The sequence below is a fragment of the Amia ocellicauda genome (genome assembly GCF_036373705.1).
Source record: "Amia ocellicauda isolate fAmiCal2 chromosome 11 unlocalized genomic scaffold, fAmiCal2.hap1 SUPER_11_unloc_4, whole genome shotgun sequence".
Classification (NCBI taxonomy): Eukaryota; Metazoa; Chordata; class Actinopteri; order Amiiformes; family Amiidae; genus Amia; species Amia ocellicauda.
The window spans coordinates 579,641-651,729 of NW_027102662.1; the positions used below are offsets into that span (position 1 = coordinate 579,641).

At 43.7% G+C, this 72,089-nt stretch overlaps 8 non-coding genes across 8 annotated transcripts; all 8 read left to right on the forward strand.

The window, feature by feature from the left end:
* Positions 1-8,417: 8,417 nt before the first annotated feature.
* Positions 8,418-8,490, forward strand: trnav-aac (transfer RNA valine (anticodon AAC)). The gene has a single exon. It is a non-coding gene; the product is annotated as a tRNA-Val (tRNA).
* Positions 8,491-9,091: 601 nt separating this feature from the next.
* trnav-aac (transfer RNA valine (anticodon AAC)) lies at positions 9,092-9,164 on the forward strand. The gene has a single exon. It is a non-coding gene; the product is annotated as a tRNA-Val (tRNA).
* Positions 9,165-10,053: 889 nt separating this feature from the next.
* On the forward strand, positions 10,054-10,126 carry trnav-cac (transfer RNA valine (anticodon CAC)). Its single transcript has one exon. It is a non-coding gene; the product is annotated as a tRNA-Val (tRNA).
* Positions 10,127-27,939: 17,813 nt separating this feature from the next.
* trnav-aac (transfer RNA valine (anticodon AAC)) lies at positions 27,940-28,012 on the forward strand. The gene has a single exon. It is a non-coding gene; the product is annotated as a tRNA-Val (tRNA).
* A 15,656-nt stretch (positions 28,013-43,668) lies between these two features.
* On the forward strand, positions 43,669-43,741 carry trnav-cac (transfer RNA valine (anticodon CAC)). Its single transcript has one exon. It is a non-coding gene; the product is annotated as a tRNA-Val (tRNA).
* Positions 43,742-46,157: 2,416 nt separating this feature from the next.
* Positions 46,158-46,230, forward strand: trnav-cac (transfer RNA valine (anticodon CAC)). Its single transcript has one exon. It is a non-coding gene; the product is annotated as a tRNA-Val (tRNA).
* Positions 46,231-62,360: 16,130 nt separating this feature from the next.
* On the forward strand, positions 62,361-62,433 carry trnav-aac (transfer RNA valine (anticodon AAC)). Its single transcript has one exon. It is a non-coding gene; the product is annotated as a tRNA-Val (tRNA).
* A 581-nt stretch (positions 62,434-63,014) lies between these two features.
* trnav-cac (transfer RNA valine (anticodon CAC)) lies at positions 63,015-63,087 on the forward strand. The gene has a single exon. It is a non-coding gene; the product is annotated as a tRNA-Val (tRNA).
* The last annotated feature ends 9,002 nt before the right edge of the window (positions 63,088-72,089 follow it).

Sequence of the window (72,089 nt, forward strand, 5' to 3'; positions counted from 1 at the left end):
AAGCACAAACCCCAGAAGACTTTCGCCTCAGAACAGGTTTGTGCCCGCCCGATTGGCCGGCAGTGTATGTGCTAAAGAAAAGGAAATAAATAAGAATGTCTGTTCGGATTAAAAGAAATCTGCCGCTTTTGCAAATGTTATTTGAGGGGAGCCCGCGCCATAGGAAAGCTGTGCTGGCAGGGGCCCCCTCGGATTTGATCGAGACCCTGTGTGAAATAGCTTTTAACATCTTACGCGGTAATATACCCCTAACCCCTTCTCAACATTCTAAACTCAAAAAACAAAAAGCGGTTATCAAGATCATCGCTAATAAGAAGTATTCTATTAAAAGAAAAAGAAAGAAGATTAATCAAACCGGGGGTTTTATAGGACCGCTGTTGAGCATAGCCGTGCCTTTCCTAACCAGTCTTCTAGCTTCCAGAGTGGGTTAATAATGGAATATGCTCAGAAAATGTTTTTGATCCCTCAGGAGCAGCTTGAGAAACTGAGAAAAAATGTTGTCGGGCCAGAGCCCATTAGACAAACGGCCGAAAACAACCTGAACTCTGAAATGAAAGCTATACAGGCCAGGGCTGATTTAAATCAGTATTCCAAAGCCCAGTTGTATACCAACACTTTACAGCGCTACCTCCGTCTGGTTAGACAGGGTGAAAAAGATCAAAACATTTTAACTTTAACCATGGCCTCTCAAGAAAATGGTTCTGGGGCTGATGCGGGAGGTACGGTTGATAAAGATGTTGCGGTGACCGAACCTGTTGAGAGTTCAGAGGGAGATGTTGTAACGGATGTTTTGAGAAACATGCCGGCCAGAAGCAAAAGACATGCAGAATATATCCTGCACAAAATGGTTCAGAAACCGCGGGTAACGGCTTGGAATGAACAGGGTGAATTTGTTTTTAAAGGACAACTGATCAAAGGTTCACACATGTTTGATTTGTTGAAGAGTGTCACTAGCACTAATAAGGTACCCGATAGTCGCCGACCTGTAGGCTGGAATGCTTTCCTACAGGCGATGGCCTGTCTGAACATGCCCCAATCCACAGTTCCTAACCAGGAAACGCTACAAAAAATCCGTCTGTGTAAAGAGGTGGAGCCTGATCTGACTCCGATATCTCATTACTCTGACCGTGCTGAGCGACCATCCTCAGGATCTATCCATCGTTGGGAAGCTTATTAATCTCATGTTTTTATTTGTCTCCCCTGTAAATAATGACCCGACAAACAATTTTTTATTTTATTTTTTTTATTTTCAAATGTTGTACATTTATTTATAACATAACCCCTGCTTTGTATAAGAATTGTATTGAAAAAAAACAATAACTAATGATTCAAAGGCTGTTTTCATTATTTTTTCACCTTAACACGCATGACATCTTTTAAAATCCTCACAAGAACACCCCATCTGTATACATGGCTGGCTAGGGTCGTAAGTCATTGTGTTATAAGGGGGGGTCCACAGTGTCCTGACAAACTCTGCCACTTTTTTATCATTTTGGCCTAAATCCTCACTGTACAAGGCCATAATATCGGGGTATGACCTTCCTTTAGATCTATGATATAAGAAAAACACACAGTGTTGACCACAAGTGAAGGTCTGAAGACTTTGTACTTGACGACCGCTGTAAATGGTTTCTTGACAGTTGTTGAGCAGAAAGTTATTGATCTTCCGAGGGAAATGTCTGAAATCCGGGGGGTTTGCATAGGAATCAAAAAATTCACCACGGTGGTCCTCCCTTATATAAATAGCCAGCCAATGTTCTCCGGGCATGTTTTTAGGGTGTGTGTTGATTATGTACATTGCAGGTAAATTCTTGATCTTAAATTTAGGCAGCTGATCGCAGGCGTTGACTCCTTGAAACAGTTTCCGTGAGCCGGCCAGGGCATTCATGATGTGGTTGAGCTCTCTGGTGTTCATTTTAATAATAATCATACAGAACGTTTCTTCTCTGATTCACCTCAATAATGTTGTCAAACACAGCATACACGACCATATTTACAGTGCGTGGTAGAGGCTGCTTGAAACGCATCTCCAAACGCATATTGCCCGTCTTCATCAGTGAAAAATGTTGTCCACACTCTTCGTCAGGGGTCAGGTTGAAACCGTACAGGGTGTAACCGCTGCAGTATTCCCGGCGATCGATCAGCAGAGTTTGATCCTTGAGATGGCGACCCGTAGCCAGTACTAGACTGTAATATTCACGAACCGCATTGCCGTTTTCAAAGTCAGGTTGAAAAGGTCTGGATGGAACCTGCACACCATCGACGTACAACGCTATAAATTCCGCATTATAATCTTTAAAGTTAAAGGGGTTCTTGTTGTAAACCCCGGTAAATGCATCATTAACCACGAGGCCTATAATAACCTGTTTTGGGAGCTGTCCTAGAAACAGATTTTCCTGGTTCATCACCCGTGTCCCTGCAGGGATACTGTGGACTTTCATATAGACTCTTTCGATCGGGTACTCGGCGTTTGCCGTCATTAACGCCTGCGCGTGTCCTAGTTTAACCGCCGGGGTGACGGACACTTTTTTCACAAACAGCGAGGCCGATAATATGGTCAGTTTATATTTTTCAGTATCAGGGGTCATCAGACAAAAAGCACTTTTACTACGGATCATTTTAATTTTAATGTCTACCCCGTTGAGCATGAGTTTTTCTTGGAAAAATATGTCTGCATGGATATGCCCCATTAGCTCAAAGGTCCTCCCTTCTGTTGAAGAGGCCGTTCTTTTTTGCAAACCCTTATTGAGTCCCTCTGGATCCTTGTCGTCTATAGCTTCCAGGATGTCTTTGAAGAAAAGGCCGGGGCTGTACTGTTTGCTTAGGGTCTCCTCACTATAATTAAGTTTACACTCCATCATGGCTCTATAGGGGTAAGTATTGCTGCTTTGACTAATGAGCCGATCTCCCAGGGTCACATCCACCTGTGAAAACATGGTGGCCACCGGGTAATTGATGACCCCAGCGTTGGTCGTCTTCTCGATTGCATCGCCATCCTAATCAGTCACTTTTCAGTTCATTAAAATAAATGTGTTATTCAAATCAATATAATCCTCGCCATTGCCAGCTATAAAAAACTCCAGAGGGGCCGTGTCTGAAATTGCAGAAAGAGGGGGAATCTCTACATATATGATCTTATCTATACTCGTTTGAGTGTATGGAACTGTAAACAGATCCAGTTCTGATTTGACGCATTCTTCCGATAGACTGTGGACAAAAGACATGTTTAAAAGATGTATCCTGAGGCTCTATTTTTCTTTCTTTGAGACTTTCTTTTTGCAGGTTTTTTCTTGTGCTGCTTCCTTCTCCGAGTGTTTCCACAATATGTTGGAGAATGAGAGATTCTTCGTTTTTTGTTAGCCACAGATCATCGTCGCCCTGGTGGACACATGCTGTTTCTTCTTTTACCCCCCCTTCTCGCCATTACCATGAGACCCGAACCCTCCTGATGCTCATGGCTAGCTGCCCGGTACATAACATTGGTGAACACGTCACTAACAATATTTTTAGCCGCTGATTTCAAGTGGGGTCTGGCTATAGCAAAGCCTCTCTTAAGCAGGGGTACGGCCATTCTAAAGAGACCACGAAAGAGTCCTCCTAGACCGGCGCCATACATTGTGGGGGCTCCTACAAAACCGGGCAAGCCGTTCCATCTTGCATCTTGTAATAATCCACATAGGCGCTAGGATCTACATAACCCCTCGAGGTAGCCATTTTAATAATGTACACACTGTTTCAGGGGTCGAAAATGTAGTTTGACATTAACTTTACCGAAGCGGAAGGGTACGTTGATATTCTGATCCGATTTTACTTCGATCGTGATGTTGTCAAAGTGGGTCTTTGAGACTGGTACGTAGTGTGGCTTGTCATAAGTAATTGTGACCATGTCATTGCTTTTACCTTTAATAAGTACATTTCTCAAAAGGGGGACATAACTATCCCCAACCCTCTGGTGGGTTATGATATCCGTATACACATAAAGAGTGTTAAAGCCGCCACACCACTTCTGAGAACCTGCTCTCTGTGTCAGAATAGAACCCTAATATACGCCCCAGTTGGCCGCTGGTTTGAATGCTAATACCTGGTAACACCTTGTACACTCTGTTTTTAATAGGGTTGTAATATAGCTTGATGTTGGGGGTGCCTTCTGAGAACTGTTTATGCATCTCATCTAATATTTTATCCACATTGTCATAATAACCTGCTTGTATCGTGAATGTCCATTGACTCTTTTTAACATCATCAAAAATGGCGAAGGTGGCATCCTTATCTTGTAAAACAGCCCAAGTGTAAGGATACTGTATTTCCGCCAACCCCACTTCCCACAACCCCCTTAGATCTATAGATTTTCCAAATTGTACCGTGTAACTGGATATTTCATTTTTAGGGTATATATCGAGAGAGGCGTTACTGGGTAGAGTCACGTAGAAGCCTCCTGATTCCATCTTGAGTATCGAAAGTAATGCCCCCAACACACCCGCGGGCATGTTGTTATAAGGATTGAATATCGCAAACCTGTTGTTCCGGGACCCAACTATTGAACTTTTCAGGCCATCCAAGCCATTTCACCAACACATATTTTTTCCGGTTCTGGGTTTTTTCAGCTAATATCTTTTCAACTCTGTATACACTGTCTTTACCCACAATAATTTTTTGTAACTCGGCTTCGTAAAACGTTCCTTCTATATCCTCCCCGTCATAGTCTTTTAACCGGTACACGGGGGGGTCTCTAGCCAACTGTTCGGTAACTGTAAAATATTCGTCAGAAAATGTTTGTTCATAACCTTTGGCAAAAGTACTCCTTAGCTTTGAAACGCGAACCACATCACCGATGTTGAACTTATAAGTAGTTTTTCCCTTCTTAATAAATGGTCCGTATAATTTTGTATAGACCTGAAAAGAATTACTTTGATCAACATCTATAGACTTCATTTTAATACTGGTGTGATACCCTTGGTTGTAAGCATCAATAAAATCCTGAACTTTATCAAAATACTTGAACGTGTTGACCGCTGTAAAATATCTCCACATTTTGGTCTTTATGGTGCGGTTAAACCTCTCCACTACCGATGCTTTAAGCTCATTTCCGGTGGTGAAATGATGTATTTTGTGTCTCTTCAGTAGATTCTGAAATTCTCTGTTGAGAAACTCTTTTCCTTAATCAGTCTGCAGTTTTTTAGGACATCGACCCTGGGACAATATATCCTCAAAGGCCCTTGTCACCGCCCAACCTGTTTTATTATGTAGAATTCGAGCCCAGGCATATTTTGATTACACATCGATACACATCAACATCAATTTGTGACCATTGTTATGTTTTGATAAATTTGACATATCGACTAGATCCATTTGCCATTGTGAGTCTATGTCAGTTGCATATACGCGGTTTCTTTTAAACTTAATCCTGAGAGGTTTATGAAAGGTATAGGCGTCTTGTTCCCGTAACCATTCTGAAACAACCACAACATTAACCTTCACTCCGGCCTCAGCGAGTCCTCTTTGAAAACCCTTCTTACCCGCCAAACCCCCAATCTTGGCTGGGTTGTAGTATAGTTCCTGCATTTGGGGAGCTTGCCGAGTCATTCTGTCAAATAACCACACAGACCCACACTATGCGCAAAGTTTTTATACAAGGTTTTTTATTCAACTTCAGGAGAGCAGATACCCCTTTTTAGACATTTGAGAAAAGTATAACATACACAACAATTTTTTCTACGGTCCAGACAAAAAGAAATCAGATGATTGGTTACTTAATCTATATCAACAAATATACCTGTTTCTTTATCTTGTAGGCACACACCTCAGTTACATATGTAAATAAAACAACAATATGACCTATTTTAAAAGTAAACAGAGGTGTATTAAACATGCTCAGTAAAAGGTCATACAGATGTTGATGAAATGGCCTAATATCATTCTTGGCCCCCTTGAGCGCTTCATCCCAGTGTTCGTACCCCCCGGTCTTTGTTACAGCAGCCATTAACTTTTCCAGGTTTGAAAGTTGATCCTCATCGATGGTTAAATCTGTAGAGAAAAGGCTCGCGTTGGCTACTTTTCTGTCAAGCACATGGTGTAATAGCGCTCTCAGGTTAGCTGCAGAGTGTTGATGACAGAACCAGTTGCAGAAGCAGTCCAGAACATTCCCCATGTTCAAAGTCCCTTAGTTCAGGTCAGAGTCTGAATCAGTGGCGTAGATGTCGAATTCTTCGTCGCTGCCCCCAGCTTTAACTTCTTTACGGAAGAAATAAGCTTTTAGCTTGCCAGCGGTTTTTCTACTCGGCTCATCCAGGTCATTGAGCAGCTGCCCAAGTTTCTCTATTATAAACGGCTCCTTTTTCAGCTCCAGCAAAATCTCATCTATGATTTTCTGGACTTGTCCCGCAGTGACATGTATGTGGGAGTAAGACAGCGCCTTGATTAGTGCCGGTTTCAGCCACGGTTTGTTGAGTCTTCTGTAAAACACGTTGAAATAGAACAGGAAATAGTAACGGTCTGGTTCAAACAAACAACTGTGTCTCAACTGACTGGGGTGATTCACTTCACACCCCCGACAGACTTCTTTCAGAGCTCGGTCGATGAGAGCACTCAGAATATACACCAGGGTGCTTTTAACCACTCTGCTTACTTGGTCACATACCCCGGGCATAAATCCTGCGTCTTCATCATGCCTCCGGGACAGTCCGATGCTCATTGGGTCGCCTGGTGGTTTGTGGGGTGTTTCTACATCCATTGGACTGACCCCCTCCTGAGACGCACAGACGGTAGACAGTTCGGCAAAATCAAGGCCCTCCATGAGCTCCAGAGGCTGGGGATCCCCGAGACTCATTTGGACATCCATCGCACCGCATGTTGTTTCATCCTGAGGGACCGGGGTCTGAGGTCTTGGAGAGTAACCGCAGTCAGAGGGTTCCGGAGTGTATACAAAATCTGGGGAATAGAACCAGGGGTGATCCCGGGTTTGAAGAGGCCTGTAGAGCCTGTCGACGTCCGCAGCTTTCGGGTAAGACATTCTCTTTAATTTTAAACCATGAATGAATTGTTGTGCCTTTTATCCTATCTCTTCACTACGTCACGACACACCGCCCTCTTAGAAGAGAGTAGCCCCTGAGCCGTCAGACCCCCCTTCAAAACCCCACACGTCGTCTGTTTTATCATCGTCGTCGTCATTCAAGGGGGATATATAATCCATAATCCAGCATATTCTCCTTCTAACCAAATCCAGTTGCGAACATTTGGTCAAGATGTCAAAACCATCATTTATACAGTTTATGACCTCTTTCAAGAACGGCCAGTCCACGGCGTCAAACATAATTTCAGTAACCTGTTTTTCTGGATCCTCCACACCCCTTTCAATAGGGTTTGTAATCAGGGTACTGCTAAACAAAATCTTACGATCTGTAGTTAGAGATAGACTCTTCACCACTCTACCGTAGTTCTGCAAGCTTTCCCATTCACACCTTTCAAAACCCTGAGTCGGAGACTCCATTTCGCATTCTCTTGGACCCTCTTGCAAGCCTTCTAGAGTCTTATCCACAAGCCCCAGATATTTCCAGGCCATCACCTTCAACCAGTCCTCATAAGAGTATTCAATTACCGTCTCAAAAGGTTCCAACGTACCCTCCTTCTCTCCCAAAGCAAAAAGCTCCACTCCAACATAGCCGGGATCCCTTTTAAAGCGGTAACCCTGTCGAGCCCCCCAGAACAACACCCAGGAGCGTTCAATCTTCAAATTGGTGAGTACAGGAACCCTTGCCCGGGATTGTTTCTTGCGGGGTTTCATGTTGATGTCGCTGGACATGTTGAAGAAGCGGGATGTTTCAGAAGCTGAGAATTAAAGAGGTATTGCCTAAAAGAAGCGCGGGTTCTTAAATAGAGAGGAGAGTTTCGGGGCGTTGCCTTCAGAGGGGTGGGGGTATTTATGGGTGGCCTTGTTGTTCAGGGTTTTATGGGTGTACACTTTCTGACGGATATGACGTAGGAATAATTAAGGAAATAACTCTACCTAAAATCACGCCCCCCAATTATGACTTAGGAATATTAATAAGCTTAGGGCATACGTCATAACAAAATAGGCCGCGCCCAAAAAACCCTACTATCTACTCTTATGTAGTTGAAGGCGCAGTATAGCTCTGATAGTCTGGTGGTGACGGAAGACCACCAGCCGTTTGAACAAGCCATTCAGCATCACCTTGTTGGGTTAAGTGCAGGCACTGTCAGAGCGCAGGGCGTCCTGCCTTTGAAAGAGTTTCCGAAGTGTCCTGATGTGCCCTTTTGCAATGCCAAACAGGTCAGTGAAAATGGCATCCTTTCGCGGCACTTCAGACGCCATCTCATAGCCAAGCCGACCTGAAACGCCTGAGCACGTTTTACCAGCAGGCTTCAACGGTAACCGTTCGAAGCAAGAGGCAGCGGTGTCAGTTTCCGTAGTGTAACGGTTATCACGTTTGCCTAACGCGCGAAAGGTCCCTGGTTCGAAACCGGGCGGAAACAGCCTGCTGTGGGCCGGTCCTTTTCATCCTGCTTGCCCTCGTGGTTCCCCGGAGGCGGTGGGTGGTTTTTCTTCGTTGGAGTGCCCGAAATCGGTGCACTCACAGCGTCCGTCCGTCGACAGGTTGAAATTGTAAGTGCTGGTGTAGGCACTTTTAATTAAAATCTGATGATGATGATGATGATGTTGTTGTTCTTGTTCTTTTGTTGCTGTTGTTTTTGTTGTTGTTCTTGTTGTTCTTGTTGTCGTCGTGGTCGCCGTCATTATTATTGTTAAAGTAAAGCAGTAGTTAGATTTGTTGCTACCGTAAGGTGTAGAAGGCACAATAGCTCTGTGATTGTCTGATGGTGGCAAAAGACGAGCAGCAGCTGTTTGAACAAGCCATTGAGCATCACCTTGTTGGGGTAAGTGTAAGTCTTGTCATAGCTCAGGGCGTTCTTCCTTTGAAAGAGTTTCCAAAGTGTCCTGATGTGCCCTTGAGCAATGCAAAATAGGTCAGTGAAAATAGAAACCTTTATCTCACAGGCTGGCCCACAGGAAATGCCTGTGCGCGTTTTACCAGCCTACTTCAATGGGAGCCATTCGAAACGCCAGGATGGGTTGGTTTCCGTAGTGTAGTGGCTATCACATTCACCTAACACGCGAATGGTCCCCGGTTCGAAACCGGGCGGAAACAACCCGCGGTGCACGCGTGCCAGTACCGTGTTACCCGTCCTCATCTCCCTGCCCCAAGGCCGGCCGTCGTTTTCTCTTCCTCGGAGTGGCAAGAAATCCTGACCTTGAGAAGAAATGATCGCAAAAGGGTAGCTTTGCGAGGCGCTGGAACTGACACTTTTAAAATCGATACATGTTGTTGCTGTTACTATACGACCGTAGCAGGATCGGCGACATTGCTGTTACTCTTATGTAGTTGAAGGCGCAGTATAGCTCTGATAGTCTGGTGGTGACGGAAGACCACCAGCCGTTTGAACAAGCCATTCAGCATCACCTTGTTGGGCTAAGTGCAGGCACTGTCAGAGCGCAGGGCGTCCTGCCTTTGAAAGAGTTTCCGAAGTGTCCCGAAATCGGTGCACTCAGAGCGTCCGTCCGTCGACAGGTTGAAATTGTTAACACTGGTGTAGCCACTTTTAATTAAAATCTGATGATGATGTTGTTGTTCTTGTTCTTGTTGTTGTTGTTGTTCTTGTTTTTCTTGTTGTTCTTGTTGTCGTCGTGGTCGCCGTCATTATTATTGTTAAAGTAAAGCAGTAGTTAGATTTGTAGCTACCGTAAGGTGTAGAAGGCACAATAGCTCTGTGATTGTCTGATGGTGGCACAAGACGAGCAGCAGCTGTTTGAACAAGCCATTGAGCATCACCTTGTTGGGGTAAGTGTTAGTCTTGTCATAGCTCAGGGCGTTCTTCCTTTGAAAGAGTTTCCAAAGTGTCCTGATGTGCCCTTGAGCAATGCAAAATAGGTCAGTGAAAATAGAAACCTTTATCTCACAGGCTGGCCCACGGGAAACGCCTGTGTGTGTTTTACCAGCCGGCTTCGATGGGAGCCATTCGAAACACCAGGACGGGGCGGTTTCCGTAGTGTAGTGGCTATCACGTTCGCCTCACACGTGAAAGGTCCCCGGTTCGAAACCGGGTGGAAACAACCCGCGGTGCACATGTGCCAGTGCCGTGTTACCCGTCCCCATCTCTCTGCCCCAAGGCTGGCTGTAGTTTTCTCTTCCTCGGAGTGGCAAGAAATCCTGACCTTGAGAACAAACGATCGCAGAAGGGTAGCTTTGCGAGGCGCTGGAACTGACACTTTTAAAATCGATACATGTTGTTGCTGTTACAATACGACCGTAGCAGGATCGGCGACATTGCTGTTACTCTTATGAGTAGATGGTAGGGTTTTATGGGCGCGGCCTATTTTGTTATGACGTATGCCCTAAGCTTATTAATATTCCTACGTCATAATTGGGGGGCGTGATTTTAGGTAGAGTTATTTCCTTAATTATTCCTACGTCATATCCGTCAGAAAGTGTACACCCATAAAACCCTGAACAACAAGGCCGCCCATAACCTGTTGTTCTTGTTGTTCTTGTTGGTCAACTGTAGAGTGTGAATGGGTCGGCTCTTCCTGTAGTGTTTGGGGGTCTTTTTTAAATATACATGTAATGGTTTAGTAAATCTAAACCGTTATAAGATCAACAAGTTCTGTTGTCTGTAATGGTCCCAGGTCTTAACAATGCCAGTTTTGAATAGTGCGTTTATCATATTCACACTGTCTCTGTCTGTCTCTCTCTCTCTCTCGCCCAATCATTTTATAAGATCAACAAGTTCTGTTGTCTGTTATGATCCCAGGTCCTAACAATGCCTGTTTTGCATAGGGTACTTATGTTATCCACACTGTATCTGGCTCTGTCTCTCCCCTCAAATTTAATTAAAAATAAAATTAAAAAAGAGGGTGTGTGTGTGGGTGTTTGTGTGTATAGGTTAATTGTTTTTGTAAAAAAAAAAAAAAAAAAAGCTGTGGTTATATTTTATCTCTCACATAATGTGTTCAGTCGTTTTACTTAAATACATTCTAGGGTCTTAAAGCTCATGAGAGTTAGACTTAAGATAAGGATATGCTTTTAAGGTATTTTAGCAGTCTCAATCCCTGATGATAAGGAATCGTTTAAAAAATAAAAACAACTGATCACTCAATGCTAAATAGATCACAACACTCAAGGCTAAATCACTCACACCATGGGGGGCGGGGGTGGGCTCAGACAACAGTAGGTATGGCGTGTGGTATCAAAACATTCAGAATACTTTTAACCTATATAATTTATAAGCTTTGTAAAATAAACCCAAATATCTCTTTTGCGGGGATAAACGCTGATCTGAGTAGTTTGTGACTTGTTTTATACCAAACAAAGCATCGCTATTAAAAAAAAAAAAAAAAATCACTGTAAAAGCGCTAGTTATTTTAGATCTTTATAGTTATTTTCTTGGCTCAGGTTGTTTTTTAGCGCTTATAAAGGCCTGAAATATTCTTAGTGGTTTGTTGACTATAGGTCTTGATGCTTAAAAATGTTTTTTTGAGAGACCTAAAGGTTCTAATAAAAGTTTAGAGTAGAGAGGAAGAGATCGTCTCCATCTTGGTTTCTATTTGAAATTTGATGCAGTGTCATTTTATTGGTTGGTTTTGATATGTTAATTGGTAACAGGGCGGCACAAAGGCCAGACCAGAACAATGCCTTACAAGCAGATCCGGCATGTGGCCATCAGTATAAGTATGAAGGTCTGGTCTTCAGCTCGACAGACTCATACTGACCTTTCGATTTAAGACTAAAGATCAACAATGTCCGGAAACAACATCAGCGACTTCGATTTAAACGAGTTTTTAGGCAAGTCTTCAGATTATTTTCATTGACTCAGAGCGTGTTGTGTGCATGTATTGTAAATAAGGCTATAACATTTGTTTTAAGTTCTGTAAAATTATTTTTCAGCCAGTCAACAGGAGTTAATTCCCAACGCTGAGGAGATCATCTGGAACAACGACGGTAAGATTTTTGTGTTTGCGCTCATGGGTTCTTATGTATGGGTGTGTGTGGTTTTGAAGCGGCTCATTAGAGTTATGAAAACGTTTTAATATATATTAATGCCGGTCTCTTTAATTACACAGAAACTATCGAAAGGCCTGTGATTAATGTCTCGACCAAGAGAAGTGGTTGTCCCTAGACAGGCTGTCTGCCGACCGGGTAAGAACTAAACCCCTGTTTGTTTGTATAACGTTTCTGTAAGATGTTTGAGTCCAGTTTTGTTAATTTTAAAAAAATTATCCTGTCTAACAGTATTAAGAAACGTGGTTCGAGACAACGAAAGGCCTTCTACATCGAGGGCTTGTTTCGTTTTACCTTCGAGAACCGTAACCTTTCAAGAATCTGAAAGGCCGTCAGCCCCGGTATCTGATAGCTGTGAGTATATGTCTGCAGCCTGTAAGAGGTTAAAGCTTTTTATAAAGCGGTGTGGTTAAAGGTTAAACATGTCTCTTACCTTCACAGCGGTGCAAAAAGCTAAACCAGCCGAAAAACATAAGAAACGATTATTCTGTGGAGGTAAGTAAGATCTTTCAAACTTTAATGTTTTTAAAAGGGCTTTGTTTGCCCGTTGAGGGCTAATATTTAAGCGATGGGTGACCGTTTCCTGTAGGGCGGGGGGTTCTGGGAAAGATCTTTAGAAGTCCGGACAGATCTAGGCTTGTTTCTGGGGAACGTGTTTAGAAATGACCGATTGCCGTACCGTCTGGTTAGGAAGTAAAGCCGTCCGAAAGGGTTTAGTAAGTTGTTTGGCTTATCTCCCGCTATTATACTTCTGTTTTAAAGTGGTTGTAGGAAAAGGCTTGAAGGTGTTCATTGTATTTAATATTTAAACAGATCATGAAAACGTTTGTGAAACAGGAAGTCCCGGGATCAGGAAGCGTTAACACTTGGAAGGTTCGTTTAAAAATGAAATGTTGTTGTGTGTGTGTGTGTTTTATTAACAATATTACAGTTTTTAAAGAAACATTTAAGAAACAGTTTATTTACAGCGGCTTCTCTGTTTTACATTTATTATCAAGTCCTAATAAATATATTGTCTGTAAATAATAAGGCGTTGTAGTGAATGTCTAAGGCTATTTTCAAAGGTCTAAAAAAGCTAAAGGTTTTGAATGTCCTGGACATGTTGTTTTAAGTTTGATTTCTGTCGCCGTTTAAAGATGTAAATGTAATGTATATTTTTATTCTTCCCAAGACTCTTCTGTGGATGAGCTATTGAGGACAATTACCCCGTCTAAGTGGGATCAAACATCTTCCCCGGTGAGATCACCGATAGGATCCCCCACGGTGGTCTTGGAGACCCCCCAACATCTACTCAGGCCACAGCCTTCTGGGGGTAATTCAACACCCCAGATTCAGCCCGCCGCATTGTCGGGCGGAACAAATACAGGCATCCAACAACCTCAGGGGTCGCCGTCAGTCAGGGCTGACACACCACCCAACGACGGCCTGGTTTCAACATCGTCCCCCCAGACCCGTTTCTTGGCTACAGAAACGCGGAACAGTACCCCGCGCTTGGCCAGGGTGTTACCGCAAAGGCCTTCTTGGTGTCCGTCCATGAGTATACGCTCGCTCCCTGCCTCCTTCGACCGAGATTTACCGGAGCGACCATCCTTTGAAGCTGAGCCAGGCCACCAGCCCCCGGAGCTACTTCCTGAAGGTCGGCATGAGTTGCTACATACTTAGTTACAAAATCAAAGACTTGTGTTAGTGGGGCAAAACCTGGTGATAGAGAGCCAAAACACCCTTATTAATACCCTTACTAACGAATTGTACCGTATTTAATGTATTAATAGACACAAAACGCCTTACTATTGTGGGTTGTTGGAAAAATAAAAAATAAATTAAAAAATGTCCTGACTTGGTAAAAGAACTCACAAACTAAAGGATTATGAACAAGCTAGGGCCCCAAAAAGACCTTCCCGAGAGAACATCCCCGGCCCTGTTGTGAACTCCTCTGATGTCCCAATGAACCTGGAACTATTACAAATGATAAATAATTTAAATAACCCCCAATTACCACCGATAGAATGTGAATTAACAGACTTACCGGTGAACCCCGACCTGTTACAGATGGTCAATGATCTAAATAACCACCTCCCACCGGTAGCGCTTATAGAGGTTCACCCCCTAGTTCACCCCGATTTGTTTGAAATGGTGGAGGCTTTGGAGGAGCTACCCCGACCAAATTCTGCCCCTATTATAAATGATTTGAGACAATTAGAACACAGGATGGCGGCAGAAGCAGCCATCACTATAGAGGAGGGTCTTGACATTAACCGGTTGGATATCTTTGAAGGACTTTTACAGGCTTTAAATGAGCCTCCTCAAAAAGGGGGTTTTGTAGATGTCAGCAGTGGGGGTGTTCGGAATGTGGAGGGTTCTGAGACTGATAAGGCTGTGGAGGACATGCTCTGTGAGAATGTAGGGGGTGAAGGCTTTGTTCAAAATGATGATGTGTCCAAGAGTACCAGTGATCCCGTGATTATAGATAGACCGGCCTATAACAATTTTGAAATGATTCAGCGTTTTAATTTTGCAGAACTTTTAAATTGTGACAATTATGCAGAAATATTTGTCAACATACACGAGGCCTTGCAGAAAATGCTTGAACAGGTTGCTGAAAGGGTCAGACCTCGAGATGTTGTACAGTTAGAACTCAGAGGGGATGATTTGTTTAGCAACCTATCTGTAATGCTGAGTGGAGATAATTTAGATGTCTGGCTAAAATCGAAGCGTTATTGCAAAGTAACGCAGCCATCTTAGCTGATGAAAGTCTGTCTCTGGTAATGAATGTGGTTCGTAACCCTGAGGGTGGGGCGCTTAGAAGACTGTCGAAATGCTTGAAGAACGACATAATTAGGACCAAGCTCAGGCAATTAGTGGTGAGTTCCAGTGGGGACAATAAGCTCTGTTTTGCTTACAGTTTAATAAAACTACTCACCCCCGACATGCCTGAACCCCAAGCTCTGCAAGAGGCTTTAATGCTTCATCAGAGGGCCGGCTTAAACTCTCAACAGATGGTTACCTTTTCAGACATCACCAAGTTTGAGGAGTTGTTGTCTTTAAAAATTGTTGTGTGGTACCGTTGTGAGGTAAAGGAAGTATTTGTGAAATTTCAGATACATCCTGAAACCCATACACAGACACTGTTTCTCTTCCTAAGTGATAGTCATTACTTTGGAATAAAGAGTTTGACGGCTTTTTTGGGTTGTTCGTATGTTTGTCATTGGTGTTATAAGGCCTTCAATGATAAGCTTAAGCACCGCTGTGACGGTTACTGTAACGTCTGTTTCAATCCGCAATGTCGTAAGGGTTTGGCCCTACCATCAGATGTAAAGATTGCTTAAGGATTTGTCTCTCAGCGTTCTGTTTTTCCGAGCATAAGGTACAGAGGGCCGCTGCTGAGGGGGTTAAAAAACGGAGTTATTGTGATCAAACTAAATATTGCCCGCAGTGTTGCCTCCAGTACCGTTTTCATGAGGTTAAACCACACAAATGTCTGGAGCCGAGATGCAGGATCTGTAATGCTGATTTAACCCCGGGGTCCGAACACCAGTGCTTTATTCAGCCGGTTAAAAAGGAGCCGCCGCACAACCGGTATGTCTTTTTTGCTTTTGAATGCCGGCAAGAAAACGGGGTCCACGTTGCTAATTATATACACTGTATTGACATGTTGGATCGTGAGTGGTCAGCTAGCGGTGAGAGTTGTGTCAGGGATTTCTTTACGCGGTATCGCGGTCCAAAATACCTCAATTACACATTTATTGCCCACAATGCTAAGGGTTATGATTCTTACATTTTGATGAAGTATCTGGCGGAAAATGGGGTGACCCCAAAAATAATAGCTCAGGGTAGCAAGATCATGTGTTTCACCGACGAAGCTTTCAACTAACGTTACATAGACTCGTTAAATTTCCTCCCCATGAAATTGAGCGCTTTGCCTAAGGCTCTGGGTTTTGAGGCTCAGAAGAAAGGTTGGTTCTGCCATTTTTTTAATACTAAGGACACTCAAAATTATCGAGGGTCCTACCCGCCCGCCTCTTATTATGGGGTTGATACTATGATGTCTCATGAGAGGGAGGAATTCTTTAAATGGTACAATACGGTTAAGGGAGGTGTTTTTGATTTCCGAGAAGAGATGGCCGCTTATTGTAAAAATGATGTGGTGATCCTTAAAGAAGCCTGTGTGCGTTTCCGCGCCGAGGTTATCAACACATCGGGTCTCGACCCTTTGCAAAGTGTGACCATAGCGTCTCTCTGCATGAAAATGTATCGGTCCAATTTCTTGCAGAAAAACACTATAGCGGTCACCACTTCTGACAACTATCGTGCTAGACAAAATAACTTTTCGACTGTCTCCATACAGTGGCTGGAATACCTGAGTGCCCGGGATAACATCTTCATCAGACATGCTTTAAATCAAGGGGAAGTCAAAATGGGGCCTTACTACTTAGACGGTTTTAGCGACGTGTCCGGGCGGCGTACCGCTTATGAGTTTGCAGGTTGTATTTACCATGGCTGTCCTCAGTGCTTCGACCCAAACACCTTTAACCCCGTAACACAAAAACTCTGCGGTGATATGTACTATGATTTCCAGGAACGAATTGAAACTTTAAAAAACACCTATGGTTTGAACGTGCTGGTGATTTGGAAACACGAGTGGACGACCCTGAAGCAACAGGAAGCGGGGGTACAACGGTTTATGGAAACCTTGGACTTTCCTGAACGTCTAGAGCCCCGGGATGCGTTATTTGGGGGTCGTACCAACGCCCTCTGTTTACATTATGAGGTAAAGGAGGGTGAGAGAGTAGATTACTATGATTTCACCAGTCTGTACCCTTATGTCAACAAGACCAAAATGTACCCGGTGGGGCGTCCAACCATTGTTTATCGTGACTTTCTCGAAATCGGACATTACTTTGGTTTGATCAAAGTCACCATGTACCCTCCTCGCGAGCTGTTCTTACCCATGTTGCCTTACAGGTGTTCGGGAAAATTGATGTTCCCTCTGTGTAGAACGTGTGTGGAAACTGAAAATCAAACTACCTCTTGTCTGCACAGTGATGAAGAGAGAGCGCTGACGGGTGTCTGGTGTAGCATTGAGCTTGACAAGGCGGTGGAGAAAGGTTACAGAGTCGGTAAGGTGAATGAGGTTTGGCATTTTTCTGAAAAATCTGATACTCTTCTTGCTGATTACATTATGACCCATCTGAAAGGGAAACAGGAGGCATCGGGCTATCCCTCATGGTGTGTTGACTCCGCGGCCAAAGAGCGATACGTTCAGCAATATTTTGAAAAGGAAGGGATCCGTCTAGAGCCGGGGAACATAACTGTAAACCCCGCCAAGAGACAAATGTCCAAACAGATTTTAAACAGTCTGTGGGGTAAGTTTGGGGAAAGAAATTACCGTCTAAACACAACCTTGATTAAAACCCCTGAACAGTTTATAGAATTTATGTTTTCCAAACAACATGCAGTATCACACTTTCAATTCTTAAATGACCACGTGGCACAGGTCCAGTGGAGGGCCCCTAAAGATTTCCCCACCAAACAGGGGAACGTTAATGTTTTCATAGCGGTTTTTACCACGGCTTACGCCCGGCTTGAACTGTACAACTTAATGGATCAGTTGCAGGAACGCACGCTCTATCATGATACTGACTCTGTAATCTTTGTCACCAGGCCAGGGGATTGGGTCCCTCCCCTCGGGGACTACCTTGGGGAGTTAACGAGCGAACTAGATCCTCAGGACCACATAGTGGAGTTTGTTTCAGGGGGTCCTAAGACTTACGCATACAGAATGGCTGCGGGTAAGACCTGTATGAAAGTTAAGGGTTTCACTCTGAACCATTGTAACAACAAGCTCATTAACATCAAGTCTCTGACGACCCTGGTAGAAAGTTTTGTAACCGAGAAAGACGCGCCTCCTCGTGAGATTATTACAGCCGGAAATCAGATCTATCGCAATAAAAAGGGGTACACGTTGGAAAATAGATCACTAAACAAACGATTCAGGGTGGTGTACAATAAAAGAGTGTTGAAGACTGATTATACCACTCTGCCTTATGGATATTAGCGGTGGTTTTGATAACAGATTTCAACACCCTTTCTCCTGTATTATAGCCGGTCCCTCCAATTCGGGGAAGATCTATCTTATAAAGAACATCATAGAAGATGTGGACGCAACCGTGTCCCAAGCTCTTGACAACATAGTGTGGTGTTACTCTTGCTGGCAACCTCTCTACGATGATTTGGCTTCGAAAAAAAATAATCTGAAATTTGTGCAAGGTCTCCCCGCCTCGTTGTGTGACGATGACTTGTTCCCGCCCGGTCAAACTAATCTAGTGATCCTTGATGACCTGATGGAGCAGGCCGGTGACAACAGTGAAGTGGAAAAAGCTTTCACAAAGTACACTCATCATAGGAATTTAAGTATTATTTATTTAGTTCAAAATCTATTTTTTCAAGGTAAAAAAAGCCGCTCTATTAATTTATATGCCAATTATATAATTCTTTTTAAAAACCCCAGAGATAAACTACAGGTCACCGTCTTGGCTCGTCAAATGTACCCTAACCAGACCAAGTTCTTTTTGGAGGCATTTGAGGATGCCACCAAAAAACCCTACGGGTACTTGATTGCGGACTTAAAAGCACAAACCCCAGAAGACTTTCGCCTCAGAACAGGTTTGTGCCCGCCCGATTGGCCGGCAGTGTATGTGCTAAAGAAAAGGAAATAAATAAGAATGTCTGTTCGGATTAAAAGAAATCTGCCACTTTTGCAAATGTTATTTGAGGGGAGCCCGCGCCATAGGAAAGCTGTGCTGGCAGGGGCCCCCTCGGATTTGATCGAGACCCTGTGTGTGTAAAACCGGGGGTTTTATAGGACCGCTGTTGAGCATAGCCGTGCCTTTCCTAACCAGTCTTCTAGCTTCCAGAGTGGGTTAATAATGGAATATGCTCAGAAAATGTTTTTGATCCCTCAGGAGCAGCTTGAGAAACTGAGAAAAAATGTTGTCGGGCCAGAGCCCATTAGACAAATGGCCGAAAACAACCTGGACTCTGAAATGAAAGCTATACAGGCCAGGGCCGATTTAAATCAGTATTCCAAAGACCAGTTGTATACCAACATGTTACAGCGCTACCTCCGTCTGGTTAGACAGGGTGAAAAAGATCAATACATTTTAACTTTAACCATGGCCTCTCAAGAAAATGGTTCTGGGGCTGATGCGGGGGGTTCGGTTGATAAAGATGTTGCGGTGACCGAACCTGTTGAGAGTTCAGAGGGAGATGTTGTAACGGATGTTTTGAGAAACATGCCGGCCAGAAGCAAAAGACATGCAGAATATATCCTGCACAAAATGGTTCAGAAACCGCGGGTAACGGCTTGGAATGAACAGGGTGAATTTGTTTTTAAGGGACAACTGATCAAAGGTTCACACGTTTGATTTGTTGAAGAGTGTCACTAGCACTAATAAGGTACCCGATAGTCGCCGACCTGTAGGCTGGAATGCTTTCCTACAGGTGATGGCCTGTCTGAACATGCCCCAATCAACAGTTCCTAACCAGGAAACGCGATAAAAAATCCATCTGTGTAAAGAGGTGGAGCCTGATCTGACTCCGATATCTCATTACTCTGACCGTGCTGAGCGACCATCCTCAGGATCTATCCATCGTTGGGAAGCTTATTAATCTCATGTTTTTATTTGTCTCCCCTGTAAATAATGACCCGACAAACAATTTTTTTTTTTTTTTTTTTTTTTTTTCAAATGTTGTACATTTATTTATACCATAACCCCTGCTTTGTATAAGAATTGTGTTGAATAAAAACAAAACTAATGATTCAAAGGCTGTTTTCATTATTTTTTCACCTTAACACGCATGACATCTTTTAAAATCCTCACAAGAACACCCCATCTGTATACATGGCTGGCTAGGGTCGTAAGTCATTGTGTTATAAGGGGGGGTCCACAGTGTCCTGACAAACTCTGCCACTTTTTTATCATTTTGGCCTAAATCCTCACTGTACAAGGCCATAATATCGGGGTATGACCTTCCTTTAGATCTATGATATAAGAAAAACACACAGTGTTGACCACAAGTGAAGGTCTGAAGACTTTGTACTTGACGACCGCTGTAAATGGTTTCTTGACAGTTGTTGAGCAGAAAGTTATTGATCTTCCGAGGGAAAGGTCTGAAATCCGGGGGGTTTCCATAGGAATCAAGAAATTCACCACGGTGGTCCTCCCTTAGATAAATAGCCAGCCAATGTTCTCCGGGCATATTTTTAGGGTGTGTGTTGATTATGTACATTGCAGGTAAATTCTTGATCTTAAATTTAGGCAGCTGATCGCAGGCGTAGACTCCTTGAAACAGTTTCCGTGAGCTGGCCAGGGCATTCATGATGTGGTTGAGCTCTCTGGTGTTCATTTTTATAATAATCATACAGAACGTTTCTCCTCTGATTCACCTCAATAATGTTGTCAAACACAGCATACACGACCATGTTTACAGTGCGTGGTAGAGGCTGCTTAAAACGCATCTCCAAACGCATATTGCCCGTCTTCATCAGTGAAAAATGTTGTCCACACTCTTCGTCAGGGGTCAGGTTGAAACCGTACAGGGTGTAACCGCTGCAGTATTCCCGGCGATCGATCAGCAGAGTTTGATCCTTGAGATGGCGACCCGTAGCCAGTACTAGACTGTAATATTCACGAACCGCATTGCCGTTTTCAAAGTCAGGTTGAAAAGGTCTGGATGGAACCTGCACACCATCGACGTACAACGCAATAAATTCCGGGTTATAATGTTTAAAGTTAAAGGGGTTCTTGTTGTAAACCCCGGTAAATGCATCATTATCCACGAGAACTATAATAACCTGTTTTGGGAGCTGTCCTAGAAACAGATTTTCCTGGTTCATCACCCGTGTCCCTGCGGGGATACTGTGGACTTTCATATAGACTCTTTCGATCGGGTACTCGGCGTTTTCCGTCATTAACGCCTGCGCGTGTCCTAGTTTAACCGCCGGGAAGACGGACACTTTTTTCACAAACAGCGAGGCCGATAATATGGTCAGTTTATATTTTTCCGTATCAGGGGTCATCAGACAAAAAGCACTTTTACTACGGATCATTTTAATTTTAATGTCTACCCCGTTGAGCATGAGTTTTTCTTGGAAAAATATGTCTGCATGGATATGCCCCATTAGCTCAAAGGTCCTCCCTTCTGTTGAAGAGGCCGTTCTTTTTTGCAAACCCTTATTGAGTCCCTCTGGATCCTTATCGTCCATAGCTACCGGGATGTCTTTGAAGAAAAGGCCGGGGCTGAACTGTTTGCTTAGGGTCTCCTCACTATAATTAAGGATACACTCCATCATGGCTCTATAGGGGTAAGTATTGCTGCTTTGACTAATGAGCCGATCTCCAAGGGTCACATCCACCTGTGAAAACATGGTGGCCACCGGGTAATTGATGACCCCAGCGTTGGCCGTCTTCTCGATTGCATCGCCATCCTCATCAGTCACTTTACAGTTCATTAAAATAAATGTGTTATTCAAATCAATATAATCCTCGCCATTGCCAGCTATAAAAAACTCCAGAGGGGCCGTGTCTGAAATTGCAGAAAGAGGGGGAATCTCTACATATATGATCTTATCTATACTCGTTTGAGTGTATGGAACTGTAAACAGATCCAGTTCTGATTTGACGCATTCTTCCGATAGACTGTGGACAAAAGACATGTTTAAAAGATGTATCCTGAGGCTCTATTTTTCTTTCTTTGAGACTTTCTTTTTGCAGGTTTTTTCTTGTGCTGCTTCCTTCTCCGAGTGTATCCACGATATGTTGGAGAATGAGAGATTCTTCGTTTTTTGTTAGCCACGAATCTTCGTCGCCCTGGTGGACACATGCTGTTTCTTCTTTTACCCCCCCTCCTCGCCATTACCATGAGACCCGAACCCTCCTGATGCTCATGGCTAGCTGCCCGGTTCATAACATTGGTGAACACGTCACTAACAATATTTTTAGCCGCTGATTTCAAGTGGGGTCTGGCTATAGCAAAGCCTCTCTTAAGCAGGGGTACGGCCATTCTAAAGAGACCACGAAAGAGTCCCCCTAGACCGGCGCCATACATTGTGGGGGCTCCTACAAAACCGGGCAAGCCGTTCCCGGCTTGCATCTTGTAATAATCCACATAGGCGCTAGGATCTACATAACCCCTCGAGGTAGCCATTTTAATAATGTACACACTGTTTCAGGGGTCGAAAATGTAGTTTGACATTAACTTTACCGAAGCGGAAGGGTACGTTGATATTCTGATCCGATTTTACTTCGATCGTGATGTTGTCAAAGTGGGTCTTTGAGACTGGTACGTAGTGTGGTTTGTCATAAGTAATTGTGACCATGTCATTGCTTTTACCTTTAATAAGTACATTTCTCAAAAGGGGGACATAACTATCCCCGACCCTCTGGTGGGTTATGATATCCGTATACACATAAAGAGTATAAAAGCCGCCCCACCACTTCTGAGAACCTGCTCTCTGTGTCAGAATAGAACCCTAATATACGCCCCAGTTGGCCGCTGGTTTGAATGCTAATACCTGGTTTTGACACCTTGTACACTCTGTTTTTAATAGGGTTGTAATATAGCTTGATGTTGGGGGTGCCTTCTGAGAACTGTTTATGAATCTCATCTAATATTTTATCCACATTGTCATAATAACCTCCTTGTATCGTGAATGTCCATTGACTCTTTTTAACATCATCAAAAATGGCGAAGGTGGCATCCTTATCTTGTAAAACAGCCCAAGTGTAAGGATACTGTATTTCCGCCAACCCCACTTCCCACGACACCCTTAGATCTATAGATTTTCCAAATTGTACCGTGTAACTGGATATTTCATTTTTAGGGTATATATCGAGAGAGGCGTTACTGGGTAGAGTCACGTAGAAGCCTCCTGATTCCATCTTGAGAATCGAAAGTAATGCCCCCAACCCACCCGCGGGCATGTTGTTATAAGGATTGAATATCGCAAACCTGTTGTTCCGGGACCCAACTATTGAACTTTTCAGGCCATCCAAGCCATTTCATCAACACATATTTTTTCCGGTTCTGGGTTTTTTCATCTAATATCTTTTCAACTCTGTATACACTGTCTTTACCCACAATAATTTTTTGTAACTTGGCTTCGTAAAACGTTCCTTCTATATCCTCCCCGTCATAGTCTTTTAACCGGTACACGGGGGGGTCTCTAGCCAACTGTTCGGTAACTGTAAAATATTCGTCAGAAAATGTTTGTTCATAACCTTTGGCAAAAGTACTCCTTAGCTTTGAAACGCGAACCACATCACCGATGTTGAACTTATAAGTAGTTTTTCCCTTCTTAATAAATGGTCCGTATAATTTTTTATAGACCTTAAAAGAATTACTTTGATCAACATCTATAGGCTTCATTTTAATACTGGTGTGATACCCTTGGTTGTAAGCATCGATAAAATCTTGAACTTTATCAAAATACTTGAACGTGTTGACCGCTGTAAAATATCTCCACATTTTGGTCTTCATGGTGCGTTTAAACATCTCCACTACCGATGCCTTAAGCTCATTACCGGTGGTGAAATGATGTATTTTGTGTCTCTTCAGTAGATTCTGAAATTCTCTGGTGAGAAACTCTTTTCCTTTATCAGTCTGCAGTTTTTTAGGACATCGACCCTGGGACAATATATCCTCAAAGGCCCTTGTCACCGCCCGACCTGTTTTATTATGTAGAATGCGAGCCCAGGCATATTTTGATAACACATCGATACACATCAACATCAATTTGTGACCATTGTTATGTTTTGATAAATTTGACATATCGACTAGATCCATTTGCCATTGTGAGTCTATGTCAGTTGCATATACGCAGTTTCTTTTAAAGTTAATCCTGAGAGGTTTATGTAAGGTATAGGCGTCTTGTTCCCGTAACCATTCTGAAACAACCACATCATTAACCTTCACTCCGGCCTCAGCGAGTCCTCTTTGAAAACCCTTCTTACCCGCCAAACCCCCAATCTTGGCTGGGTTGTAGTATAGTTCCTGCATTTGGGGAGCTTGCCGAGTCATTCTGTCAAATAACCACACAGACCCACACTATGCGCAAAGTTTTTATACAAGGTTTTTTATTCAACTTCAGGAGAGCAGATACCCCTTTTTAGACATTTGAGAAAAGTATAACATACACAACAATTTTTTCTACGGTCCAGACAAAAAGAAATCAGATGATTGGTTACTTGATCTATATCAACAAATATACCTGTTTCTTTATCTTGTAGGCACACACCTCAGTTACATATGTAAATAAAACAACAATATGACCTATTTTAAAAGTAAACAGAGGTGTATTAAACATGCTCAGTAAAAGGTCATACAGATGTTGATGAAATGGCCTAATATCATTCTTGGCCCCCTTGAGCGCTTCATCCCAGTGTTCGTACCCCCCGGTCTTTGTTACAGCAGCCATTAACTTTTCCAGGTTTGAAAGTTGATCCTCATCGATGGTTAAATCTGTAGAGAAAAGGCTCGCGTTGGCTACTTTTCTGTCAAGCACATGGTGTAATAGCGCTCTCAGGTTAGCTGCAGAGTGTTGATGACAGAACCAGTTGCAGAAGCAGTCCAGAACATTCCCCATGTTCAAAGTCCCTTAGTTCAGGTCAGAGTCTGAATCAGTGGCGTAGATGTCGAATTCTTCGTCGCTGCCCCCAGCTTTAACTTCTTTACGGAAGAAATAAGCTTTTAGCTTGCCAGCGGTTTTTCTACTCGGCTCATCCAGGTCATTGAGCAGCTGCCCAAGTTTCTCTATTATAAACGGCTCCTTTTTCAGCTCCAGCAAAATCTCATCTATGATTTTCTGGACTTGTCCCGCAGTGACATGTATGTGGGAGTAAGACAGCGCCTTGATTAGTGCCGGTTTCAGCCACGGTTTGTTCAGTCTTCTGTAAAACACGTTGAAATAGAACAGGAAATAGTAACGGTCTGGTTCAAACAAACAACTGTGTCTCAACTGACTGGGGTGATTCACTTCACACCCCCGACAGACTTCTTTCAGAGCTTGGTCGATGAGAGCACTCAGAATATACACCAGGGTGCTTTTAACCACTCTGCTTACTTGGTCACATACCCCGGGCATAAATCCTGCATCTTCATCACGCCCCCGGGACAGTCCGATGCTCATTGGGTCGCCTGGTGGTTTGTGGGGTGTTTCTCCATCCATTGGACTGACCCCCTGCTGAGACGCACAGACGGTAGACAATTCGGCAAAATCGAGGCCCTCCATGAGCTCCAGAGGCTGGGGATCCCCGAGACTCATTTGGACATCCATCGCACCGCATGTTGTTTCGTCCTGAGGGACCGGGGTCTGAGGTCTTGGAGAGTAACCGCAGTCAAAGGGTTCCAGAGTGTATACAAAATCTGGGGAATAGAACCAGGGGTGATCCCGGGTTTGAAAAGGCCTGTAGAGCCTGTCGACGTCCGCAGCTTTCAGGTAAGACATTCTCTTTAATTTTCAACCATGATTGAATTGTTGCGCCTTTTATCCTATCTCTTCACTACGTCACGACACACCGCCCTCTTAGAAGAGAGTAGCCCCTGAGCCGTCAGACCCCCCTCCAAAACCCCACACGTCGTCTGTTTTATCATCGTCGTCGTCATTCAAGGGGGATATATAATCCATAATCCAGCATTTTCTCCTTCTAACCAAATCCAGTTGCGAACATTTGGTCAAGATGTCAAAACCATCATTTATACAGTTTATGACCTCTTTCAAGAACGGCCAGTCCACGGCGTCAAACATAATTTCAGTAACCTGTTTTTCTGGATCCTCCACACCCCCTTCAATAGGGTTTGTAATCAGGGTACTGCTAAACAAAACCTTACGATCTGTAGTTAGAGATAGACTCTTCACCACTCTACCGTAGTTCTGCAAGCTTTCCCATTCACACCTTTCAAAACCCTGAGTCGGAGACTCCATTTCGCATTCTCTTGGACCCTCTTGCAAGCCTTCTAGAGTCTTATCCACAAGCCCCAGATCTCTCCAGGCCATCACCTTCAACCAGTCCTCATAAGAGTATTCAATTACCGTCTCAAAAGGTTCCAACGTACCCTCCTTCTCTCCCAAAGCAAAAAGCTCCACTCCAACATAGCTGGGATACCTTTTAAAGCGGTAACCCCGTCGAGCCCCCCAGAACAACACCCAGGAGCGTTCAATCTTCAAAATGGTGAGTACAGGAACCCTTGCCCGGGATTGTTTCTTGCGGGGTTTCATGTTGATGTCGCTGGACATGTTGAAGAAGCGGGATGTTTCTGATGCTGAGAATTAAAGAGGTATTGCCTAAAAGCAGCGCGGGTTCTTAAATAGAGAGGAGAGTTTCGGGGCGTTGCCTTCAGAGGGGTGGGGGTATTTATGGGTGGCCTTGATGTTCAGGGTTTTATGGGTGTACACTTTCTGACGGATATGACGTAGGAATAATTAAGGAAATAACTCTACCTAAAATCACGCCCCCCAATTATGACGTAGGAATATTAATAAGCTTAGGGCATACGTCATAACAAATAGGCCGCGCCCAAAAAACCCTACTATCTACTCTTATGTAGTTGAAGGCGCAGTATAGCTCTCATAGTCTGGTGGTGACGGAAGACCACCAGCCGTTTGAACAAGCCATTCAGCATCACCTTGTTGGGTTAAGTGCAGGCACTGTCAGAGCGCAGGGCGTCCTGCCTTTGAAAGAGTTTCCGAAGTGTCCTGATGTGCCCTTTAGCAATGCAAAATAGGTCAGTGAAAATAGAAACCTTTATCTCACAGGCTGGCCCACGGGAAACGCCTGTGCGCGTTTTATCAGCCTGCTTCGATGGGAGGCATTCGAAACGCCAGGACGGGTCGTTTTCCGTAGTGTAGTGGCTATCACGTTTGCCTCACACGCGAAAGGTCCCCGGTTTGAAACCGGGCGGAAACAACCCGCGGTGCACGCGTGCCAGTGCCATGTTACCCGTCGCCATCTCTCTGCCCCAAGGCCGGCCGTCGTTTTCTCTTCCTCGGAGTGGCAAGAAATCCTGACCTTGAGAATAAACGATCGCAGAAGGGTAGCTTTGCGAGGCGCTGGAACTCACACTTTTAAAATCGATACATGTTGTAGCTGTTACAATACGACCGTAGCAGGATCAGCGACATTGCTGTTACTCTTATGTAGTCGAAGGCGCAGTATAGCTCTGATAGTCTGGTGGTGACGGAGGACCTCCAGCCGTTTGAACAAGCCATTCAGCATCACCTTGTTGGGCTAAGTGCAGGCACTGTCAGAGCGCAGGGCGACCTGCCTTTGATAGAGTTTCCTAAGTGTCCCGAAATTGGTGCACTCAGAGCGTCCGTCCGTCGACAGGTTGAAATTGTAAACGCTGGTGTAGCCACTTTTAATTGAAATATGATGATGATGATGATGATGTTGTTGTTCTTGTTCTTGTTGTTGTTGTTGTTCTTGTTTTTCTTGTTGTCGTCGTGGTCGCCGTCATTATTATTGTTAAAGTAAAGCAGTAGTTAGATTTGTTGCTACCGTAAGGTGTAGAAGGCACAATAGCTCTGATAGTCTGGTGGTGAAGGAAGACCACCAGACGTTTGAACAAGCCATTCAGCATCACCTTGTTGGGTTAAGTGCAGGCACTGTCAGAGCGCAGGGCGTCCTGCCTTTAAAAGAGTTTCCGAAGTGTCCTGATGTGCCCTTTAGCAATGCCAAACAGGTCAGTGAAAATGGCATCCTTTCGCCGCACTTCAGACGCCATCTCACAGCCTAGCCGACCTGAAACACCTGAGCCCGTTTTACCAGCAGGCTTTAACGGTAACCATTTGAAGCAAGAGGCAGCGGTGTCAGTTTCCGTAGTGTAGCGGTTATCACGTTCGCCTAACGCGCGAAAGGTCCCCGGTTCGAAACCGGGCGGAAACAGCCTACTGTGGGCTGGCCCTTTTCGTCATTCTTGCCCTCGTGGTTCCCCGGAGGCGGTGGGTGTCTTTTCTTCATTGGAGTGCCCGCAATCGATGCACTCAGAGCGTCCGTCCGTCGACAGGTTGAAATTGTAAACGCTGGTGTAGGCACTTTTAATTAAAATCTGATGATGATGATGATGATGATGTTGTTGTTGTTGTTCTTGTTGTCATCGTGGTCGCCGTCATTATTATTGTTAAAGTAAAGCAGTAGTTAGATTTGTTGCTACCGTAAGGTGTAGAAGACAACAGTTGGTATGGCGTGTGATATCAAAACATTCAGAATACTTTTAACCTATATAATTTATAAGCTTTGTAAAATAAACCCAAATATATCTTTTGCGGGGATAAACGCTGTTCTGAGTAGTTTGTGACTTGTTTAATACCAAACAAAGCATCGCTATAAAAAATAAAAAAAAATCACTGTAAAAGCGCTAGTTATTTTTGATCTTTATAGTTATTTTCTAGGCTCAGGTTGTTTTTTAGTGCTTATAAAGGCCTGAAATATTCTTAGTGGTTGTTGACTATAGGTCTTGATGTTTAAAAATGTTTTTTTGAGAGACCAAAAGGTTCTAATAAAAGTTTAGAGTAGAGAGGAGAGAGATCGTCTCCATCTTGGTTTCTATTTGAAATTTGATGCAGTGTCATTTTATTGGTTGGTTTTGATATGTTAATTGGTAACAGGGCGGCACAAAGGCCAGACCAGAACAATGCCTTACAAGCAGATCCGGCATGTGGCCATCAGTATAAGTATGAGGGTCTGGTCTTCAGCTCGACAGACTCATACTGACCTTTCGATTTAAGACTAAAGATCAACAATGTCCGGAAACAACATCAGCGATTCGATTTAAACGAGTTTTTAGGCAAGTCTTCAGATTCTTTTCATTGACTCAGAGCGTGTTGTGTGCATGTATTGTAAATAAGGCTATAACATCTGTTTTAAGTTCTGTAAAATAATTTTTCAGCCAGTCAACAAGAGTTAATTCCCAACGCTGAGGAGATCATCTGGAACAACGACGGTAAGATTTTTGTGTTTGCGCTCATGGGTTCTTATGCATGGGTGTGTGTGGTTTGAAGCGGCTCATTAGAGTTATGAAAACGTTTTAATATATATTAATGCCGGTCTCTTTAATTACACAGAAACTATCGAAAGGCCTGTGATTAATGTCTCCGAGGATCGACCAAGAGAAGTGGTTGTCCCTAGACAGGCTGTCTGCCGACCGGGTAAGAACTAAACCCCTGTTTGTTTGTATAACGTTTCTGTAAGATGTTTGAGTCCAGTTTTGTTAATTTAAAAAAATTATCCTGTCTAACAGTATTAAGAAACGTGGTTCGAGACAACGAAAGGCCTTCCACATCGAGGGCTTGTTTCGTTTTACCTTCGAGAACCGTAACCTTTCAAGAATCTGAAAGGCCGTCAGCCCCGGTATCTGATAGCTGTGAGTATATATCTGCAGCCTGTAAGAGGTTAAAGCTTTTTATAAAGCGGTGTGGTTAAAGGTTAAACATGTCTCTTACCTTCACAGCGGTGCAAAAAGCTAAACCAGCCGAAAAACATAAGAAACGATTATTCTGTGGAGGTAAGTAAGATCTTTCAAACTTTAATGTTTTTAAAAGGGCTTTGTTTGCCCGTTGAGGGCTAATATTTAAGCGATGGGTGACCGTTTCCTGTAGGGCGGGGGGTTCTGGGAAAGATCTTTAGAAGTCCGGACAGGTCTATGCTTGTTTCTGGGGAACGTGTTTAGAAATGACCGATTGCCGTACCGTCTGGTTAGGAAGTAAAGCCGTCCGAAAGGGTTTAGTAAGTTGTTTGGCTTATCTCCCGCTATTATACTTCTGTTTTAAAGTGGTTGTAGGAAAAGGCTTGAAGGTGTTCATTGTATTTAATATTTAAACAGATCGTGAAAACGTTTGTGAAACAGGAAGTCCCGGGATCAGGAAGCGTTTACACTTGGAAGGTTCGTTTAAAAATGAAATGTTGTTGTGTGTGTGTGTGTTTTATTAACAATATTACAGTTTTTAAAGAAACATTTAAGAAACAGTTTATTTACAGCGGCTTCTCTGTTTTAAATTTATTATCAAGTCCTAATAAATATATTGTCTGTAAATAATAAGGCGTTGTAGTGAATGTCTAAGGCTATTTTCAAAGGTCTAAAAAAGCTAAAGGTTTTGAATGTCCTGGACATGTTGTTTTAAGTTTGATTTCTGTCGCCGTTTAAAGATGTAAATGTAATGTATATTTTTATTCTTCCCAAGACTCTTGGGATAGTCATTCTGTGAATGAGCTATTGAGGACAATTACCCCGTCTAAGTGGGATCAAACATCTTTCCCGGTGAGATCACCGAGAGGATCCCCCACGGTGGTCTTGGAGACCCCCCAACATCTACTCAGGCCACAGCCTTCTGGGGGTAATTCAACACCCCAGATTCAGCCCGCCGCATTGTCGGGCGGAACAAATACAGGCATCCAACAACCTCAGGGGTCGCCGTCAGTCAGGGCTGACACACCACCCAACGACGGCCTAGTTTCAACATCGTCCCCCCAGACCCGTTTCTAGGCTACCGAAACGCGGAACAGTAACCCCGCGCTTGGCCAGGGTGTCACCGCAAAGGCCTTCTTGGTCTCCGTCCATGAGTATACACTCGCTCCTTGCCTCCTTCGACCGAGATTTACCGGAGCGACCATCCTTTGAAGCTGAGCCAGGCCACCAGCCCCCGGAGCTACTTCCTGAAGGTCGGCATGAGTTGCTACATACTTTGTTAGAAAATCAAAGACTTGTGTTACTGGGGCAAAACCTGGTGATAGAGAGCCAAAACACCCTTATTAATACCCTTACTAACGAATTGTACCGTATTTAATGTTTTAATAGACACAAAACGCCTTACTATTGTGGGTTGTTGGAAAAATAAAAAATAAATTAAAAAATGTCCTGACTTGGTAAAAGAACTCACAAACTAAAGGATTATGAACAAGCTAGGGCCCCAAAAAGACCTTCCCGAGAGAACATCCCCGGCCCTGTTGTGAACTCCTCTGATGTCCCAATGAACCTGGAACTATTACAAATGATAAATGATTTAAATAACCCCCAATTACCACCGATAGAATGTGAATTAACAGACTTACCGGTGAACCCTGACCTGTTACAGATGGTCAATGATCTAAATAACCACCTCCCACCGGTAGCGCTTATAGAGGTTCACCCCCTAGTTCACCCCGATTTGTTTGAAATGGTGGAGGCTTTGGAGGAGCTACCCCGACCAAATTCTGCCCCTATTATAAATGATTTGAGACAATTAGAACACAGGATGGCGGCATAAGCAGCCATCACTATAGAGGAGGGTCTTGACATTAACCGGTTGGATATCTTTGAAGGACTTTTACAGGCTTTAAATGAGCCTCCTCAAAAAGGGGGTTTTGTAGATGTCAGCAGTGGGGGTGTTCGGAATGTGGAGGGTTCTGAGACTGATAAGGCTGTGGAGGACATGCTCTGTGAGAATGTAGGGGGTGAAGGCTTTGTTCAAAATGATGATGTGTCCAAGAGTACCAGTGATCCCGTGATTATAGATAGACCGGCCTATAACAATTTTGAAATGATTCAGCGTTTTACTTTTGCAGAACTTTTAAATTGTGACAATTATGCAGAAATATTTGTCAACATACACGAGGCCTTGCAGAAAATGCTTGAACAGGTTGCTGAAAGGGTCAGACCTCGAGATGTTGTACAGTTAGAACTCAGAGGGGATGCTTTGTTTAGCAACCTATCTGCAATGCTGAGTGGAGATAATTTAGATGTCTGGCTAAAATCGAAGCGTTATTGCAAAGTATTGCAGCCATCTTAGCTGATGAAAGTCTGTCTCTGGTAATGAATGTGGTTCGTAACCCTGAGGGTGGGGCGCTTAGAAGACTGTCGAAATGCTTGAAGAACGACATAATTAGGACCAAGCTCAGGCAATTAGTGGTGAGTTCCAGTGGGGACAATAAGCTCTGTTTTGCTTACAGTTTAATAAAACTACTCACCCCCGACATGCCTGAACCCCAAGCTCTGCAAGAGGCTTTAATGCTTCATCAGAGGGCCGGCTTAAACTCTCAACAGATGGTTGCCTTTTCAGACATTACCAAGTTTGAGGAGTTGTTGTCTTTAAAAATTGTTGTGTGGTACCGTTGTGAGGTAAAGGAAGTATTTGTTCAATTTCAGACACATCCTGAAACCCATACACAGACACTGTTTCTCTTCCTAGGTGATAGACATTAATTTGGAATAAAGAGTTTGACGGCTTTTTTGGGTTGTTCGTATGTTTGTCATTGGTGTTATAAGGCCTTCAATGATAAGCTTAAGCACCGCTGTGACGGTTACTGTAACGTCTGTTTCAATCCGCAATGTCGTAAGGGTTTGGCCCCTACCATCCGATGTAAAGATTGCTTAAGAATTTGTCTCTCAGCGTTCTGTTTTTCCGAGCATAAGGTACAGAGGGCCGCTGCTGAGGGGGTTAAAAAACGGAGTTATTGTGATCAAACTAAATATTGCCCGCAGTGTTGCCTCCAGTACCGTTTTCATGAGGTTAAACCACACAAATGTCTGGAGCCGAGATGCAGGATCTGTAATGCTGATTTAACCCCGGGGTCCGAACACCAGTGCTTTATTCAGCCGGTTAAAAAGGAGCCGCCGCACAACCGGTATGTCTTTTTTGCTTTTGAATGCCGGCAAGAAAACGGGGTCCACGTTGCTAATTATATACACTGTATTGACATGTTGGATCGTGAGTGGTCAGCTAGCGGTGAGAGTTGTGTCAGGGATTTCTTTACGCGGTATCGCGGTCCAAAATACCTCAATTACACATTTATTGCCCACAATGCTAAGGGTTATGATTCTTACATTTTGATGAAGTATCTGGTGGAAAATGGGGTGACCCCAAAAATAATAGCTCAGGGTAGCAAGATCATGTGTTTCACCGACGAAGCTTTCAACTAACGTTACATAGACTCGTTAAATTTCCTCCCCATGAAATTGAGCGCTTTGCCTAAGGCTCTGGGTTTTGAGGCTCAGAAGAAAGGTTGGTTCTGCCATTTTTTTAATACTAAGGACACTCAAAATTATCGAGGGTCCTACCCGCCCGCCTCTTATTATGGGGTTGATACTATGATGTCTCATGAGAGGGAGGAATTCTTTAAATGGTACAATACGGTTAAGTGAGGTGTTTTTGATTTCCGAGAAGAGATGGCCGCTTATTGTAAAAATGATGTGGTGATCCTTAAAGAAGCCTGTGTGCGTTTCCGCGCCGAGGTTATCAACACATCGGGTCTCGACCCTTTGCAAAGTGTGACCATAGTGTCTCTCTGCATGAAAATGTATCGGTCCAATTTCTTGCAGAGAAACACTATAGCGGTCACCACTTCTGACAACTATCGTGCTAGACAAAATAACTTTTCGACTGTCTCCATACAGTGGCTGGAATACCTGAGTGCCCGGGATAACATATTCATCAGACATGCTTTAAATCAAGGGGAAGTCAAAATGGGGCCTTACTACTTAGACGGTTTTAGCGACGTGTTCGGGCGGCGTACCGCTTATGAGTTTGCTGGTTGTATTTACCATGGCTGTCCTCAGTGCTTCGACCCAAACACCTTTAACCCCGAATCACAAAAACTCTGCGGTGATATCTACTATGATTTCCAGGAACGAATTGAAACTTTAAAAAACACCTATGGTTTGAACGTGCTGGTGATTTGGGAACACGAGTGGACGACCCTGAAGCAACAGGATGCGGGGGTACAACGGTTTATGGAAACCTTGGACTTTCCTGAATGTCTAGAGCCCCGGGATGCGTTATTTGGGGGTCGTACCAATGCCCTCTGTTTACATTATGAGGTAAAGGAGGGTGAGAGAGTAGATTACTATGATTTCACCAGTCTGTACCCTTATGTCAACAAGACCAAAATGTACCCGGTGGGGCGTCCAACCATTGTTTATCGTGACTTTCTCGAAATCGGACATTACTTTGGTTTGATCAAAGTCACCATGTACCCTCCTCCGTGTTGCCTTACAGGTGTTCGGGAAAATTGATGTTCCCTCTGTGTAGAACGTGTGTGGAAACTGAAAATCAAACTACCTCTTGTCTGCACAGTGATGAAGAGAGAGCGCTGACGGGTGTCTAGTGTAACATTGAGCTTGACAAGGCGGTGGAGAAAGGTTACAGAGTCGGTAAGGTGCATGAGGTTTGGCATTTTTCTGAAAAATCTGATACTCTTTTTGCTGATTACATTATGACCCATCTGAAAGGGAAACAGGAGGCATTGGGCTATCCCTCATGGTGTGTTGACTCCGCGGCCAAAGAGCGATACGTTCAGCAATATTTTGAAAAGGAAGGGATCCGTCTAGAGCCGGGGAACATAACTGTAAACCCCGCCAAGAGACAAATGTCCAAACTGATTTTAAACAGTCTGTGGGGTAAGTTTGGGGAAAGAAATTACCGTCTAAACACAACCTTGATTAAAACCCCTGAACAGTTTATAGAATTTATGTTTTCCAAACAACATGCAGTATCACACTTTCAATTCTTAAATGACCACGTGGCACAGGTCCAGTGGAGGGCCCCTAAAGATTTCCCCACCAAACAGGGGAACGTTAATGTTTTCATAGCGGTTTTTACCACGGCTTACGCCCGGGTTGAACTGTACAACTTAATGGATCAGTTGCAGGAACGCACGCTCTATCATGATACTGACTCTGTAATCTTTGTCACCAGGCCAGGGGATTGGGTCCCTCCCCTCGGGGACTACCTTGGGGAGTTAACGAGCGAACTAGATCCTCAGGACCACATAGTGGAGTTTGTTTCAGGGGGTCCTAAGACTTACGCATACAGAACGGCTGCGGGTAAGACCTGTATGAAAGTTAAGGGTTTCACTCTGAACCATTGTAACAACAAGCTCATTAACATCAAGTCTCTGACGACCCTGGTAGAAAGTTTTGTAACCGAGAAAGACGCGCCTCCTCGTGAGATTATTACAGCCGGAAATCAGATCTATCGCAATAAAAAGGGGTACACGTTGGAAAATAGATCACTAAACAAACGATTCAGGGTGGTGTACAATAAAAGAGTGTTGAAGACTGATTATACCACTCTGCCTTATGGATATTAGCGGTGGTTTTGATAACAGATTTCAACACCCTTTCTCCTGTATTATAGCCGGTCCCTCCAATTCGGGGAAGAGCTATCTTATAAAGAACATCATAGAAGATGTGGACGCAACCGTGTCCCAAGCTCTTGACAACATAGTGTGGTGTTACTCTTGCTGGCAACCTCTCTACGATGATTTGGCTTCGAAAAAAAATAATCTGAAATTTGTGCAAGGTCTCCCCGCCTCGTTGTGTGACGATGACTTGTTCCCGCCCGGTCAAACTAATCTAGTGATCCTTGATGACCTGATGGAGCAGGCCGGTGACAACAGTGAAGTGGAAAAAGCTTTCACAAAGTACACTCATCATAGGAAGTTAAGTATTATTTATTTAGTTCAAAATCTATTTTTTCAAGGTAAAAAAAGCCGCACTATTAATTTAAATGCCAATTATATAATTCTTTTTAAAAACCCCAGAGATAAACTACAGGTCACCGTCTTGGCTCGTCAAATGTACCCTAACCAGACCAAGTTCTTTTTGGAGGCATTTGAGGATGCCACCAAAAAACCCTACGGGTACTTGATTGCGGACTTAAAAGCACAAACCCCAGAAGACTTTCGCCTCAGAACAGGTTTGTGCCCGCCCGATTGGCCGGCAGTGTATGTGCTAAAGAAAAGGAAATAAATAAGAATGTCTGTTCGGATTAAAAGAAATCTGCCGCTTTTGCAAATGTTATTTGAGGGGAGCCCGCGCCATAGGAAAGCTGTGCTGGCAGGGGCCCCCTCGGATTTGATCGAGACCCTGTGTGAAATAGCTTTTAACATCTTACGCGGTAATATACCCCTAACCCCTTCTCAACATTCTAAACTCAAAAAACAAAAAGCGGTTATCAAGATCATCGCTAATAAGAAGTATTCTATTAAAAGAAAAAGAAAGAAGATTAATCAAACCGGGGGTTTTATAGGACCGCTGTTGAGCATAGCCGTGCCTTTCCTAACCAGTCTTCTAGCTTCCAGAGTGGGTTAATAATGGAATATGCTCAGAAAATGTTTTTGATCCCTCAGGAGCAGCTTGAGAAACTGAGAAAAAATGTTGTCGGGCCAGAGCCCATTAGACAAACGGCCGAAAACAACCTGGACTCTGAAATGAAAGCTATACAGGCCAGGGCCGATTTAAATCAGTATTCCAAAGCCCAGTTGTATACCAACACGTTACAGCGCTACCTCCGTCTGGTTAGACAGGGTGAAAAAGATCAAAACATTTTAACTTTAACCATGGCCTATCAAGAAAATGGTTCTGGGGCTGATGCGGGGGGTACGGTTGATAAAGATGTTGCGGTGACCGAACCTGTTGAGAGTTCAGAGGGAGATGTTGTAACGGATGTTTTGAGAAACATGCCGGCCAGAAGCAAAAGACATGCACAATATATCCTGCACAAAATGGTTCAGAAACCGCGGGTAACTGCTTGGAATGAACAGGGTGAATTTGTTTTTAAAGGACAACTGATCAAAGGTTCACACATGTTTGATTTGTTGAAGAGTGTCACTAGCACTAATAAGGTACCCGATAGTCGCCAACCTGTAGGCTGGAATGCTTACCTACAGGCGATGGCCTGTCTGAACATGCCCCAATCAACAGTTCCTAACCAGGAAACGCTACAAAAAATCCGCCCCTTGTAAAGAGGTGGAGCCTGATCTGACTCCGATATCTCATTACTCTGACCGTGCTGAGCGACCATCCTCAGGATCTATCCATCGTTGGGAAGCTTATTAATATCATGTTTTTATTTGTCTCCCCTGTAAATAATGACCCGACAAACAATTTTTTTTTTTTTTTTTTTTTTCAAATGTTGTACATTTATTTATACCATAACCCCTGCTTTGTATAAGAATTGTGTTGAATAAAAACAAAACTAATGATTCAAAGGCTGTTTTCATTATTTTTTCACCATAACACGCATGACATGTTTTAAAATCCTCACAAGAACACCCCATCTGTATACATGGCTGGCTAGGGTCGTAAGTCATTGTGTTATAAGGGGGGGTCCACAGTGTACTGACAAACTCTGCCACTTTTTTATAATTTTGGCCTAAATCCTCACTGTACAAGGCCATAATATCGGGGTATGACCTTCCTTTAGATCTATGATATAAGAAAAACACACAGTGTTGACCACAAGTGAAGGTCTGAAGACTTTGTACTTGACGACCGCTGTAAATGGTTTCTTGACAGTTGTTGAGCAGAAAGTTATTTATTTTCCGAGGGAAAGGTCTGAAATCCGGGGGGTTTGCATAGGAATCAAAAAATTCACCACGGTGGTCCTCCCTTAGATAAATAGCCAGCCAATGTTCTCCGGGCATATTTTTAGGGTGTGTGTTGATTATGTACATTGCTGGTAAATTCTTGATCTTAAATTTAGGCAGCTGATCGCAGGCGTAGACTCCTTGAAACAGTTTCCGTGAGCCGGCCAGGGCATTCATGATGTGGTTGAGCTCTCTGGTGTTCATTTTAATAATAATCATACAGAATGTTTCTCCTCTGATTCTCCTCAATAATGTTGTCAAACACAGCATTCACGACCATATTTACAGTGCGTGGTAGAGGCTGCTTGAAACGCATCACCAAACGCATATTGCACGTCTTCATCAGTGAAAAATGTTGTCCACACTCTTCGTCAGGGGTCAGGTTGAAACCGTACAGGGTGTAACCGCTGCAGTATTCCCGGCGATCGATCAGCAGAGTTTGATCCTTGAGATGGCGACCCGTAGCCAGTACTAGACTGTAATATTCACGAACCGCATTGCCGTTTTCAAAGTCAGGTTGAAAAGGTCTGGATGGAACCTGCACACCATCGATGTACAACGCTATAAATTCCGCGTTATAATGTTTAAAGATAAAGGGGTTCTTGTTGTAAACCCCGGTAAATGCATCATTATCCACGAGACCTATAATAACCTGTTTTGGGAGCTGTCCTAGAAACAGATTTTCCTGGTTCATCACCCGTGTCCCTGCGGGGATACTGTGGACTTTCATATAGACTCTTTCGATCGGGTACTTGGCGTTTGCCGTCATTAACGCCTGCGCGTGTCCTAGTTTAACCGCCGGGGAGACGGACACTTTTTTCACAAACAGCGAGGCCGATAATATGGTCAGTTTATATTTTTCAGTATCAGGGGTCATCAGACAAAAAGCACTTTTACTACGGATCATTTTAATTTTAATGTCTACCCCGTTGAGCATGAGTTTTTCTTGGAAAAATATGTCTGCATGGATATGCCCCATTAGCTCAAAGGTCCTCCCTTCTGTTGAAAAGGCCGTTCTTTTTTGCAAACCCTTATTGAGTCCCTCTGGATCCTTGTCGTCCATAGCTTCCGGGATTTCTTTGAAGAAAAGGCCGGGGTTGAACTGTTTGCTTAGGGTCTCCTCACTATAATTAAGGATACACTCCATCATGGCTCTATAGGGGTAAGTATTGCTGCTTTGACTAATGAGCCGATCTCCCAGGGTCACATCCACCTGTGAAAACATGGTGGCCACCGGGTAATTGATGACCCCAGCGTTGGTCGTCTTCTCGATTGCATCGCCATCCTCATCAGTCACTTTACAGTTCATTAAAATAAATGTGTTATTCAAATCAATATAATCCTCGCCATTGCCAGCCATAAAAAACTCCAGAGGGGCCGTGTCTGAAATTGCAGAAAGAGGGGGAATCTCTACATATATGATCTTATCTATACTCGTTTGAGTGTATGGAACTGTAAACAGATCCAGTTCTGATTTGACGCATTCTTCCAATAGACTGTGGACAAAAGACATGTTTAAAAGATGTATCCTGAGGCTCTATTTTTCTTTCTTTGAGACTTTCTTTTTGCAGGTTTTTTCTTGTGCTGCTTCCTTCTCCGAGTGTTTCCACGATATGTTGGAGAATGAGAGATTCTTCGTTTTTTGTTAGCCACGGATCTTCGTCGCCCTGGTGGACACATGCTGTTTCTTCTTTTACCCCCCCTCCTCGCCATTACCATGAGACCCGAACCCTCCTGATGCTCATGGCTAGCTGCCCGGTTCATAACATTGGTGAACACGTCACTAACAATATTTTTAGCCGCTGATTTCAAGTGGGGTCTGGCTATAGCAAAGCCTCTCTTAAGCAGGGGTACGGCCATTCTAAAGAGACCACGAAAGAGTCCTCCTAGACCGGCGCCATACATTGTGGGGGCTCCTACAAAACCGGGCAAGCCGTTCCATCTTGCATCTTGTAATAATCCACATAGGCGCTAGGATCTACATAACCCCTCGAGGTAGCCATTTTAATAATGTACACACTGTTTCAGGGGTCGAAAATGTAGTTTGACATTAACTTTACCGAAGCGGAAGGGTACGTTGATATTCTGATCCGATTTTACTTCGATCGTGATGTTGTCAAATTGGGTCTTTGAGACTGGTACGTAGTGTGGTTTGTCATAAGTAATTGTGACCATGTCATTGCTTTTACCTTTAATAAGTACATTTCTCAAAAGGGGGACATAACTATCCCCGACCCTCTGGTGGGTTATGATATCCGTATACACATAAAGAGTGTAAAAGCCGCCCCACCACTTCTGAGAACCTGCTCTCTGTGTCAGAATAGAACCCAAATATACGCCCCAGTTGGCCGCTGGTTTGAATGCTAATACCTGGTTTTGACACCTTGTACACTCTGTTTTTAATAGGGTTGTAATATAGCTTGATGTTGGGGGTGCCTTCTGAGAACTGTTTATGCATCTCATCTAATATTTTATCCACATTGTCATAATAACCTCCTTGTATCGTGAATGTCCATTGACTCTTTTTAACATCATCAAAAATGGCGAAGGTGGCATCCTTATCTTGTAAAACAGCCCAAGTGTAAGGATACTGTATTTCCGCCAACCCCACTTCCCACGACCCCCTTAGATCTATAGATTTTCCAAATTGTACCGTGTAACTGGATATTTCATTTTTAGGGTATATATCGAGAGAGGCGTTACTGGGTAGAGTCACGTAGAAGCCTCCTGATTCCATCTTGAGTATCGAAAGTAATGCCCACAACACACCCGCGGGCAAGTTGTTATAAGGATTGAATATCGCAAACCTGTTGTTCCGGGACCCAACTATTGAACTTTTCAGGCCATCCAAGCCATTTCATCAACACATATTTTTTCCGGTTCTGGGTTTTTTCAGCTAATATCTTTTCAACTCTGTATACACTGTCTTTACCCACAATAATTTTTTGTAACTCGGCTTCGTAAAACGTTCCTTCTATATCCTCCCCGTCATAGTCTTTTAACCGGTACACGGGTGGGTCTCTAGCCAACTGTTCGGTAACTGTAAAATATTCGTCAGAAAATGTTTGTTCATAACCTTTGGCAAAAGTACTCCTTAGCTTTGAAACGCGAACCACATCACCGATGTTGAATTTATAAGTAGTTTTTCCCTTCTTAATAAATGGTCCGTATAATTTTTTATAGACCTTAAAAGAATTACTTTGATCAACATCTATAGGCTTCATTTTAATACTGGTGTGATACCCTTGGTTGTAAGCATCGATAAAATCCTGAACTTTATCAAAATACTTGAACGTGTTGACCGCTGTAAAATATCTCCACATTTTGGTCTTTATGGTGCGGTTAAACCTCTCCACTACCAATGCCTTAAGCTCATTACCGGTGGTGAAATGATGTATTTTGTGTCTCTTCAGTAGATTCTGAAATTCTCTGTTGAGAAACTCTTTTCCTTTATCAGTCTGCAGTTATTTAGGACATCGACCCTGGGACAATATATCCTCAAAGGCCCTTGTCACCGCCCGACCTGTTTTATTATGTAGAATGCGAGCCCAGGCATTTTTTGATAACACATCGATACACATCAACATCAATTTGTGACCATTGTTATGTTTTGATAAATTTGACATATCGACTAGATCCATTTGCCATTGTGAGTCTATGTCAGTTGCATATACGCGGTTTCTTTTAAAGTTAATCCTGAGAGGTTTATGTAAGGTATAGGCGTCTTGTTCCCGTAACCATTCTGAAACAACCACATCATTAACCTTCACTCCGGCCTCAGCGAGTCCTCTTTGAAAACCCTTCTTACCCGCCAAACCCCCAATCTTGGCTGGGTTGTAGTATAGTTCCTGCATTTGGGGAGCTTGCCGAGTCATTCTGTCAAATAACCAAACAGACCCACACTATGCGCAAAGTTTTTATACAAGGTTTTTTATTCAACTTCAGGAGAGCAGATACCCCTTTTTAGACATTTGAGAAAAGTATAACATACACAACAATTTTTTCTACGGTCCAGACAAAAAGAAATCAGATGATTGGTTACTTGATCTATATCAACAAATATACCTGTTTCTTTATCTTGTAGGCACACACCTCAGTTACATATGTAAATAAAACAACAATATGACCTATTTTAAAAGTAAACAGAGGTGTATTAAACATGCTCAGCAAAAGGTCCTACAGATGTTGATGAAATGGCCTAATATCATTCTTGGCCCCCTTGAGCGCTTCATCCCAGTGTTCGTACCCCCCGGTCTTTGTTACAGCAGCCATTCACTTTTCCAGGTTTGAAAGTTGATCCTCATCGATGGTTAAATCTGTAGAGAAAAGGCTCGTGTTGGCTACTTTTCTGTCAAGCACATGGTGTAATAGCGCTCTCAGGTTAGCTGCAGAGTGTTGATGACAGAACCAGTTGCAGAAGCAGTCCAGAACATTCCCCATGTTCAAAGTCCCTTAGTTCAGGTCAGAGTCTGAATCAGTGGCGTAGATGTCGAATTCCTCGTCGCTGCCCCCAGCTTTAACTTCTTTACGGAAGAAATAAGCTTTTAGCTTGCCAGCGGTTTTTCTACTCGGCTCATCCAGGTCATTGACCAGCTGCCCAAGTTTCTCTATTATAAACGGCTCCTTTTTCAGCTCCAGCAAAATCTCATCTATGATTTTCTGGACTTGTCCCGCAGTGACATGTATGTGGGAGTAAGACAACGCCTTGATTAGTGCCGGTTTCAGCCACGGTTTGTTCAGTCTTCTGTAAAACACGTTGAAATAGAACAGGAAATAGTAACGGTCTGGTTCAAACAAACAACTGTGTCTCAACTGACTGGGGTGATTCACTTCACACCCCCGACAGACTTCTTTCAGAGCTCGGTCGATGAGAGCACTCAGAATATACACCAGGGTGCTTTTAACCACTCTGCTTACTTGGTCACATACCCCGGGCATAAATCCTGCGTCTTCATCACGCCCCTGGGACAGTCCGATGCTCATTGGGTCGCCTGGTGGTTTGTGGGGTGTTTCTACATCCATTGGACTGACCCCCTCCTGAGACGCACAGACGGTAGACAGTTCGGCAAAATCGAGGCCCTCCATGAGCTCCAGAGGCTGGGGATCCCCGAGACTCATTTGGACATCCATCGCACCGCATGTTGTTTCGTCCTGAGGGACCGGGGTCTGAGGTCTTGGAGGGTAACCGCAGTCAGAGGGTTCCAGAGTGTATACAAAATCTGGGGAATAGAACCAGGGGTGATCCCGGGTTTGAAGAGGCCTGTAGAGCCTGTCGACGTCCGCAGCTTTCGGGTAAGACATTCTCTTTAATTTTAAACCATGAATGAATTGTTGCGCCTTTTATCCTATCTCTTCACTACGTCACGACACACCGCCCTCTTAGAAGAGAGTAGCCCCTGAGCCGTCAGACCCCCCTCCAAAACCCCACACGTCGTCGGTTTTATCATCGTCGTCGTCATTCAAGGGGGATATATAATCCATAATCCAGCATATTCTCCTTCTAACCAAATCCAGTTGCGAACATTTGGTCAAGATGTCAAAACCATCATTTATACAGTTTATGACCTCTTTCAAGAACGGCCAGTCCACGGCGTCAAACATAATTTCAGTAACCTGTTTTTCTGGATCCTCCACACCCCCTTCAATAGGGTTTGTAATCAGGGTACTGCTAAACAAAACCTTACGATCTGTAGTTTGAGATAGACTCTTCACCACTCTACCGTAGTTCTGCAAGCTTTCCCATTCACACCTTTCAAAACCCTGAGTCGGAGACTCCATTTCGCATTCTCTTGGACCCTCTTGCAAGCCTTCTAGAGTCTTATCCACAAGCCCCAGATCTCTCCAGGCCATCACCTTCAACCAGTCCTCATAAGAGTATTCAATTACCGTCTCAAAAGGTTCCAACGTACCCTCCTTCTCTCCCAAAGCAAAAAGCTCCACTCCAACATAGCTGGGATCCCTTTTAAAGCGCAGGGCGACCTGCCTTTGAAAGAGTTTCCAAAGTGTCCTGATGTGCCCTTTAGCAATGCCAAACAGGTCTGTGAAAATGGCATCCTTTCGCGGCACTTCAGACGCCATCTCACAGTCTAGCCGACCTGAAATGCGAAACCTTTATCTCACAGGCTGGCCCACGGGAAACGCCTGTGTGCGTTTTACCAGCCGGCTTCGATAGGAGTTATTCGAAATACTAGGACGGGTTGGTTTCCGTAGTGTAGTGGCTATCACGTTTGCCTCACACGCGAAAGGTCCCCGGTTCGAAACCGGGTGGAAACAACCCGCGGTGCACGTGTGCCAGTGCCGTGTTACCCGTCCCCCATCTCTCTGCCCCAAGGGTGGCTGTCGTTTTCTCTTCCTCGGAGTGGCAAGAAATCCTGACCTTGAGAACAAACGATCGCAGAAGGGTAGCTTTGCGAGGCGCTGGAACTGACACTTTTAAATCGATACATGTTGTTGCTGTTACAATACGACCGTAGCAGGATCGGCGACATTGCTGTTACTCTTATGTAGTTGAAGGCGCAGTATAGCTCTGATAGTCTGTTGGTGACGGAAGACCACCAGCCGTTTGAAGAAGCCATTCAGCATCACCTTGTTGGGCTAAGTGCAGGCACTGTCAGAGCGCAGGGCGTCCTGCCTTTGAAAGAGTTTCCAAAGTGTCCTGATGTGCCCTTGAGCAATGCAAAATAGGTCAGTGAAATTAGAGACCTTTATCTCACAGGCTGGCCCACGGGAAACGCCTGTGCGCGTTTTACCAGCCTGCTTCGATGGGAGCCATTCGAAACGCCAGGACGGGTCGGTTTTACCAGCAGTCTCCAACGGTAACCGTTCTAAGCAAGAGGTGACGGTGTCAGTTTCCGAAGTGTAGCAGTTATCACGTTCGCCTAACGCACGAAAGGTCCCCGGTTTGAAACCGGGCGGAAACAGCCTGCTGTGGGCCGGCCCTTTTCGTCCTGCTTGCCCTCGTGGTTCCCCGGAGGCGGTAGGTGGCTTTTCTTCATTGGAGTGCCCGAAATTGGTGCACTCAGAGCGTCCGTCAATCGACAGGTTGAAATTGTAAATGCTGGTGTAGGCACTTTTAATTAAAATCTAATGATGATGTTATTGTTGTTGTTGTTGTTGTTCTTGTTGTCGTCGTGGTCGCCGTCATTATTATTGTTAAAGTAAAGCTACCGTAAGGTGTAGAAGGCACAATAGCTCTGTGATTGTCTGATGGTGGCACAAGACAAGCAGCAGCTGTTTGAACAAGCCATTGAGCATCACCTTGTTGGGGTAAGTGTAAGTCTTGTCATAGCTCAGGGCGTTCTTCCTTTGAAAGAGTTTCCAAAGTGTCCTGATGTGCCCTTGAGCAATGCACAATAGGTCAGTGAAAATAGAAACCTTTATCTCACAGGCTGGCCCACGGGAAACGCCTGTGTGCGTTTTACCAGCCGGCTTCGATAGGAGTTATTCGAAACACCAGGACGGGTCGGTTTCCGTAGTGTAGTGGCTATCACGTTTGCCTCACACGCGAAAGGTCCCCGGTTCGAAACCAGGTGGAAACAACCCGTCCCCCATCTCTCTGCCCCAAGGGTGGCTGTCGTTTTCTCTTCCTCGGAGTGGCAAGAAATCCTGACCTTGAGAACAAACGATGTAAGAAGGGTAGCTTTGCGAGGCGCTGGAACTGACACTTTTAAAATCGATACATGTTGTTGCTGTTACAATACGACCGTAGCAGGATCGGCGACATTGCTGTTACTCTTATGTAGTTGAAGGCGCAAAATAGCTCTGATAGTCTGGTGGTGACGGAAGACCACCAGCCGTTTGAACAAGCCATTCAGCATCACCTTGTTGGGCTAAGTGCAGGCACTGTCTGATCGCAGGGCGTCCTGCCTTTGAAAGAGTTTCCGAAGTATCCCGAAATCGGTGCACTCAGAGCGTCCGTCCGTCGACAGGATGAAATTGTAAACGCTGGTGTAGCCACTTTTAATTAAAATCTGATGATGATGATGATGATGATGTTGTTGTTCTTGTTGTTCTTGTTGTCGTCGTGGTCGCCGTCATTATTATTGTTAAAGTAAAGCAGTAGTTAGATTTGTTGCTACCGTAAGGTGTAGAAGGCACAATAGCTCTGATAGTCTGGTGGTGAAGGAAGACCACCAGCCGTTTGAACAAGCCATTCAGCATCACCTTGTTGGGCTAAGTGCACGCACTGTCTGATCGCAGGGCGTCCTGCCTTTGAAAGAGTTTCCGAAGTATCCCGAAATCGGTGCACTCAGAGCGTCCGTCCGTCGACAGGTTGAAATTGTAAACGCTGGTGTAGCCACTTTTAATTAAAATCTGATGATGATGTTATTGTTCTTGTTTTTCTTTTTGTCGTCGAGGTCGCCGTCATTATTATTGTTAAAGTAAAGCTACCGTAAGGTGTAGAAGGCACAATAGCTCTGTGATTGTCTGATGGTGGCACAAGACGAGCAGCAGCTGTTTGAACAAGCCAGTGAGCATCACCTTGTTGGGGTAAGTGTAAGTCTTGTCATAGCTCAGGGCGTTCTTCCTTTGAAAGAGTTTCCAAAGTGTCCTGATGTGTCCTTGAGCAATGCAAAATAGGTCAGTGAAAATAGAAACCTTTATCTCACAGGCTGGCCCACGGGAAACACCTGTGCGCGTTTTACCAGCCGGCTTCGATGGGAGCCATTCAAAACACCACGACATGTCGGTTTCCGTAGTGTAGTGGCTATCACGTTCGCCTCACACGCGAAAGGTCCCTGGTTCGAAACCGGGCGGAAACAACCCGCGGTGCACGCGTGCTAGTGCTTTGTTATCTGTCCCTGTAACGCGGCCGGCCATCGTTTTCTCTTCCTCGGAGTGTCAAGAAATCCTGACCTTGAGAACAAACGATCACAGAAGGGTAGCTTTGCGAGGCGCTGGAACTGACAGTTTTAAAATCGATACATGTTGTTGCTGTTACAATACGACCGTAGCAGGATCGGCGACATTGCTGTTACTCTTATGAGTAGATAGTAGGGTTTTATGGGCGCGGCCTATTTTGTTATGACGTATGCCCTAAGCTTATTAATATTCCTACGTCATAATTGGGGGGCGTGATTTTAGGTAGAGTTATTTCCTTAATTATTCCTACGTCATATCCGTCAGAAAGTGTACACCCATAAAACCCTGAACAACAAGGCCGCCAATAACCTGTTGTTCTTGTTGTTCTTGTTGGTCAACTGTAGAGTGTGAATGGGTCGGCTCTTCCTGTAGTGTTTGGGGGTCTTTTTTAAATATACATGTAATGGTTTAGTAAATCTAAACCGTTATAAGATCAACAAGTTCTGTTGTCTGTAATGGTCCCAGGTCTTAACAATGCCAGTTTTGAATAGTGCGTTTATCATATTCACACTGTCTCTGTCTGTCTCTCTCTCTCTCTCGCCCAATCATTTTATAAGATCAACAAGTTCTGTTGTCTGTTATGATCCCAGGTCCTAACAATGCCTGTTTTGCATAGGGTACTTATGTTATCCACACTGTATCTGGCTCTGTCTCTCCCCTCAAATTTAATTAAAAATAAAATTAAAAAAGAGGGTGTGTGTGTGGGTGTTTGTGTGTATAGGTTAATTGTTTTTGTAAAAAAAAAAAAAAAAAGCTGTGGTTATATTTTATATCTCACATAATGTGTTCAGTCGTTTTACTTAAATACATTCTAGGGTCTTAAAGCTCATAAGAGTTAGACTTAAGATAAGGATATGCTTTTAAGGTATTTTAGCAGTCTCAATCCCTGATGATAAGGAATCGTTTAAAAAATAAAAACAACTGATCACTCAATGCTAAATAGATCACAACACTCAAGGCTAAATCACTCACACTATGGGTGGCGGGAGTGGGCTCAGACAACAGTACGTATGGCATGTGGTATCAAAACATTCAGAATACTTTTAACCTATATAATTTATAAGCTTTGTAAAATAAACCCAAATATCTCTTTTGCGGGGATAAACGCTGGTCTGAGTAGTTTGTGACTTGTTTAATACCAAACAAAGCATCGCTATTAAAAAAAAAAAAAAAAATCACTGTAAAAGCGCTAGTTATTTTAGATCTTTATAGTTATTTTCTTGGCTCAGGTTGTTTTTTAGCTTAGGCCAGACCAGAGCAATGCCTTACACGCAGATCCGGCATGTGGCCATCAGTATAAGTATGAAGGTCTGGTCTTCAGCTCGACAGACTCTTACTGACCTTTCGATTTAAGACTAAAGATCAACAATGTCCGGAAACAACATCAGCGACTTCGATTTAAATGAGTTTTTAGGCAAGTCTTCAGATTATTTTCATTGACTCAGAGCGTGTTGTGTGCATGTATTGTAAATAAGGCTATAACATCTGTTTTAAGTTCTGTAAAATTATTTTTCAGCCAGTCAACAAGAGTTAATTCCCAACGCTGAGGAGATCATCTGGAACAACGACGGTAAGATTTTTGTGTTTGCGCTCATGGGTTCTTATGTATGGGTGTGTGTGGTTTTGAAGCGGCTCATTAGAGTTATGAAAACGTTTTAATATATATTAATGCCGGTCTCTTTAATTACACAGAAACTATCGAAAGGCCTGTGATTAATGTCTCCGAGGATCGACCAAGAGAAGTGGTTGTCCCTAGACAGACTGTCTGCCGACCGGGTAAGAACTAAATCCCTGTTTGTTTGTATAACGTTTCTGTAAGATGTTTGAGTCCAGTTTTGTTAATTTTAAAAAATTATCCTGTCTAACAGTATTAAGAAACGTGGTTCGAGACAACGAAAGGCCTTCCACATCGAGGGCTTGTTTCGTTTTACCTTCGAGAACCGTAACCTTTCAAGAATCTGAAAGGCCATCAGCCCCGGTATCTGATAGCTGTGAGTATATGTCTGCAGCCTGTAAGAGGTTAAAGCTTTTTATAAAGCGGTGTGGTTAAAGGTTAAACATGTCTCTTACCTTCACAGCGGTGCAAAAAGCTAAACCAGCCGAAAAAAATAAGAAACGATTATTCTGTGGAGGTAAGTAAGATCTTTCAAACTTTAATGTTTTTAAAAGGGCTTTGTTTGCCCGTTGACGGCTAATATTTAAGCGATGGGTGACCGTTTCCTGTAGGGCGGGGGGTTCTGGGAAAGATCTTTAGAAGTCCAGACAGGTCTAGGCTTGTTTCTGGGGATCGTGTTTAGAAATGACTGATTGCCGTACCGTCTGGTTAGGAAGTAAAGCCGTCCGAAAGGGTTTAGTAAGTTGTTTGACTTATCTCCCGCTATTATACTTCTGTTTTAAAGTGGTTGTAGGAAAAGGCTTGAAGGTGTTCATTGTATTTAATATTTAAACAGATCGTGAAAACGTTTGTGAAACAGGAAGTCCCGGGATCAGGAATCGTTTACACTTGGAAGGTTCGTTTAAAAATGAAATGTTGTTGTGTGTGTGTGTGTTTTATTAACAATATTACAGTTTTTAAAGAAACATTTAAGAAACAGTTTATTTACAGCGGCTTCTCTGTTTTACATTTATTATCAAGTCCTAATAAATATATTGTCTGTAAATAATATTGCGTTGTAGTGAATGTCTAAGGCTATTTTCAAAGGTCTAAAAAAGCTAAAGGTTTTGAATGTCCTGGACATGTTGTTTTAAGTTTGATTTCTGTCGCCGTTTAAAGATGTAAATGTAATGTATATTTTTATTCTTCCCAAGACTCTTGGGATAGTCATTCTGTGGATGAGCTATTGAGAACAATTACCCCGTCTAAGTGGGATCAAACATCTTCCCCGGTGAGATCACCGAGAGGATCCCCCACGGTGGTCTTGGAGACCCCCCAACATCTACTCAGGCCACAGCCTTCTGGGGGTAATTCAACACCCCAGATTCAGCCCGCCGCATTGTCGGGCGGAACAAATACAGGCATCCAACAACCTCATGGGTCGCCGTCAGTCAGGGCTGACACACCACCCAACGACGGCCTGGTTTCAACATCGTCCCCCCAGACCCGTTTCTTGGCTACAGAAACGCGGAACAGTACCCCGCGCTTGGCCAGGGTGTCACCGCAAAGGCCTTCTTGGTCTCCGTCCATGAGTATACGCTCGCTCCCTGCCTCCTTCGACCGAGATTTACCGGAGCGACCATCCTTTGAAGCTGAGCCAGGCCACCAGCCCCCGGAGCTACTTCCTGAAGGTCGGCATGAGTTGCTACATACTTTGTTACAAAATCAAAGACTTGTGTTAGTGGGGCAAAACCTGGTGATAGAGAGCCAAAACACCCTTATTAATACCCTTACTAACGAATTGTACCGTATTTAATGTTTTAATAGACACAAAACGCCTTACTATTGTGGGTTGTTGGAAAAATAAAAAATAAATTAAAAAATGTCCTGACTTGGTAAAAGAACTCACAAACTAAAGGATTATGAACAAGCTAGGGCCCCAAAAAGACCTTCCCGAGAGAACATCCCCGGCCCTGTTGTGAACTCCTCTGATGTCCCAATGAACCTGGAACTATTACAAATGATAAATGATTTAAATAACCCCCAATTACCACCGATAGAATGTGAATTAACAGACTTACCAGTGAACCCCGACCTGTTACAGATGGTCAATGATCTAAATAACCACCTCCCACCGGTAGCGCTTATAGAGGTTCACCCCCTAGTTCACCCCGATTTGTTTGAAATGGTGGAGGCTTTGGAGGAGCTACCCCGACCAAATTCTGCCCCTATTATAAATGATTTGAGACAATTAGAACACAGGATGGCGGCAGAAGCAGCCATCACTATAGAGGAGGGTCTTGACATTAACCGGTTGGATATCTTTGAAGGACTTTTACAGGCTTTAAATGAGCCTCCTCAAAAAGGGGGTTTTGTAGATGTCAGCAGTGGGGGTGTTCGGAATGTGGAGGGTTCTGAGACTGATAAGGCTGTGGAGGACATGCTCTGTGAGAATGTAGGGGGTGAAGGCTTTGTTCAAAATGATGATGTGTCCAAGAGTACCAGTGATCCCGTGATTATAGATAGACCGGCCTATAACAATTTTGAAATGATTCAGCGTTTTAATTTTGCAGAACTTTTAAATTGTGACAATTATGCAGAAATATTTGTCAACATACACGAGGCCTTGCAGAAAATGCTTGAACAGGTTGCTGAAAGGGTCAGACCTCGAGATGTTGTACAGTTAGAACTCAGAGGGGATGATTTGTTTAGCAACCTATCTGTAATGCTGAGTGGAGATAATTTAGATGTCTGGCTAAAATCGAAGCGTTATTGCAAAGTAACGCAGCCATCTTAGCTGATGAAAGTCTGTCTCTGGTAATGAATGTGGTTCGTAACCCTGAGGGTGGGGCGCTTAGAAGACTGTCGAAATGCTTGAAGAACGACATAATTAGGACCAAGCTCAGGCAATTAGTGGTGAGTTCCAGTGGGGACAATAAGCTCTGTTTTGCTTACAGTTTAATAAAACTACTCACCCCCGACATGCCTGAACCCCAAGCTCTGCAAGAGGCTTTAATGCTTCATCAGAGGGCCTGCTTAAACTCTCAACAGATGGTTGCCTTTTCAGACATCACCAAGTTTGAGGAGTTGTTGTCTTTAAAAATTGTTGTGTGGTACCGTTGTGAGGTAAAGTAAGTATTTGTGAAATTTCAGATACATCCTGAAACCCATACACAGACACTGTTTCTCTTCCTAAGTGATAGTCATTACTTTGGAATAAAGAGTTTGACGGCTTTTTTGGGTTGTTCGTATGTTTGTCATTGGTGTTATAAGGCCTTCAATGATAAGCTTAAGCACCGCTGTGACGGTTACTGTAACGTCTGTTTCAATCCGCAATGTCGTAAGGGTTTGGCCCCTACCATCCGATGTACAGATTGCTTAAGGATTTGTCTCTCAGCGTTCTGTTTTTCCGAGCATAAGGTACAGAGGGCCGCTGCTGAGGGGGTTAAAAAACGGAGTTATTGTGATCAAACTAAATATTGCCCGCAGTGTTGCCTCCAGTACCGTTTTCATGAGGTTAAACCACACAAATGTCTGGAGCCGAGATGCAGGATCTGTAATGCTGATTTAACCCCGGGGTCCGAACACCAGTGCTTTATTCAGCCGGTTAAAAAGGAGCCGCCGCACAACCGGTATGTCTTTTTTGCTTTTGAATGCCGGCAAGAAAACGGGGTCCACGTTGCTAATTATATACACTGTATTGACATGTTGGATCGTGAGTGGTCAGCTAGCGGTGAGAGTTGTGTCAGGGATTTCTTTACGCGGTATCGCGGTCCAAAATACCTCAATTACACATTTATTGCCAACAATGCTAAGGGTTATGATTCTTACATTTTGATGAAGTATCTGGTGGAAAATGGGGTGACCCCAAAAATAATAGCTCAGGGTAGCAAGATCATGTGTTTCACCGACGAAGCTTTCAACTAACGTTACATAGACTCGTTAAATTTCCTCCCCATGAAATTGAGCGCTTTGCCTAAGGCTCTGGGTTTTGAGGCTCAGAAGAAAGGTTGGTTCTGCCATTTTTTTAATACTAAGGACACTCAAAATTATCGAGGGTCCTACCCGCCCGCCTCTTATTATGGGGTTGATACTATGATGTCTCATGAGAGGGAGGAATTCTTTAAATGGTACAATACGGTTAAGGGAGGTGTTTTTGATTTCCGAGAAGAGATGGCCGCTTATTGTAAAAATGATGTGGTGATCCTTAAAGAAGCCTGTGTGCGTTTCCGCGCCGAGGTTATCAACACATCGGGTCTCGACCCTTTGCAAAGTGTGACCATAGCGTCTCTCTGCATGAAAATGTATCGGTCCAATTTCTTGCAGAAAAACACTATAGCGGTCACCACTTCTGACAACTATCGTGCTAGACAAAAGAACTTTTCGACTGTCTCCATACAGTGGCTGGAATACCTGAGTGCCCGGGATAACATCTTCATCAGACATGCTTTAAATCAAGGGGAAGTCAAAATGGGGCCTTATTACTTAGACGGTTTTAGCGACGTGTCCGGGCGGCGTACCGCTTATGAGTTTGCAGGTTGTATTTACCATGGCTGTCCTCAGTGCTTCGACCCAAACACCTTTAACCCCGTAACACAAAAACTCTCCGGTGATATGTACTATGATTTCCAGGAACGAATTGAAACTTTAAAAAACACCTATGGTTTGAACGTGCTGGTGATTTGGAAACACGAGTGGACGACCCTGAAGCAACAGGAAGCGGGGGTACAACGGTTTATGGAAACCTTGGACTTTCCTGAACGTCTAGAGCCCCGGGATGCGTTATTTGGGGGTCGTACCAACGCCCTCTGTTTACATTATGAGGTAAAGGAGGGTGAGAGAGTAGATTACTATGATTTCACCAGTCTGTACCCTTATGTCAACAAGACCAAAATGTACCCGGTGGGGCGTCCAACCATTGTTTATCGTGACTTTCTCGAAATCGGACATTACTTTGGTTTGATCAAAGTCACCATGTACCCTCCTCGCGAGCTGTTCTTACCCGTGTTGCCTTACAGGTGTTCGGGAAAATTGATATTCCCTCTGTGTAGAACGTGTGTGGAAACTGAAAATCAAACTACCTCTTGTCTGCACAGTGATGAAGAGAGAGCGCTGACGGGTGTCTGGTGTAGCATTGAGCTTGACAAGGCGGTGGAGAAAGGTTACAGAGTCGGTAAGGTGAATGAGGTTTGGCATTTTTCTGAAAAATCTGATACTCTTTTTGCTGATTACATTATGACCCATCTGAAAGGGAAACAGGAGGCATCGGGCTATCCCTCATGGTGTGTTGACTCCGCGGCCAAAGAGCGATACGTTCAGCAATATTTTGAAAAGGAAGGGATCCGTCTAGAGCCGGGGAACATAACTGTCAACCCCGCCAAGAGACAAATGTCCAAACTGATTTTAAACAGTCTGTGGGGTAAGTTTGGGGAAAGAAATTACCGTCTAAACACAACCTTGATTAAAACCCCTGAACAGTTTATAGAATTTATGTTTTCCAAACAACATGCAGTATCACACTTTCAATTCTTAAATGACCACGTGGCACAGGTCCAGTGGAGGGCCCCTAAAGATTTCCCCACCAAACAGGGGAACGTTAATGTTTTCATAGCGTTTTTTACCACGGCTTACGCCCGGCTTGAACTGTACAACTTAATGGATCAGTTGCAGGAACGCACGCTCTATCATGATACTGACTCTGTAATCTTTGTCACCAGGCCAGGGGATTGGGTCCCTCCCCTCGGGGACTACCTTGGGGAGTTAACGAGCGAACTAGATCCTCAGGACCACATAGTGGAGTTTGTTTCAGGGGGTCCTAAGACTTACGCATACAGAACGGCTGCGGGTAAGACCTGTATGAAAGTTAAGGGTTTCACTCTGAACCATTGTAACAACAAGCTCATTAACATCAAGTCTCTGACGACCCTGGTAGAAAGTTTTGTAACCGAGAAAGACGCGCCTCCTCGTGAGATTATTACAGCCGGAAATCAGATCTATCGCAATAAAAAGGGGTACACGTTGGAAAATAGATCACTAAACAAACGATTCAGGGTGGTGTACAATAAAAGAGTGTTGAAGACTGATTATACCACTCTGCCTTATGGATATTAGCGGTGGTTTTGATAACAGACTTCAACACCCTTTCTCCTGTATTATAGCCGGTCCCTCCAATTCGGGGAAGAGCTATCTTATAAAGAACATCATAGAAGATGTGGACGCAACCGTGTCCCAAGCTCTTGACAACATAGTGTGGTGTTACTCTTGCTGGCAACCTCTCTACGATGATTTGGCTTCGAAAAAAAATAATCTGAAATTTGTGCAAGGTCTCCCCGCCTCGTTGTGTGACGATGACTTGTTCCCGCCCGGTCAAACTAATCTAGTGATCCTTGATGACCTGATGGAGCAGGCCGGTGACAACAGTGAAGTGGAAAAAGCTTTCACAAAGTACACTCATCATAGGAATTTAAGTATTATTTATTTAGTTCAAAATCTATTTTTTCAAGGTAAAAAAAGCCACACTATTAATTTAAATGCCAATTATATAATTCTTTTTAAAAACCCCAGAGATAAACTACAGGTCACCGTCTTGGCTCGTCAAATATACCCTAACCAGACCAAGTTCTTTTTGGAGGCATTTAAAGATGCCACCAAAAAACCCTACGGGTACTTGATTGCGGACTTAAAAGCACAAACCCCAGAAGACTTTCGCCTCAGAACAGGTTTGTGCCCACCCGATTGGCCGGCAGTGTATGTGCTAAAGAAAAGGAAATAAATAAGAATGTCTGTTCGGATTAAAAGAAATCTGCCACTTTTGCAAATGTTATTTGAGGGGAGCCCGCGCCATAGGAAAGCTGTGCTGGCAGGGGCCCCCTCGGATTTGATCGAGACCCTGTGTGAAATAGCTTTTAACATCTTACGCGGTAATATACCCCTAACCCCTTCTCAACATTCTAAACTCAAAAAACAAAAAGCGGTTATCAAGATCATCGCTAATAAGAAGTATTCTATTAAAAGAAAAAGAAAGAAGATTAATCAAACCGGGGGTTTTATAGGACCGCTGTTGAGCATAGCCGTGCCTTTCCTAACCAGTCTTCTAGCTTCCAGAGTGGGTTAATAATGGAATATGCTCAGAAAATGTTTTTGATCCCTCAGGAGCAGCTTGAGAAACTGAGAAAAAATGTTGTCGGGCCAGAGCCCATTAGACAAACGGCCGAAAACAACTTGGACTCTGAAATGAAAGCTATACAGGCCAGGGCCGATTTAAATCAGTATTCCAAAGCCCAGTTGTATACCAACACGTTACAGCGCTACCTCCGTCTGGTTAGACAGGGTGAAAAAGATCAATACATTTTAACTTAAACCATGGCCTGTCAAGAAAATGGTTCTGGGGCTGATGCGGGGGGTACGGTTGATAAAGATGTTGCGGTGACCGAACCTGTTGAGAGTTCAGAGGGAGATGTTGTAACGGATGTTTTGAGAAACATGCCGGCCAGAAGCAAAAGACATGCACAATATATCCTGCACAAAATGGTTCAGAAACCGCGGGTAACTGCTTGGAATGAACAGGGTGAATTTGTTTTTAAAGGACAACTGATCAAAGGTTCACACATGTTTGATTTGTTGAAGAGTGTCACTAGCACTAATAAGGTACCCGATAGTCGCCGACCTGTAGGCTGGAATGCTTACCTACAGGCGATGGCCTGTCTGAACATGCCCCAATCAACAGTTCCTAACCAGGAAACGCTACAAAAAATCCGTCTGTGTAGAGAGGTGGAGCCTGATCTGACTCCGATATCTCATTACTCTGACCGTGCTGAGCGACCATCCTCAGGATCTATCCATCGTTGGGAAGCTTATTAATATCATGTTTTTATTTGTCTCCCCTGTAAATAATGACCCGATAAACAATTTTTTTTTTTTTTTTTTTTCAAATGTTGTACATTTATTTATACCATAACCCCTGCTTTGTATAAGAATTGTGTTGAATAAAAACAAAACTAATGATTCAAAGGCTGTTTTCATTATTTTTTCACCTTAACACGCATGACATCTTTTAAAATCCTCACAAGAACACCCCATCTGTATACATGGCTGGCTAGGGTCGTAAGTCATTGTGTTATAAGGGGGGGTCCACAGTGTCCTGACAAACTCTGCCACTTTTTTTATCATTTTGGCCTAAATCCTCACTGTACAAGGCCATAATATCGGGGTATGACCTTCCTTTAGATCTATGATATAAGAAAAACACACAGTGTTGACCACAAGTGAAGGTCTGAAGACTTTGTACTTGACGACCGCTGTAAATGGTTTCTTGACAGTTGTTGAGCAGAAAGTTATTTATCTTCCGAGGGAAAGGTCGGAAATCCGGGGGGTTTGCATAGGAATCAAAAAATTCACCACGGTGGTCCTCCCTTAGATAAATAGCCAGCCAATGTTCTCCGGGCATATTTTTAGGGTGTGTGTTGATTATGTACATTGCAGGTAAATTCTTGATCTTAAATTTAGGCAGCTGATCGCAGGCGTAGACTCCTTGAAACAGTTTCCGTGAGCCGGCCAGGGCATTCATGATGTGGTTGAGCTCTCTGGTGTTCATTTTAATAATAATCATACAGAACGTTTCTCCTCTGATTCACCTCAATAATGTTGTCAAACACAGCATACACGACCATATTTACAGTGCGTGGTAGAGGCTGCTTGAAACGCATCTCCAAACGCATATTGCCCGTCTTCATCAGTGAAAAATGTTGTCCACACTCTTCGTCAGGGGTCAGGTTGAAACCGTACAGGGTGTAACCGCTGCAGTATTCCCGGCGATCGATCAGCAGAGTTTGATCCTTGAGATGGCGACCCGTAGCCAGTACTAGACTGTCATATTCACGAACCGCATTGCCGTTTTCAAAGTCAGGTTGAAAAGGTCTGGATGGAACCTGCACACCATCGACGTACAACGCTATAAATTCCGCGTTATAATGTTTAAAGTTAAAGGGGTTCTTGTTGTAAACCCCGGTAAATGCATCATTATCTTCGAGACCCATAATAACCTGTTTTGGGAGCTGTCCTAGAAACAGATTTTCCTGGTTCATCACCCGTGTCCCTGCGGGGATACTGTGGACTTTCATATAGACTCTTTCGATCGGGTACTTGGCGTTTGCCGTCATTAACGCCTGCGCGTGTCCTAGTTTAACCGCCGGGGAGACGGACACTTTTTTCACAAACAGCGAGGCCGATAATATGGTCAGTTTATATTTTTCAGTATCAGGGGTCATCAGACAAAAAGCACTTTTACTACGGATCATTTTAATTTTAATGTCTACCCCGTTGAGCATGAGTTTTTCTTGGAAAAATATGTCTGCATGGATATGCCCCATTAGCTCAAAGGTCCTCCCTTCTGTTGAAGAGGCCGTTCTTTTTTGCAAACCCTTATTGAGTCCCTCTGGATCCTTGTCGTCCATAGCTTCCGGGATGTCTTTGAAGAAAAGGCCGGGGCTGAACTGTTTGCTCAGGGTCTCCTCACTATAATTAAGGATACACTCCATCATGGCTCTATAGGGGTAAGTATTGCTGCTTTGACTAATGAGCCGATCTCCCAGGGTCACATCCACCTGTGAAAACATGGTGGCCACCGGGTAATTGATGACCCCAGCGTTGGTCGTCTTCTCGATTGCATCGCCATCCTCATCAGTCACTTTACAGTTCATTAAAATAAATGTGTTATTCAAATCAATATAATCCTCGCCATTGCCAGCCATAAAAAACTCCAGAGGGGCCGTGTCTGAAATTGCAGAAAGAGGGGGAATCTCTACATATATGATCTTATCTATACTCGTTTGAGTGTATGGAACTGTAAACAGATCCAGTTCTGATTTGACGCATTCTTCCGATAGACTGTGGACAAAAGACATGTTTAAAAGATGTATCCTGAGGCTCTATTTTTCTTTCTTTTAGACTTTCTTTTTGCAGGTTTTTTCTTGTGCTGCTTCCTTCTCCGAGTGTTTCCACGATATGTTGGAGAATGAGAGATTCTTCGTTTTTTGTTAGCCACGGATCTTCGTCGCCCTGGTGGACACATGCTGTTTCTTCTTTTACCCCCCCTCCTCGCCATTACCATGAGACCCGAACCCTCCTGATGCTCATGGCTAGCTGCCCGGTTCATAACATTGGTGAACACGTCACTAACAATATTTTTAGCCGCTGATTTCAAGTGGGGTCTGGCTATAGCAAAGCCTCTCTTAAGCAGGGGTACGGCCATTCTAAAGAGACCACGAAAGAGTCCTCCTAGACCGGCGCCATACATTGTGGGGGCTCCTACAAAACCGGGCAAGCCGTTCCATCTTGCATCTTGTAATAATCCACATAGGCGCTAGGATCTACATAACCCCTCGAGGTAGCCATTTTAATAATGTACACACTGTTTCAGGGGTCGAAAATGTAGTTTGACATTAACTTTACCGAAGCGGAAGGGTACGTTGATATTCTGATCCGATTTTACTTCGATCGTGATGTTGTCAAATTGGGTCTTTGAGACTGGTATGTAGTGTGGTTTGTCATAAGTAATTGTGACCATGTCATTGCTTTTACCTTTAATAAGTACATTTCTCAAAAGGGGGACATAACTATCCCCGACCCTCTGGTGGGTTATGATATCCGTATACACATAAAGAGTGTAAAAGCCGCCCCACCACTTCTGAGAACCTGCTCTCTGTGTCAGAATAGAACCCAAATATACGCCCCAGTTGGCCGCTGGTTTGAATGCTAATACCTGGTTTTGACACCTTGTACACTCTGTTTTTAATAGGGTTGTAATATAGCTTGATGTTGGGGGTGCCTTCTGAGAACTGTTTATGCATCTCATCTAATATTTTATCCACATTGTCATAATAACCTCCTTGTATCGTGAATATCCATTGATTTTAACATCATCAAAAATGGCGAAGGTGGCATCCTTATCTTGTAAAACAGCCCAAGTGTAAGGATACTGTATTTCCGCCAACCCCACTTCCCACGACCCCCTTAGATCTATAGATTTTCCAAATTGTACCGTGTAACTGGATATTTCATTTTTAGGGTATATATCGAGAGAGGCGTTACTGGGTAGAGTCATGTAGAAGCCTCCTGATTCCATCTTGAGTACCGAAAGTAATGCCCCCAACACACCCACGGGCATGTTGTTATAAGGATTGAATATCGCAAACCTGTTGTTCCGGGACCCAACTATTGAACTTTTCAGGCCATCCAAGCCATTTCACCAACACGTATTTTTTCCGGTTCTGGGTTTTTTCAGCTAATATCTTTTCAACTCTGTATACACTGTCTTTACCCACAATCATTTTTTGTAACTCGGCTAACCTTTGGCAAAAGAACTCCTTAGCTTTGAAACGCGAACCACATCACCGATGTTGAACTTATAAGTAGTTTTTCCCTTCTTAATAAATGGTCCGTATAATTCTTTATAGACCTTAAAAGAATTACTTTGATCAACATCTATAGGCTTCATTTTAATACTGGTGTGATACCCTTGGTTGTAAGCATCGATAAAATCCTGAACTTTATCAAAATACTTGAACGTGTTGACCGCTGTAAAATATCTCCAGATTTTGGTCTTCATGGTGCGGTTAAACCTCTCCACTACCAATGCCTTAAGCTCATTACCGGTGGTGAAATGATGTATTTTGTGTCTCTTCAGTAGATTCTGAAATTCTCTGTTGAGAAACTCTTTTCCTTTATCAGTCTGCAGTTTTTTAGGACATCGACCCTGGGACAATATATCCTCAAAGGCCCTTGTCACCGCCCGACCTGTTTTTTTATGTAGAATGCGAGCCCAGGCATATTTTGATAACACATCGATACACATCAACATCAATTTGTGACCATTGTTATGTTTTGATAAATTTGACATATCGACTAGATCCATTTGCCATTGTGAGTCTATGTCAGTTGCATATACGCGGTTTCTTTTAAAGTTAATCCTGAGAGGTTTATGTAAGGTATAGGCGTCTTGTTCCCGTAACCATTCTGAAACAACCACATCATTAACCTTCACTCCGGCCTCAGCGAGTCCTCTTTGAAAACCCTTCTTACCCGCCAAACCCCCAATCTTGGCTGGGTTGTAGTATAGTTCCTGCATTTGGGGAGCTTGCCGAGTCATTCTGTCAAATAACCAAACAGACCCACACTATGCGCAAAGTTTTTATACAAGGTTTTTTATTCAACTTCAGGAGAGCAGATACCCCTTTTTAGACATTTGAGAAAAGTATAACATACACAACAATTTTTTCTACGGTCCAGACAAAAAGAAATCAGATGATTGGTTACTTGATCTATATCAACAAATATACCTGTTTCTTTATCTTGTAGGCACACACCTCAGTTACATATGTAAATAAAACAACAATATGACCTATTTTAAAAGTAAACAGAGGTGTATTAAACATGCTCAGCAAAAGGTCCTACAGATGTTGATGAAATGGCCTAATATCATTCTTGGCCCCCTTGAGCGCTTCATCCCAGTGTTCGTACCCCCCGGTCTTTGTTACAGCAGCCATTCACTTTTCCAGGTTTGAAAGTTGATCCTCATCGATGGTTAAATCTGTAGAGAAAAGGCTCGCGTTGGCTACTTTTCGGTCAAGCACATGGTGTAATAGCGCTCTCAGGTTAGCTGCAGAGTGTTGATGACAGAACCAGTTGCAGAAGCAGTCCAGAACATTCCCCATGTTCAAAGTCCCTTAGTTCAGGTCAGAGTCTGAATCAGTGGCGTAGATGTCGAATTCCTCGTCGCTGCCCCCAGCTTTAACTTCTTTACGGAAGAAATAAGCTTTTAGCTTGCCAGCGGTTTTTCTACTCGGCTCATCCAGGTCATTGACCAGCTGCCCAAGTTTCTCTATTATAAACGGCTCCTTTTTCAGCTCCAGCAAAATCTCATCTATGATTTTCTGGACTTGTCCCGCAGTGACATGTATGTGGGAGTAAGACAGCGCCTTGATTAGTGCCGGTTTCAGCCACGGTTTGTTCAGTCTTCTGTAAAACACGTTGAAATAGAACAGGAAATAGTAACGGTCTGGTTCAAACAAACAACTGTGTCTCAACTGACTGGGGTGATTCACTTCACACCCCCGACAGACTTCTTTCAGAGCTCGGTCGATGAGAGCACTCAGAATATACACCAGGGTGCTTTTAACCACTCTGCTTACTTGGTCACATACCCCGGGCATAAATCCTGCGTCTTCATCACGCCCCTGGGACAGTCCGATGCTCATTGGGTCGCCTGGTGGTTTGTGGGGTGTTTCTACATCCATTGGACTGACCCCCTCCTGAGACGCACAGACGGTAGACAGTTCGGCAAAATCGAGGCCCTCCATGAGCTCCAGAGGCTGGGGATCCCCGAGACTCATTTGGACATCCATCGCACCGCATGTTGTTTCGTCCTGAGGGACCGGGGTCTGAGGTCTTGGAGGGTAACCGCAGTCAGAGGGTTCCAGAGTGTATACAAAATCTGGGGAATAGAACCAGGGGTGATCCCGGGTTTGAAGAGGCCTGTAGAGCCTGTCGACGTCCGCAGCTTTCGGGTAAGACATTCTCTTTAATTTTAAACCATGAATGAATTGTTGCGCCTTTTATCCTATCTCTTCACTACGTCACGACACACCGCCCTCTTAGAAGAGAGTAGCCCCTGAGCCGTCAGACCCCCCTCCAAAACCCCACACGTCGTCGGTTTTATCATCGTCGTCGTCATTCAAGGGGGATATATAATCCATAATCCAGCATATTCTCCTTCTAACCAAATCCAGTTGCGAACATTTGGTCAAGATGTCAAAACCATCATTTATACAGTTTATGACCTCTTTCAAGAACGGCCAGTCCACGGCGTCAAACATAATTTCTGTAACCTGTTTTTCTGGATCCTCCACACCCCCTTCAATAGGGTTTGTAATCAGGGTACTGCTAAACAAAACCTTACGATCTGTAGTTTGAGATAGACTCTTCACCACTCTACCGTAGTTCTGCAAGCTTTCCCATTCACACCTTTCAAAACCCTGAGTCGGAGACTCCATTTTGCATTCTCTTGGACCCTCTTGCAAGCCTTCTAGAGTCTTATCCACAAGCCCCAGATCTCTCCAGGCCATCACCTTCAACCAGTCCTCATAAGAGTATTCAATTACCGTCTCAAAAGGTTCCAACGTACCCTCCTTCTCTCCCAAAGCAAAAAGCTCCACTCCAACACAGCTGGGATCCCTTTTAAAGCGCAGGGCGACCTGCCTTTGAAAGAGTTTCCAAAGTGTCCTGATGTGCCCTTTAGCAATGCCAAACAGGTCTGTGAAAATGGCATCCTTTCGCGGCACTTCAGACGCCATCTCACAGTCTAGCCGACCTGAAATGCGTGAGCCCGTTTTACGAGCAGGCTTCAACGGTAACCGTTTGAAGCAAGACGTTGCGGTGTCAGTTTCCGTAGTGTAGCGGTTATCACGTTCGCCTAACACGCGAAAGGTCCCCGGTTCGAAACCGGGCGGAAACAGCCTGCTGTGGGCCGGTCCGTTTCATCCTGTTTGCCCTCGTGGTTCCCCGGAGGCGGTGGGTAGCTTTTCTTCATTGGAGTGCCCGAAATCGGTGCTCTCAGAGCGTCCGTCCGTCGACAGGTTGAAATTGTAAACGCTGGTGTAGCCACTTTTAATTAAAATCTGATGATGATGATGATGATGATGTTGTTGTTGTTGTTGTTCCTGTTGTTGTTCTTGTTGTCATCGTGGTCGCCGTCATTATTATTGTTAAAGTAAAGCAGTAGTTAGATTTGTTGCTACCGTAAGGTGCAGAAGGCACAATAGCTCTGTGATTGTCTGATGGTGGCACAAGACGAGCAGCAGCTGTTTGAACAAGCCATTGAGCATCACCTTGTTGGGGTAAGTGTAAGTCTTGTCATTGCTCAGGGCGTTCTTCCTTTGAAAGAGTTTCCAAAGTGTCCTGATGTGCCCTTGAGCAATGCAATATAGGTCAGTGAAAATAGAAACCTTTATCTCACAGGCTGGCCCACGGGAAACGCCTGTGTGCGTTTTACCAGCCGGCTTCGATAGGAGTTATTCGAAATACCAGGACGGGTTGGTTTCCGTAGTGTAGTGGCTATCACGTTTGCCTCACACGCGAAAGGTCCCCGGTTCGAAACCGGGTGGAAACAACCCGCGGTGCACGTGTGCCAGTGCCGTGTTACCCGTCCCCCATCTCTCTGCCCCAAGGGTGGCTGTCGTTTTCTCTTCCTCGGAGTGTCAAGAAATCCTGACCTTGAGAACAAACGATCACAGAAGGGTAGCTTTGCGAGGCGCTGGAACTGACAGTTTTAAAATCGATACATGTTGTTGCTGTTACAATACGACCGTAGCAGGATCGGCGACATTGCTGTTACTCTTATGAGTAGATAGTAGGGTTTTATGGGCGCGGCCTATTTTGTTATGACGTATGCCCTAAGCTTATTAATATTCCTACGTCATAATTGGGGGGCGTGATTTTAGGTAGAGTTATTTCCTTAATTATTCCTACGTCATATCCGTCAGAAAGTGTACACCCATAAAACCCTGAACAACAAGGCCGCCCATAACCTGTTGTTCTTGTTGTTCTTGTTGGTCAACTGTAGAGTGTGAATGGGTCGGCTCTTCCTGTAGTGTTTGGGGGTCTTTTTTAAATATACATGTAATGGTTTAGTAAATCTAAACCGTTATAAGATCAACAAGTTCTGTTGTCTGTAATGGTCCCAGGTCTTAACAATGCCAGTTTTGAATAGTGCGTTTATCATATTCACACTGTCTCTGTCTGTCTCTCTCTCTCTCTCGCCCAATCATTTTATAAGATCAACAAGTTCTGTTGTCTGTTATGATCCCAGGTCCTAACAATGCCTGTTTTGCATAGGGTACTTATGTTATCCACACTGTATCTGGCTCTGTCTCTCCCCTCAAATTTAATTAAAAATAAAATTAAAAAAGAGGGTGTGTGTGTGGGTGTTTGTGTGTATAGGTTAATTGTTTTTGTAAAAAAAAAAAAAAAAAGCTGTGGTTATATTTTATCTCTCACATAATGTGTTCAGTCGTTTTACTTAAATACATTCTAGGGTCTTAAAGCTCATAAGAGTTAGACTTAAGATAAGGATATGCTTTTAAGGTATTTTAGCAGTCTCAATCCCTGATGATAAGGAATCGTTTAAAAAATAAAAACAACTGATCACTCAATGCTAAATAGATCACAACACTCAAGGCTAAATCACTCACACCATGGGTGGCGGGGGTGGGCTCAGACAACAGTACGTATGGCATGTGGTATCAAAACATTCAGAATACTTTTAACCTATATAATTTATAAGCTTTGTAAAATAAACCCAAATATCTCTTTTGCGGGGATAAACGCTGTTCTGAGTAGTTTGTGACTTGTTTAATACCAAACAAAGCATCGCTATTAAAAAAAAAAAAAAAATCACTGTAAAAGCGCTAGTTATTTTAGATCTTTATAGTTATTTTCTTGGCTCAGGTTGTTTTTTAGCGCTTATAAAGGCCTGAAATATTCTTAGTGGTTTGTTGACTATAGGTCTTGATGCACAAAGGCCAGACCAGAACAATGCCTTACACGCAGATCCGGCATGTGGCCATCAGTATAAGTATGAAGGTCTGGTCTTCAGCTCGACAGACTCTTACTGACCTTTCGATTTAAGACTAAAGATCAACAATGTCCGGAAACAACATCAGCGACTTCGATTTAAATGAGTTTTTAGGCAAGTCTTCAGATTATTTTCATTGACTCAGAGCGTGTTGTGTGCATGTATTGTAAATAAGGCTATAACATCTGTTTTAAGTTCTGTAAAATTATTTTTCAGCCAGTCAACAGGAGTTAATTCCCAACGCTGAGGAGATCATCTGGAACAACGACGGTAAGATTTTTGTGTTTGCGCTCATGGGTTCTTATGTATGGGTGTGTGTGGTTTTGAAGCGGCTCATTAGAGTTATGAAAACGTTTTAATATATATTAATGCCGGTCTCTTTAATTACACAGAAACTATCGAAAGGCCTGTGATTAATGTCTCCGAGGATCGACCAAGAGAAGTGGTTGTCCCTAGACAGACTGTCTGCCGACCGGGTAAGAACTAAATCCCTGTTTGTTTGTATAACGTTTCTGTAAGATGTTTGAGTCCAGTTTTGTTAATTTTAAAAAATTATCCTGTCTAACAGTATTAAGAAACGTGGTTCGAGACAACGAAAGGCCTTCCACATCGAGGGCTTGTTTCGTTTTACCTTCGAGAACCGTAACCTTTCAAGAATCTGAAAGGCCGTCAGCCCCGGTATCTGATAGCTGTGAGTATATGTCTGCAGCCTGTAAGAGGTTAAAGCTTTTTATAAAGCGGTGTGGTTAAAGGTTAAACATGTCTCTTACCTTCACAGCGGTGCAAAAAGCTAAACCAGCCGAAAAAAATAAGAAACGATTATTCTGTGGAGGTAAGTAAGATCTTTCAAACTTTAATGTTTTTAAAAGGGCTTTGTTTGCCCGTTGAGGGCTAATATTTAAGCGATGGGTGACCGTTTCCTGTAGGGCGGGGGGTTCTGGGAAAGATCTTTAGAAGTCCGGACAGGTCTAGGCTTGTTTCTGGGGAACGTGTTTAGAAATGACCGATTGCCGTACCGTCTGGTTAGGAAGTAAAGCCGTCCGAAATGGTTTAGTAAGTTGTTTGGCTTATCTCCCGCTATTATACTTCTGTTTTAAAGTGGTTGTAGGAAAAGGCTTGAAGGTGTTCATTGTATTTAATATTTAAACAGATCGTGAAAACGTTTGTGAAACAGGAAGTCCCGGGATCAGGAATCGTTTACACTTGGAAGGTTCAATTAAAAATGAAATGTTGTTGTGTGTGTGTGTGTTTTATTAACAATATTACAGTTTTTAAAGAAACATTTAAGAAACAGTTTATTTACAGCGGCTTCTCTGTTTTACATTTATTATCAAGTCCTAATAAATATATTGTCTGTAAATAATATTGCGTTGTAGTGAATGTCTAAGGCTATTTTCAAAGGTCTAAAAAAGCTAAAGGTTTTGAATGTCCTGGACATGTTGTTTTAAGTTTGATTTCTGTCGCCGTTTAAAGATGTAAATGTAATGTATATTTTTATTCTTCCCAAGACTCTTGGGATAGTCATTCTGTGGATGAGCTATTGAGAACAATTACCCCGTCTAAGTGGGATCAAACATCTTCCCCGGTGAGATCACCGAGAGGATCCCCCACGGTGGTCTTGGAGACCCCCCAACATCTACTCAGGCCACAGCCTTCTGGGGGTAATTCAACACCCCAGATTCAGCCCGCCGCATTGTCGGGCGGAACAAATACAGGCATCCAACAACCTCATGGGTCGCCGTCAGTCAGGGCTGACACACCACCCAACGACGGCCTGGTTTCAACATCGTTCCCCCAGACCCATTTCTTGGCTACAGAAACGCGGAACAGTACCCCGCGCTTGGCCAGGGTGTCACCGCAAAGGCCTTCTTGGTCTCCGTCCATGAGTATACGCTCGCTCCCTGCCTCCTTCGACCGAGATTTACCGGAGCGACCATCCTTTGAAGCTGAGCCAGGCCACCAGCCCCCGGAGCTACTTCCTGAAGGTCGGCATGAGTTGCTACATACTTTGTTACAAAATCAAAGACTTGTGTTAGTGGGGCAAAACCTGGTGATAGAGAGCCAAAACACCCTTATTAATACCCTTACTAACGAATTGTACCGTATTTAATGTTTTAATAGACACAAAACGCCTTACTATTGTGGGTTGTTGGAAAAATAAAAAATAAATTAAAAAATGTCCTGACTTGGTAAAAGAACTCACAAACTAAAGGATTATGAACAAGCTAGGGCCCCAAAAAGACCTTCCCGAGAGAACATCCCCGGCCCTGTTGTGAACTCCTCTGATGTCCCAATGAACCTGGAACTATTACAAATGATAAATGATTTAAATAACCCCCAATTACCACTGATAGAATGTGAATTAACAGACTTACCGGTGAACCCTGACCTGTTACAGATGGTCAATGATCTAAATAACCACCTCCCACCGGTAGCGCTTATAGAGGTTCACCCCCTAGTTCACCCCGATTTGTTTGAAATGGTGGAGGCTTTGGAGGAGCTACCCCGACCAAATTCTGCCCCTATTATAAATGATTTGAGACAATTAGAACACAGGATGGCGGCAGAAGCAGCCATCACTATAGAGGAGGGTCTTGACATTAACCGGTTGGATATCTTTGAAGGACTTTTACAGGCTTTAAATGAGCCTCCTCAAAAAGGGGGTTTTGTAGATGTCAGCAGTGGGGGTGTTCGGAATGTGGAGGGTTCTGAGACTGATAAGGCTGTGGAGGACATGCTCTGTGAGAATGTAGGGGGTGAAGGCTTTGTTCAAAATGATGATGTGTCCAAGAGTACCAGTGATCCCGTGATTATAGATAGACCGGCCTATAACAATTTTGAAATGATTCAGCGTTTTAATTTTGCAGAACTTTTAAATTGTGACAATTATGCAGAAATATTTGTCAACATACACGAGGCCTTGCAGAAAATGCTTGAACAGGTTGCTGAAAGGGTCAGACCTCGAGATGTTGTACAGTTAGAACTCAGAGGGGATGATTTGTTTAGCAACCTATCTGTAATGCTGAGTGGAGATAATTTAGACGTCTGGCTAAAATCGAAGCGTTATTGCAAAGTAACGCAGCCATCATAGCTGATGAAAGTCTGTCTCTGGTAATGAATGTGGTTCGTAACCCTGAGGGTGGGGCGCTTAGAAGACTGTCGAAATGCTTGAAGAACGACATAATTAGGACCAAGCTCAGGCAATTAGTGGTGAGTTCCAGTGGGGACAATAAGCTCTGTTTTGCTTACAGTTTAATAAAACTACTCACCCCCGACATGCCTGAACCCCAAGCTCTGCAAGAGGCTTTAATGCTTCATCAGAGGGCCGGCTTAAACTCTCAACAGATGGTTGCCTTTTCAGACATCACCAAGTTTGAGGAGTTGTTGTCTTTAAAAATTGTTGTGTGGTACCGTTGTGAGGTAAAGGAAGTATTTGTGAAATTTCAGATACATCCTGAAACCCTTACACAGACACTGTTTCTCTTCCTAAGTGATAGTCATTACTTTGGAATAAAGAGTTTGACGGCTTTTTTGGGTTGTTCGTATGTTTGTCATTGGTGTTATAAGGCCTTCAATGATAAGCTTAAGCACCGCTGTGACGGTTACTGTAACGTCTGTTTCAATCCGCAATGTCGTAAGGGTTTGGCCCCTACCATCCGATGTAAAGATTGCTTAAGGATTTGTCTCTCAGCGTTCTGTTTTTCCGAGCATAAGGTACAGAGGGCCGCTGCTGAGGGGGTTAAAAAACGGAGTTATTGTGATCAAACTAAATATTGCCCGCAGTGTTGCCTCCAGTACCGTTTTCATGAGGTTAAACCACACAAATGTCTGGAGCCGAGATGCAGGATCTGTAATGCTGATTTAACCCCGGGGTCCGAACACCAGTGCTTTATTCAGCCGGTTAAAAAGGAGCCGGCGCACAACCGGTATGTCTTTTTTGCTTTTGAATGCCGGCAAGAAAACGGGGTCCACGTTGCTAATTATATACACTGTATTGACATGTTGGATCGTGAGTGGTCAGCTAGCGGTGAGAGTTGTGTCAGGGATTTCTTTACGCGGTATCGCGGTCCAAAATACCTCAATTACACATTTATTGCCCACAATGCTAAGGGTTATGATTCTTACATTTTGATGAAGTATCTGGTGGAAAATGGGGTGACCCCAAAAATAATAGCTCAGGGTAGCAAGATCATGTGTTTCACCGACGAAGCTTTCAACTAACGTTACATAGACTCGTTAAATTTCCTCCCCATGAAATTGAGCGCTTTGCCTAAGGCTCTGGGTTTTGAGGCTCAGAAGAAAGGTTGGTTCTGCCATTTTTTTAATACTAAGGACACTCAAAATTATCGAGGGTCCTACCCGCCCGCCTCTTATTATGGGGTTGATACTATGATGTCTCATGAGAGGGAGGAATTCTTTAAATGGTACAATACGGTTAAGGGAGGTGTTTTTGATTTCCGAGAAGAGATGGCCGCTTATTGTAAAAATGATGTGGTGATCCTTAAAGAAGCCTGTGTGCGTTTCCGCGCCGAGGTTATCAACACATCAGGTCTCGACCCTTTGCAAAGTGTGACCATAGCGTCTCTCTGCATGAAAATGTATCGGTCCAATTTCTTGCAGAAAAACACTATAGCGGTCACCACTTCTGACAACTATCGTGCTAGACAAAAGAACTTTTCGACTGTCTCCATACAGTGGCTGGAATACCTGAGTGCCCGGGATAACATCTTCATCAGACATGCTTTAAATCAAGGGGAAGTCAAAATGGGGCCTTATGACTTAGACGGTTTTAGCGACGTGTCCGGGCGGCATACCGCTTATGAGTTTGCAGGTTGTATTTACCATGGCTGTCCTCAGTGCTTCGACCCAAACACCTTTAACCCCGTAACACAAAAACTCTGCGGTGATATGTACTATGATTTCCAGGAACGAATTGAAACTTTAAAAAACACCTATGGTTTGAACGTGCTGGTGATTTGGAAACACGAGTGGACGACCCTGAAGGAACAGGAAGCGGGGGTACAACGGTTTATGGAAACCTTGGACTTTCCTGAACGTCTAGAGCCCCGGGATGCGTTATTTGGGGGTCGTACCAACGCCCTCTGTTTACATTATGAGGTAAAGGAGGGTGAGAGAGTAGATTACTATGATTTCACCAGTCTGTACCCTTATGTCAACAAGACCAAAATGTACCCGGTGGGGCGTCCAACCATTGTTTATCGTGACTTTCTCGAAATCGGACATTACTTTGGTTTGATCAAAGTCACCATGTACCCTCCTCGCGAGCTGTTCTTACCCGTGTTGCCTTACAGGTGTTCGGGAAAATTGATGTTCCCTCTGTGTAGAACGTGTGTGGAAACTGAAAATCAAACTACCTCTTGTCTGCACAGTGATGAAGAGAGAGCGCTGACGGGTGTCTGGTGTAGCATTGAGCTTGACAAGGCGGTGGAGAAAGGTTACAGAGTCGGTAAGGTGAATGAGGTTTGGCATTTTTCTGAAAAATCTGATACTCTTTTTGCTGATTACATTATGACCCATCTGAAAGGGAAACAGGAGGCATCGGGCTATCCCTCATGGTGTGTTGACTCCGCGGCCAAAGAGCGATACGTTCAGCAATATTTTGAAAAGGAAGGGATCCGTCTAGAGCCGGGGAACATAACTGTCAACCCCGCCAAGAGACAAATGTCCAAACTGATTTTAAACAGTCTGTGGGGTAAGTTTGGGGAAAGAAATTACCGTCTAAACACAACCTTGATTAAAACCCCTGAACAGTTTATAGAATTTATGTTTTCCAAACAACATGCAGTATCACACTTTCAATTCTTAAATGACCACGTGGCACAGGTCCAGTGGAGGGCCCCTAAAGATTTCCCCATCAAACAGGGGAACGTTAATGTTTTCATAGCGTTTTTTACCACGGCTTACGCCCGGCTTGAACTGTACAACTTAATGGATCAGTTGCAGGAACGCACGCTCTATCATGATACTGACTCTGTAATCTTTGTCACCAGGCCAGGGGATTGGGTCCCTCCCCTCGGGGACTACCTTGGGGAGTTAACGAGCGAACTAGATCCTCAGGACCACATAGTGGAGTTTGTTTCAGGGGGTCCTAAGACTTACGCATACAGAACGGCTGCGGGTAAGACCTGTATGAAAGTTAAGGGTTTCACTCTGAACCATTGTAACAACAAGCTCATTAACATCAAGTCTCTGACGACCCTGGTAGAAAGTTTTGTAACCGAGAAAGACGCGCCTCCTCGTGAGATTATTACAGCCGGAAATCAGATCTATCGCAATAAAAAGGGGTACACGTTGGAAAATAGATCACTAAACAAACGATTCAGGGTGGTGTACAATAAAAGAGTGTTGAAGACTGATTATACCACTCTGCCTTATGGATATTAGCGGTGGTTTTGATAACAGACTTCAACACCCTTTCTCCTGTATTATAGCCGGTCCCTCCAATTCGGGGAAGAGCTATCTTATAAAGAACATCATAGAAGATGTGGACGCAACCGTGTCCCAAGCTCTTGACAACATAGTGTGGTGTTACTCTTGCTGGCAACCTCTCTACGATGATTTGGCTTCGAAAAAAAATAATCTGAAATTTGTGCAAGGTCTCCCCGCCTCGTTGTGTGGCGATGACTTGTTCCCGCCCGGTCAAACTAATCTAGTGATCCTTGATGACCTGATGGAGCAGGCCGGTGACAACAGTGAAGTGGAAAAAGCTTTCACAAAGTACACTCATCATAGGAATTTAAGTATTATTTATTTAGTTCAAAATCTATTTTTTCAAGGTAAAAAAAGCCACACTATTAATTTAAATGCCAATTATATAATTCTTTTTAAAAACCCCAGAGATAAACTACAGGTCACCGTCTTGGCTCGTCAAATATACCCTAACCAGACCAAGTTCTTTTTGGAGGCATTTAAAGATGCCACCAAAAAACCCTACGGGTACTTGATTGCGGACTTAAAAGCACAAACCCCAGAAGACTTTCGCCTCAGAACAGGTTTGTGCCCACCCGATTGGCCGGCAGTGTATGTGCTAAAGAAAAGGAAATAAATAAGAATGTCTGTTCGGATTAAAAGAAATCTGCCACTTTTGCAAATGTTATTTGAGGGGAGCCCGCGCCATAGGAAAGCTGTGCTGGCAGGGGCCCCCTCGGATTTGATCGAGACCCTGTGTGAAATAGCTTTTAACATCTTACGCGGTAATATACCCCTAACCCCTTCTCAACATTCTAAACTCAAAAAACAAAAAGCGGTTATCAAGATCATCGCTAATAAGAAGTATTCTATTAAAAGAAAAAGAAAGAAGATTAATCAAACCGGGGGTTTTATAGGACCGCTGTTGAGCATAGCCGTGCCTTTCCTAACCAGTCTTCTAGCTTCCAGAGTGGGTTAATAATGGATTATGCTCAGAAAATGTTTTTGATCCCTCAGGAGCAGCTTGAGAAACTGAGAAAAAATGTTGTCGGGCCAGAGCCCATTAGACAAACGGCCGAAAACAACTTGGACTCTGAAATGAAAGCTAT